Source organism: Salvelinus alpinus, chromosome 2 (genome assembly GCF_045679555.1).
Source record: "Salvelinus alpinus chromosome 2, SLU_Salpinus.1, whole genome shotgun sequence".
Taxonomy (NCBI): Eukaryota; Metazoa; Chordata; class Actinopteri; order Salmoniformes; family Salmonidae; genus Salvelinus; species Salvelinus alpinus.
The window spans coordinates 35,158,911-35,227,210 of record NC_092087.1 but is presented as its reverse complement, the minus strand read 5'-3'; the positions used below and the strand labels follow the sequence as shown (position 1 = coordinate 35,227,210).

At 44.1% G+C, this 68,300-nt stretch overlaps 4 protein-coding genes across 4 annotated transcripts; 3 read left to right on the top strand and 1 right to left on the bottom strand.

Moving 5' to 3' along the window:
* The first annotated feature begins 8,737 nt into the window (after positions 1–8,737).
* espl1 (extra spindle pole bodies like 1, separase) lies at positions 8,738–37,898 on the top strand. Its single transcript, XM_071375866.1, has 32 exons — positions 8,738–8,935; positions 9,040–9,128; positions 9,436–9,738; positions 9,874–10,617; positions 10,721–10,822; positions 11,025–11,136; positions 11,346–11,473; positions 12,391–12,590; positions 26,742–26,984; positions 27,164–27,308; positions 27,526–27,685; positions 27,958–28,097; positions 29,090–29,224; positions 29,370–29,486; positions 29,629–29,800; positions 30,316–30,441; positions 30,826–30,982; positions 31,485–31,594; positions 31,717–32,861; positions 33,023–33,443; positions 33,604–33,762; positions 33,882–34,095; positions 34,310–34,512; positions 34,806–34,933; positions 35,118–35,240; positions 35,518–35,667; positions 35,849–36,016; positions 36,245–36,349; positions 36,444–36,559; positions 36,662–36,745; positions 37,059–37,223; positions 37,450–37,898. The coding sequence occupies exons 2-32, from the start codon at positions 9,042–9,044 to the stop codon at positions 37,649–37,651; spliced, it is 6,564 nt and encodes a 2,187-aa protein (XP_071231967.1). The 5' UTR covers positions 8,738–8,935; positions 9,040–9,041; the 3' UTR covers positions 37,652–37,898.
* An 89-nt stretch (positions 37,899–37,987) lies between these two features.
* On the top strand, positions 37,988–45,964 carry pfdn5 (prefoldin 5). Its single transcript, XM_071375840.1, has 6 exons — positions 37,988–38,112; positions 42,503–42,605; positions 42,813–42,844; positions 44,243–44,317; positions 45,264–45,369; positions 45,477–45,964. Exons 1-6 carry the CDS (start codon positions 38,047–38,049, stop codon positions 45,554–45,556), a joined length of 462 nt encoding a protein of 153 aa, XP_071231941.1. The 5' UTR covers positions 37,988–38,046; the 3' UTR covers positions 45,557–45,964.
* A 1,301-nt stretch (positions 45,965–47,265) lies between these two features.
* On the top strand, positions 47,266–52,445 carry LOC139559648 (methylosome protein WDR77-like). The gene is made up of 10 exons (XM_071375828.1): positions 47,266–47,976; positions 48,578–48,763; positions 48,955–49,093; positions 49,340–49,389; positions 49,650–49,720; positions 49,919–49,976; positions 50,557–50,625; positions 50,743–50,851; positions 50,941–51,009; positions 51,143–52,445. Exons 1-10 carry the CDS (start codon positions 47,868–47,870, stop codon positions 51,297–51,299), a joined length of 1,017 nt encoding a protein of 338 aa, XP_071231929.1. The 5' UTR covers positions 47,266–47,867; the 3' UTR covers positions 51,300–52,445.
* Positions 52,446–54,082: 1,637 nt separating this feature from the next.
* Positions 54,083–61,794, bottom strand: LOC139559641 (uncharacterized protein C6orf132 homolog). Its single transcript, XM_071375815.1, has 5 exons — positions 61,576–61,794; positions 59,916–60,004; positions 57,364–57,454; positions 54,579–56,640; positions 54,083–54,331 (listed from the first exon to the last, which is right to left on the bottom strand). Exons 1-5 carry the CDS (start codon positions 61,649–61,651, stop codon positions 54,232–54,234), a joined length of 2,418 nt encoding a protein of 805 aa, XP_071231916.1. The 5' UTR covers positions 61,652–61,794; the 3' UTR covers positions 54,083–54,231.
* Positions 61,795–68,300: the final 6,506 nt, after the last annotated feature.

Genomic DNA, 68,300 nt, shown 5'->3' with positions numbered 1-68,300 from the left:
CCTTAGTAATGAAATGCCTTGAGAAAATTGTGAAAGTCATATTCTCAGTGTCACCCAGAAGCTTCTCGACCCATTTCAGTTTGCCTATCAGCCTAGCAGAGGAGTTGATGATGCCATTCGTACCCTCCTTAACATGGTCTATAGACATCTAGAGGGTGCCAAATCCCACGTCAGGGTTCAGTTTGTTGACTTTTCTTCTGCCTTCAACACAATCCAGCCTTACATTCTGGCACAGAGACTCATTCGGGACTTCTCCTTAGATGGGGGGCTGGTTGGACTTCCTGAGCCAACGCTCACAGCGAGTCAAAATAGGTCCCCACGTGTCGGATACACGCAATACCAACACAGGCTCTCCTCAGGGATGTGTTTTGTCCCCACTCCTGTACATCTTGTACACTAATAGTTGTACTAGTTCCCATACTGACAGACACCTCGTTAAGTTCGCTGATGACACTGCCTTGATCAGCCTGTTGCATGATGACGAGGAACATCATGGCCCGGTCCTAGATGACTTTGTAGAGTGGTGTGAGGAATCACACTTGGTCCTCAATACCAACAAGACGAAAGAGATGTGCATAGACTTCAGGAAGCGTACAACACCTACCTCTGCAACATCAATCAGAGGTCAGAATATAGAAATTGTAGAGGAATACAAATATCTGGGTGTCAGGTATGCGTAAATGGCTGTAAGGGAGTCAGGTGCAGGAGAGCAGATATTGGGTAGCCAACGGAGCCTTTTATTTAGGCGAACCAAAAGCACACGGCAAAGTGAACACGAAATAACAATACGGGTTAACATAACCCAGCGCAACAGACTAATGTGCGCATAACATGAAACAGAATAAACAATACCACACAAAGACATGGGGGGAAACAGACAATACACAACACATAATGAGGGAAATGAGAACCAGGTGTGTGGGAAAACAAGACAAGACAACTGGAAAATGAAAAATGGATCGGCGATGGCTAGAAGAACGGCGACGTCGACCGCCGAGCACCGCCCGAACAAGGAGAGGCATCGACTTCGGCAGAAGTCGTGACAGTGGGTGTCCTTTTGGACAATAAGCTCCAGTAGAGTAAATGTACAGACCTGATCTACAAAAAGAGCCAACAGAGACTGTACTTTCTCAAAAAGCTGGGATCTTTTAATGTAGACTGTACTATATTGACTCTGTTTTACAAATCTTTTATTGAGAGTGTTTTAACTTTTTGTATTGTTTGTTGGTTTGGCAATGCCACTGTCAGCCAGAGAAATATGTTGAGAAGGATTATTACCACAGCAAGCAAGGTACTTGGAGTCAAACATTTAGCCCTGGATGAGATCTTTAAGGTCAGGGCCCTCCGTAAGGCTCACAAAATCATTTTAGACCCAAGCCACCCCCTGTACCTGGACTTTGAACTACTCCCCTCTGGGCGCAGGTATAGGGCACCCCTCAGCAGGAAAAACAGAACTAGACAATAATTTGTGCCAGGTGTGATATCCCTCCTAAATAGCTCAGGCTAATGTTCCTATCGACTCCGTAAGGCCAGCAGGCTAGTCTTTTTTTTATTAAGTGTTTTATTTCTTTCTTTATTATTATTATTTTTTTAAATGTTTTATTGTTATGTAACTTATATGAAAGTTGTATTGTCAATTTTGTTTTGTATTTAAACGCCACTTTAAATGTGTACATATCATTGCAACAAAATTTCCCCATGGGGACAATAAAGTCAGTAAGTAAGTAAGTAAGTATGAGAATGATCTAAACAATTGATCGCTCTGTTACATAAAGGAGGAAAAAACATGAACCAGACAGATGTCAACATTTTTATTAAACTAAGATTACTCTCTCGTCAGACTCCACAGCACGTATGAGAATGACCTAAACAATTTATCTATCTGTTACATAGACTGTATACAGTATTTAAAATTCTGCTGCTACTACTGGGTATTTTGGACATGAAAATACATTTCTATATGAACTATATATATATGAACTCTATATGAACATTTCTATATGAACTCTGTCGCTACCTTGCTCTCCAACCACTGTGCATGAATTGTGAAGAAGTTCAGCAACTTGTGTGCAGTTGAAGTTGCTAAAGTATTTTCCGGCCCTCATCCACTGAGGTATATGAACGCCCTCGTCAGGATTTATGAAGGAGGCTTTTATAATGAGGGAGTTTGAATGTTAATCTGTGCTGCTCGGTCTTATTGTCAACAACGCAGCATGGTGCATCACTCAGAAACATACAACTCTTTTCCATAAAGTATACTGTATGTTCAAATTTTCAAAATAGGTTTCTTTGGAAAGGCAGATAAAGCGTGTACATGTACAATATAACATTTAGTTTTACATCTGTTTCTTTTTTGGGGGACATTGTGTGTGTGTGTGAGCACACTTAGGGAGAAGGGTGGAGAATTGGGACGTAGCCCACGTGTGCTCTCTCAACCACCTCTACGCCCAGATCTATACTGAAGGCTACAGCAATATTACAATATAACGACTATTCCACGGCATGAATTAAAATGGAATTATATTCATATTGTAGTCCCATCCTCCCCCACTGAGTTCTTGTATGTGACATTTTGTTTGTTGCAAGTCAAGCTTTTGTTTACATACCAGTAAATATTGTGTATTGTCAACAGTGGGGACAGTACCAGAGACTCCGAAAGGGGGCTGATCTATGATATGGACTGGAATAAGTCTGATTCATTTTCATTTTCCTGTCGTGATATTTGAAGTTTACAAACGTTATTTTTTGGAAGAAAATACTTTTCTATATAAGTTAATTTGCTCCAGACCTGACAGTGTGCCTTTCAACTAATCTATTTTGTGTTCCAACCCTCAGGAAATGATGAGAAGGTAGTGGTTCCGCTGACCAACGGCATTGTTGTGTGCGGGCAGCCCCAGCATCTTCTCTAGCAGATGCTGCTCCCTCCTGTCTTTCAGCTGCTGCTGACCAAGCTACCCACCATCAAACAGGTGAGGATTCTCTCCCATGGGTGCAAGGTTCCATTTCAGGACCATTGACCCCTATTGTTTTCACTATATATTCTATCTCTTGGTGATGTCATTCGGACAGACAATGTCAACTTTCACTGCTATGCAGACGACAAAAAGCTGTACATTTTGATGAAACATGGTAAATCCCCAAAAAGCCCGTGTTTCAGACAATAGGAAGTGGATGTCGACAAAAGTTTTACTTTTAAACTAACATAAAACAGAGATGCTAGTTTTAAGTCCCAAGAAACAAAGAGATCTGCTGTTTGATCTGACAATATATCTTGATGGTTGTACAGTCGTCTCAAATAAAACTGTGAAGGATCTCGGCTTTACTCTGGACCCTGATCTCTATTTTGACGAACATATCATGAATATTTCAAGGGCAGCTTTTTTCCATCTTCGTAACATTGCAAAAATCTGAAACGTTTTGTACAAAAATGATGCAGAAAAGTTCATACATGCTTCTAGTCACTTCTAGATTAGACTACCACAATGCTCTACTCTCCGGATACCTGGATAAACTACTAAATAAACTTCAGTTAGTGCTAAATACAGCTGCTAGAATCTTGACTAGAACCCCCAAAAGAAATCATATTACTCCAGTGCTAGCTACTCTACACTCTAGGGTTCATTTCAATGTTTTTCTGCTAACCTACAAAGCATTACATGGACTCGCTCCTACCTATCTCTCTGATTTGTTCCTGCCGTACATACCTACACGTACGCTACGGTCACAAGAGGCAGGCCTCCTTTTTGTTCAGTAGAATTTCTAAGCAACCAGCTGGAGGCAGGGCTTTCTCCTATAGAGAAACATTTTTATGGAATGATCTGCCTATCCATGTGAGAGACGTAGACTCGGTCTCTTCAGTAGGTCCTATGATTGAGTGTAGTCTGGCCCAGGGGTGTGAAGATGAATGGCAAGGCACTGGAGTGACGAACCGCCCTTGCTATCTCTGCCTGGCCAGCTCCCCTCTCTCCACTGGGATTCTCTGCCTCTGACCCTATTATTGGGGCTGAGTCACTGGCTTACTAGTGCTCTTCCATGCCGTTCCTAGGAGGGCTGCATCACGTTGTGCCAGGCTTTTTTTGTTATACTCAACTTGAGTGGGTTGAGTCACTGACATGATCTTCCTATCCGGTCGGGCGGAGGAAATCTTCGTGGGCTATAGTCGGCCTTGTCTCAGGGTAGTAAATTGGTGGTCTGTTGATATCCCTCTAGTGATGTGGGGGCTGTGCTTTGGCAAAGTGGGTGGGGTTATATCCTGCCTGGTTGGCCCTGTCGGGGGTATTGTTGGACAGAGCCACAGAGCCATAGGCAACATGGGCAGCCGCCTAGGGCGGCATCTTGCCGGGGGCAGCACGGGGTGCCCGCACGATTTTTTTTTGGAATGGTGATAATTGCGTGATCGTTTTTTTATCGCTCATTTGCACGTCACGTCAATGATATCATGTCACCGCGTGGGACTGTGAGTCAATTAACCTAGTCGGAGTGGGAGCCCTGATTCTAGTTTGTGAGCTAGGCAGGCTACTGCCTGGGATGGTCTCCCACTCAGAAGTACGAGATGGGGAGGGGGGCGGGGGTAGGATGACCTCAGGTCTCCCCGCTGGAAGCCCGAGATAGGGGGAGCAGGGGAATCTATCAAAAAGCGCACCTCTAACTTTGTACAGTACTAATGCAATTAGTAAAATCAGTCACACTACGAAATGCTACCAATAAAACACAGTTCATTCATAGTACTGTGAATAGATAGTTCCACAGACATATTGTTGCATTTTTTTCTAGTTTGTGCGAAATCGTGAAGAATAATATAAAACCAATCTGCACACCACCAAGGTGAATTGGTTTAGTCTTGACTATTGGTTGACAGTGTTGGGGGACGAGTAATGTATTGATGCTCCAGTGCCAAATCAACACAAATTTGTTTCTATTTGTCTTTGTTAATTCTTTTTAATATTTATGAGTCTTATTTTTGTATATATTATTATATTTATATAGTTTAAAATGTTCTGATTATTTATTTGTGTTGTTCCAAATGTCTGAATAAAAATGAAAGTTAGTGCAGAATGGTGCTAACTCTGGCGGGGGTTCACCCAGGGAGCCATACAAGCTAGAACCGTCACTGGCCGGGGGGCTAGGGTCAGTCTTTCCTATCTGGTGAAATTCACCTGTCTTATCTGGTGTCCTGTGGGAACTTTACTATGCTTCCTCTAATTCTCTGATCTCTCTCTCTCAGTCTCCCCCCCCCCCCCCCTTCTCCTGGAGGACCTGAGCCAGAGGACAATACCTCAGGACTACCTGGCCTGATGACTCCTGGCTGTCCCCATCCCCAGTTTCCTCTGTTTTGCCCTTGGCTATGGAACCCTGATCTGTTCACCAGACGTGCTACCTTGTCATGCTGCGGCTCCAGTTTCAACTGTTCTGCCTGCGGCTATGGAACCCTGACCTGCTCACCGGACGTGATACCTTGTCCCGGCCCTGCTGTTTTCGACCCTCTCCCTCTCTCTTTCTCTATCTATCTCTCTCTCCCTCCCTCTTTCTCTCGCTACCCACCTGCTGTCTCACCCTCTGAATGCTCGGCTATGAAAAGCCAACTGACTTTTACTCCTGAGGTGCTGACCTGTTACACCCCTCTACAACCATTGTGATTATTATTTTACTCTACTGGTCATCTATGAACGTTTGAACATCTTGAAGAACGATCTGGCCTTAATGGCCATGTACTCTTATAATCTCCACCCCGCACAGCCAGAAGAGGACTATTTTACTTCAGTTGATCTTTCACTCTACTTTGGCAAAATCCCCCCCAAAAATCAAGCACTGCATCCTATTTTTCTGTTGTACCGAAATGTTTGGTTGCACAGTTGTCACCCCTCAGAACATGGCTCCTCTCTAGGTTTCTTCCTAGGTTCCTGCCTTTCATGGGAGTTTTTCCTAGCCACCATACATCTACATCTGCATTGCTTGCTGTTTTGGGGTTTTAGGGTGGGTTTCTGTATAAGGACTTTGTGACATCTGCTGAAAAAGCCTTTATAGATGCATTTGATTTGATTTTGATTTGGACTGGCACCAAAATGGCTGGAAAATGAATTGGTGCTGTGATGGAAAATGCTATATTGGTGCTTTTCTATTTTATACATCTGTGTGTTCTATGTTTGTGCTTTTCTAATAACAGTTTTCTGTGTTCATGGAAGTGACTGATTGAATGAATCCTCTCTATCAGTGTCTGTAATTTTGCAGTACGCACAGAACCTTTTTTGTTCACCTTTATTTAACCAGGTAAGCTAGTTGAGAACATGTTCTCATTTACAACTGCGACCTGGCCAAGATAAAGCAAAACAGTGTGACACAAACAACAACACAGAGTTACACATGGAATAAACAAGCGTACAGTCAATAACACATTAGAAAAAAAGAAAGTCTATATACAGTGTGTGCAAATGGTGTGAGGAGGTAAGGCAATAAATAGGCCATAGTAGCAAGTAATTACAATTTATCAGACCTTGTTTAGAGAAAAGGATAACTCAGTTTCAAGGTCTCAGCTTAGAGAGAAGAAGCCCCGTGAGGTATTGGTCTATCACATGCATATGAAGCAAACGTTAATGATGAATTCATTATGAATATGCTAAATCATGCAAATATGACTTGTCTGCAGTATATAAGAGAACTAAACAGGACTGCCCCGTTAGAGCTTCTGATAGACGTTCACTATGGTGCATTAAGTTTGTTTGAACCTCTCTAGCGCGCTGACAATAAACAATGATTCATTTAAGATTGACTTTGAGTGTCCCTGTGTAAGAATTTCCATGACAGTGCCCTAAACTGGGGCGGCAGGTAGCCTAGTGGTTAGAGCGTTGGGCCAGTAACCGAAAGTTGCTGGATCGAATCCCCGAGCTGGCAAGGTAAAAATCTGTCATTCTGCCCCTGAGCACATGTTCCCCAGGTGCCGAAGACATGGATGTCGATTATGGCAGCCCCCCGCACCTCTCTGATTCAGAGGGGTTGGGTTAAATGTGGAAGACACATTTCAGTTGAATGCATTCAGTTGTACAACTAACTAGGTATCCTTCTTTCCTTAAACCCCCTTCTTCCATTGGTCTGTACTCGGTTACTCCCTTTCATTGACTTAAGAGCAATGGTATAATCATGGCTGGAGGCAGTTCCACCATATTCCTTACACCATCAGTCCATTCATTTTAATATTTTTAAGCCCATGAGAGTGATTGTATGAGAGCTTACTTCGACTTAGGGCTCAGACTGACCTCTTCTGGAATAGCTGTGCCAATAGTGTTTAGTCTAGTTCAGGATTTCCCAAACTCAGTCCTGCCTGTCTAGTTCAGTGTTCCTAATTCTTGGTCCTAATGGGAAACAGTGTGTTAATTGTCATCCCAACCTGTGCTATAACTACTTAATAAGTGAATTAATGCTTGGAGCGTACAGTTATTGCAAACAATAAAAAAGTAGGGTATTTGAATTGTGACTAGTGCAATTGACACAAGCTGTACATAATCAGTTTTAGGCTTCCACACACGTTAACCATTGCATAATATGCACTACTTTTTCGCAGGTGGTTCCAGCTGATGACCTGTCTCCATAGCTGAGAGAAACTGAGGAGGAATAACACTTTGTCCCCAATACTGCTACTAATGTTTCTAACTGTACTGATGAAGAAGAAAAGGGCAAACTTATCCCTTGTTGCTAAACTATGTTCAGTCAAATTGACAGTGCCACTTTGTTACCAGAAACTAGTCACATGTTCAATAAGGTATTCTGCAAATAGAATTACAATACAAAAATGTTCTTGCTCCTCAGTGAAGTTCTGCCAATCGTATGTTGGAAACCATTATCAAGGAAACCTAGTGGAATACTTTGTGTGAATTGTAACATGTTTCTTGAACACCAGTGATTCTAAGGACAAGTATAACTGTATGGCAATGTCTCTATCACAGGTCGCTAATAAAAGAATGTGTTAATTGTGCAGACTGATTGCTATGGCATGGGCATGACAAATCAATGAACTAATTAAACACTGTTATTGGCTATTATGCCTCAACCTCCAGTCATCATTGGCAAGGAAGAAGTCAATATGCAGTATAGCAATACCTATGGCTAGCAGCTTTCACATTATTGAGTCAAGCAACAGCTTTACTGTTTCAGAAAATATGATGTCATAGTGCTGGAGGGCCAAGCAGGAAGGTGGGCTTCCTATCTCCTGATACCCTGCCGATGCACACTGGCAGAGATGACAACCAACACTATTTGTAAAGACTCTCTCCAAGGATGAATACTAAGACTGTAAAGGCCAAAGGTGTCCTTCTCCCTCTCTCACACACACACAAAATCACTGTGTGCAAAAAAAATGTATTTTAATGTGTTCAACCAGAATGATTGCAGTAGGTTATGTCCATCTTCTCAAAACAAATGCAATCAACACATACCCAGAGCATTAATATAACTCCCTCATTTAAACTACAGTACCTCCTATGGATTCAGGCAGTTACCACAGCCCCGAAGTCAACATTTGCAATATTGTAAAAATGTATTAAAACAAAAAGTGATTTAAAGAGAATAAATTGAAGAAATGGGCGGGGTTTATGCCTTTGTGGCTGTGGTAACTAGTCAGGTAGGGACCAATCACAATGGGAATGCAAAGCTTAATGTGATTGGTCAATGACAAATCTGTAGACGTTATACTGAATTTACATTCCTTGAACTACATTACCCAGCGAGACTTCCGTAAGTATGCGGATGTGCAATCTGATTGGCTAGATACTTATTTTAAAATACAGTGCGCGACTTTTCGCCTTTAAGTGTTGTGGTTGTCATTTGACTTTTTTTTTTTAACCTTTTAAGATAAATGTTATATGTAATATTTTAGCAACTCGTTAGAACTGTCAAAGCAAAGGAAGTAGTACAAGACAAGAGGATAAATTGTCGGTTTAACGTGGTAAGTAGCTAACCTTAGCTAGCTTGCTAACGTTACCGTTAACTGAGCTGCAAAACTAGCTAACGTTATTCACTAGCGAAAATATGCATTCATTTGTTTTGCAGATATGAAAATGAAGTGCTTAAAGGTTGACGAATACATCAAACGGACAGCTTGTCCAAAAGAGACAAGAGTTCTACATGAAGAATTAGAGGTGAGTGTGTTTTAGCTAACGTTAGGACAAGTGGCTAACTAGTTAACGTTAACTGTTAATTTTAGCTAGTTTACTAACCACTGTAGCTAGTTAATCTTTGCAGATGACCTTGTCCTGTAGTGTGGCTACTAGTTAGCGCCTGCTTGGTCTCAGTGGACTCCGTCATGATTCGTAATCTCTCATCAGTTAAATTTAGTTAGTTTGGTAGGTGTAAAATATCCACCTAGCAATGTTCTGACTATGGATAATAAATGCCTCGTCTGTGGCCAAAAGTTTTATTGCATAATTTGTCCTGTATTTCCTACAGATTTACATGAGAAATGGACCTGGTCCACAAGGTCGAACATTGTATGACCGAGTTATCAGGGCCTGTAACCACCAACTTGGAGTTGGTTCCCCGAACAGTGACCATATTGCTGGACTCATAAAGCTGGTGGAGCTTGCACTCAGAGGGTATGACATCTCAGGGGAGCTCGGTGTGCAAAGCACCCCTTTGTATATGGAGAAAATCACCTTTCACGTACTCAAGAAACTGGCCTCCTTGGGAGTGTACGATCCATGTAGCTACTTGGGAAGCCTACTCTACCAGAGGTTGGCTCCAGCTCCACAGGTAAAGGATGGATGATAGAGTATTAGTACATTACTTCCTATTATAGTAACTGTAGTCAGCTGTTTTTACATCATCTGTGATTGTCTTCTCAATCTCTTGTTGAATGTGTCTTCCTTCCTCTTGTGTGCCCCATAGACAGAAGACTACTGTGTGCTTGTACGCAGCTGCTTTGCTGTACTATGGAATGGACTGTCTGCAGCACAAGACGGCGCCTGCCTAAACCCCAGGGACAAATTCTGCTGCCAGTTGCAAGCCCTGAGCTTCCTGCTGCTGCTGGACAGGGAGAGAACCTCACCCCCCTCCAGCTTCAAAACCCCCATATACTTGGAAGACGCCCTGACTGAGTTTGAGAAGGGCTGTGGGACCCTGACTAAGGAGGATGCCTCCTTGATCTTGGAGGAGACCCATCGTCATCTCCTGTCCCCCTGGGCTGGGGGACGGGGTGGGGATGGGCAGCCTTCGGGGCGGCCCTGCCTCTCTACACTCTGTGAGGTGGTGCTGATCACCTCAAAGCTTCTGTCTAAGGCAAGTTTCTGGAGCCTGGCTGCAGGGCTGGTGGGTGGAGCCCTGGGAAAGGTCAGGAACTCTACAGACGGCCTCAGCCCAGGTCTGATGCTTGGCAGGCTGGCAGTAGACATCCACCGTTCCATGAGCTCCGGAGAGGAGAGTGGACAGGCTTTTACAGAGTGTGCCCGGACCCTCCGGTCTCTCCCTAACACCCTTGGGGACCGGGAGGCCCATGTGATCCTAGAGGGGTGCAGTCTGGTGGTATGGGCAGTGGAGGCAGGGCAGAGCAAGGGGCTAAGTGGAGCTGTGCTCCTGGCCTGGTTCTCATTTCTGGAAGAGCATCAGGAACTTATGCAGAAGAGATTACAGAAGGTTAGTGTCATTCACTCATCATTGACCAGAAAAAACATTAGGGAACATCTTTGCTGTCAATTATGTTTGACAAATGTTACAGTGTGTGTGTCACCCCGGACAGGACTTGGGATCACAGTCTGAGGAGAGCCGACTTCAGCAGTCCCTATGCTTCAGCATGTACCAAGGCTTTGTGTTTTCTTATGAGAGCATGCTGGCCTCACAGGTAAGGAGGGTTTCACCCCAAACTATTTTTTTCCTGAAGTTACAGAGAAGTACCGTTTCAGTAGCTGCTAGTCATTGGGTGTTCACATTTAACTCGGGTCTCGGGTTTAGCCCTGGTCTGTCAGTGTAGCTAGTAAAGATATTTAGATTTGACATGTGCATTATTTGACTGTTAACACAATATATTAAATAATGTATTGTAGCTGGAAAATACTGAGACACTGGACAGAGTACTCCTGTACTGCCAGGCAACAGCTGGCCGGATGATGAATGAGCTACGCAAGCTGCCCAGTGACAACATCCTCATTAAAGCAGGTATACTAACTGATAGCTCTGATTTCTCATTTTTACCAGCTTCTCACCAGAGTGCACTGCAGACGTTGTGTTAACCATTAATTGCTCACCATATCGTTGTATGCTCTTGTGAATTTGTGCCTTTGACATTAAATCTACGTTATCGATTATTATTATAATATTCTCCCTCTTGCTTCCCTATCTCACTCTGTGTCCCTTCATCTCCGCAGTGACCGCGGTCAGTAACCTGGTGTGTGGTCTTTATAACCGTCGGCTATACGACCAAGCCTTCACCCTGGTGGAGATCCTGTGCCAGGAGCTATGCAAGAACTGCCCCCCCTCTCTGTCTGTGGACAGGGTAAGATACCCACCCGCTATCTAATTGGTTCACTGTGTGTGTAAAATGTTGGTCCCATGTTTCGTGAGCTGAAATAAAAGATCCCAGAAATGTTCCATGCAAACAAAAAGCTTATTTCTCTCAAATTTTGTACACAAATTTGTTTACGTCCCTGTTAGTGAGCATTTTTCCTTTGCCGAGATAATACATCCACCTGACAGGTGTGTTATATCAAGAAGCTGATTAAACCGCATGATCATTACAGAGGTGCACCTTGTGCTTGGGACAATAAAAGCCCACTCTAAAATGTGCTGTTGTCACACAACACAATGCCACAGATGTCTCAAGTTTGAGTGAGTGTGCGATTGGCATGCTGACTGCAGGAATGTCCACCAGAGCATTTACCAGAGAATGTAATGTACATTTCTCTACCATAAGCCACCTACATTGTTTTAGAGAATTTTGCAGTACGTCCAACCAGCCTCACAGACCACGTGTAACCACGCCAGCCCAGGACCTCCACATCCGGCTTCTTAACTTGCGGGATCGTTTGAGACCAGCCACCCGGACAGCTGTTAAATCTGAGGAGTTTTTCTGTCTGGAATAAAGCCCTTTTGTCGGGAGAAACTCATTCTGATTGTCTGGCTCCCAAGTGGGTGGGCCTATGCCCACCCAGGGCTACACCCCTGCCCAGTCATGTGAAATCCATAGATTAGGGCCTAATATATTTTATTTCAATTGACAAGATTCTCCTTATATGAACTAACTCAGTAAAATAGTTGAAACTTGTGTTTTTGTTCAGTATAGTTTTTGGTGGGTGGATGGCTTTCATGTAAAGTGCTTGGAGAATTGCAAAAAGTGCTATAAAAAGCACTAATTATTACAAATGTAATTTGTTTCTATTATGTAATCTGAATAGTCATCTATTTCCCCTTTAGTTGAGCCGGGCCTTCATGCTGGCGGTGCAGAGCTCGAGGCGTGGTAGTCATCTGGAGCGGGCGCTGGACTGGGTCATCCTGTGGCTGCAGACCCTGGGGCCGGGGGAGCGGCTCACTCAGCACATGACTGAACCTGTGTCCCTGTGGGTCAGGACCAAGGCTGACGCTGCCCGGGCTGGTCAGGAGGACACACGCCTCAGGTAGGCGACACTCGGAGACGTGACCGAGCCATAAGCTCTCGTCTTCACATCAGAATTTCCTCATCCTTCACGGGGCTGCCTCCTCATCCTTCACGGGGCTGCTGCTAAATAGCATAACCGCGTTTGCATTTTCTATGCATGAGCTTAAGTTGAAGGCTTTTTCTGCCATTGCCACACAACTTAAAAACAAATATTATTTGTCTCACTTAAAAACATGCATTTTCCTCTTTCTGGGTACTCTGACAAGGATATATATATATCTCTCTCTCTCAAACTACCGGTCAAAAGTTTTAGAACCTGCTCATTCAAGGGTTTTTCTTTATTTTTACTATTTTCTACATTGTAGAATAATAGTAAAGATGTCAAAACTATGAAATAAGATATGGAATCATGTAGCAACCATAAGTATTAAATAAATCAAAATATATTTTAGATTCTTCAAAGTAGCCACCCTTTGCCTTGACAGCTTTGCACACTCTTGGCATTCTCTCAACCAGCTTCACCTGGAATGCTTTTCCAACCGTCTTGAAGGAGTTCCCAGATGCTGAGCACTTGTTGGCTGCTTTTCCTTCACTATGCAGTCCAACTCATCCCAAACCTTCTCAATTTGTTTGAGGTCAGGTGATTTTTGGAGGCCAGGTCATCTGATGCAACACTCCATCAGCCTCCTTCTTGGTAGCCCTTACACAGCCTGGAGGTGTGTTGGGTCATTGTCCTGTTGAAAAACAAATGATGGTCCCACTAAGCGCAAACAAGATGGGATGGCATATAGCTGCAGAATGCTGTGGTAGCCATGCTGATTAAGTGTGCCTTGAATTCTAAGTAAATCAGAGAGTGTCATCAGCAAAGCACTGTCACACCTCCATGTTTCACGGTGGGAACCACACATGCGGAGATCATCCTTTCACTTACTGCATCTTACAAGGACACGGTGGTTGGAACCAAAAATCTAAAATTTACCTGTCTATTTATGGAAAAATCACCCTGATTTAACTCTTTAGTCATATCACAGTTTACCTATTTGCTTATGGTTTTGCCTACACCTAGTGACCTGCTTTTTAAATTATATGAACAAAAAATATTCAATTTTATTTGGAACGGCAAGCCAGACATAATTAAGGGCCTATTTATATAACGAATATGAATTCAGGGGGCAGAAATTATTAAAGCGTTAGACCTCTCACTAAAGGCATCAGTCATACAAAAGGTTTACTTAAATCTAAACTGGTTCTCTAGTAAATTGGTAGGAATGTCTCATCCTATGTTCAAGAATGGCCCTTTCCCTTTATTCAGATTACACCTGCTCACTTTCGGTTGTTTTGGAAAGGAAATAATCTCCAAAATATAGATTTTGTTTTTTAAACAAGCCTTAGAAAGTTGGTTGCAATTTCTGTTTAATCCACCTGAAAAAACAGAACAAATAATATAACAAATATTGTGGTTAAACTCAAATATACTAATATATATATTTTTTTTATCGTATTTATTAAAAAAAATAAAAAAAAATAAATAAAAAAAAGGTATAGTCTTAGTGAATGATGTCATAAATCGGAATTGGTGGTGTTATGTCACACATGCAGCTAACGCCGACATATGGAAATGTCTGCTCTACCCAAAATTACAACCAATTAATTGCAGCATTACCACAAAAATGGAAGAGGCAAGTAGAAGGGGGGGAAAGTATGTCGGCCCAGTATTAAAGAACATAAATGGTTAAAGAAAAGTGTGATAAATAAAAACATACCAATTTCATTTAAGGACCAAAAAACTGACAGCTGTGTCATATAAATTGCAAAATAGTTGGGAAGAGATTTTCGATGTACCCATTCCATGGCACATGGTTTATGAATTGATACGCAAAACAACGCCAGATTCAAAACTTAGAATTAAAATTTTCAATTTCCTATACAAAATTCTTGCAACCAATAGAATGTGTTATATATATATATCTGCAGATTTTGCTGTGAGGCAGTCATTGGATCATTTATTTTGGTATTGTCCATATGTAGCTTGTTTTTGGTCACAGGTCTAGGAATGGCTGAAGAATTGCAACATTTGCATAGAACTAACGCTGCAGATAGCAATACTGGGTGATTTGAAAAGCCATAGTCAATAATATAATAAATATTTTAGCAAAACAATGTATTTTTAATTTACAATCTGTAGATTGTAGCTATGAGAATAGAAAGGTTTAGTACTTTTGTGAAGCATCACAGCACAGGTGAAAAATATATATGGCAAATAGAAATCCAAAATGGATGATGAGAGAGAGGTGGAAGATGTTGAATGGAGCTGAAGGGTGGGACTAATAACAAGATAACCAATGTAAAAACATACGGGATCTGTAAAATGTATATAGGTTCAGAAATTTTGTGAAATAGCACAGTTACAAATAGAAATCAAACTGGATGGACATCAGAAATAGAGGAAGGACTAAAAATAAACAAAATATAACTATTTTAAAATAGCTTGTGTCTGTAAAATGTGTATAAGATGTAGAAGCCTAAGTGTTTATTAGTTTTACTCCAATTGGGGGAAGGGTGGTAGGGTTTGCGGGGAATAATAAAGGTATATTGTTAAAGTATGTATATCTATATAGGTATGTGTGTGAATGTATATATGTATGAGTGCGTGTATGGATATATATATTTACCCCAAAAAATATATGGGGGATTGGAAATGATGCAGACAATTACATTGATGGAAGCAACAATCTTTCCGCAATATTAAGCTGATCCACCCCTTAAAATAAAGAGGGGTGGGGAAATCTCAACTTTGAACTCATCACACCAAAGGACAGATTTCCACCAGTCTAATATCCATTGCACGTGTTTCTTGGCCCAAGCAAGTCTCTTCTTCTTGTTGGTGTCCTTTAGTAGTGGTTTCTTTGCAGTAATTCGACCATGAAGTCCTGATTTCACGCAGTCTCCTCAACAGTTCATGTTGATGTGTCTGTTACTTAAACTGTGAAGCATTTATTTAGGCTGCAATCTCTAATGAACTAATCCTCTGCAGCAGAGGTAACTATGGGTCTTCCTTTCCTGTGGTATTCCTCATGAGCCAGTTTAATCAGCGCTTGATGGTTTTTGCAACTACACTTGAAGTAGTTTCTCTTTGCTTATTTGACCTGTTCTTGCCATAACATGGACTTGGTCTTTTACCAAATAGGGCTTCTATATACCACCCCTACCTTGTCACAACACAACTGATTGGCTCAAACGCATTATGAAGGAAAGCAATTACCCCCAAAATGTACTTTTAACAAGGCACACCTGTTCATTGAAATGCGTTCCAGGTGACTACCTCGTGAAAGCTGGTTGAGAGAGAGCTTTCAGGAAACTCTTGGCAATCAAATTTTATTGGTCACATACACATGGTTAGCAGATGTTAATGCGAGTGTAGCGAAATGCTTGTGCTTCTAGTTCCGACAATGCAGTAATAAATAAGTAATCTAACAAATTCACAACCTCCTTATACACACAAATGTAAAGGGATGAATAAGAATATGTACATATAAATATATGGATGAGCGATTGCCGTGCGGCATAGGCGAGATGCATTGGATGGTATAGAATACAGTATATACATATGAGATGAGTAATATATGTCACAGGAAGGCCAAAAAGATGTTTACATCGGGTGCTGTAGGTGTCCTGGAGGGCAGGTAGATTGCCCCCGATGATGTGTTGTGCAGACCGCGCCACGCTACCCTCTGGAGAGCCTTGTTTGAGGGCGGTGCAGTTGCCGTACCAGGCGGTGATACAGCCCGACAGGATCCTCTCGATTGTGCAACTGTAAAAGTTTGTGTTTTTAGGTGACAAGCCGAATTTCTTCATCCTGAGGTTGAAAAGGCACTTTTGCGCTTTCTTCACCTACGGTGTCTGTGTGGGTGGATCATTTCAGTTTGTCTGTAACATGTACGCCGAGGAACTTAACTTTTCACCTTCTCCACTACTGTTCCGTCGATGTGGATGGGAGGGTGCTCCCTCTGCTGTTTCCTGAAGTACACAATCGTCTCCTTTTTTGTTTTGTTGACGTTGAGTGAGAAGTTATTTTCCTGACACCACACCGAGGGCCCTCACCTCCCTGTAGGCCGTCTCGTTGTTGATAATCAAGCCTACCACTGTAGTGTTGTCTGCAAAATTGATGATTGAGTTTGAGGTGTGCATGGCCATGTAGTCATGGATGAACAGGGAGTACAGGAGAGAGCTGAGACCACACCCTTCTGGGGCCCCAGTGTTGAGGATCAGCGGAGTGGAAATGTTTCCTACCTTCACCAACTGGGGGGGCGGCCCGTCAGGAAGTACCAGGGTCTCAAGCTTAATGATGAGTTTGGAGGGTACTATGGTGTTAAATGCTGAGCTGTAGTCAATGAACAGCATTCTTACATAGGTATTCTTCTTGTCCAGATGGGATAGGGCAGCGTCCGGTTTGATGGCGATTGCATCGTCAGTTGACCTATTGGGGCGGTAAGGAAAAGAAGAGAATTCTCTTGGAAGTTAATGCGGTCGGCATCTGATTGTAACGAATTCTAGGTCAGGTGAACAAAAGGACTTGAGTTCCTGTATGTTGTTGTGATTACACCATGAATCGTTAATCATAAGGCATACACCCCCGCCCTTCTTCTTACCAGAAAGATGTTTGATTCTGTCGGTGCGAAGCATGAAGAAAACGGGTGGGTGTACCGACTCTAACAACATTCCGAGTGAGCCATGTTTCTGTGAAACAGAATGTCTACTATCTCTGTCTCTCTGGAAGGCAACTCGTGCCCTAATTTCGTTCACCTTGTTATCTAGAGATTGGACAATGGCGAGTAATATGCTCGGAAGCGGTGGATGGTGTGCTCGCCTTCTGAGTCTGACCAGTAGGCCGCTCCGTCTGCTTCTCCTGTGGCGACCATGTTGTTTTGGATCCGCCTCTGGGTTAAGATCCCATGTCCAGGGTGGAGGTCCGAGAAAAAGATCCTCTTCGGGAAAGACATATTCCTGGTCGTAATGTTGGTAAGTTGACATAGTTTTTATATCCAATAGTTCTTTCCGGCTGTATGTAATAACACTTGATTTTTCTGGGCTAACAATGTAAGAAATAATGCATAACAAAAACAAATAACTGCATAGTTTTCTAAGGACCTGAAGCGAGGCGACCATCTCTGTCAGCGTCATCAAGGCAAAGGGTGGCTACTTTGAAGAATCTCAAATATAAAATGTTTTTTGATTTAACTATTTTTTTGGTTATGACATGATTCCATATGTTGTTTTGTCGTTTTGATGTCTTCAATGGAATGATTAGGTGAGTCAACTTTTGACCGGTACTATACAGTTGAAGTCGGACAATTACATACACTTAGGTTGGAGTCGTTATATCTCACTTTTCAACCACTCCACACATTTCTTGTTAACAAACAATAGTTTTGGCAAGTCGGTTAGGACATCTACTTTCTGCATGACACAAGTAATTTTTTCAACAATTGTTTACAGGCAGATTATTTCACTTATAATTCACTGTATCACAATTCCAGTGGGTTAGAAGTTTACTTGCCTTTAAACAGCTTGTGAAATTCCAGAAAATTATGTCATGGCTTTAGAAGCCTCTAATAGGCAAATTGACATAATTTTAGTCAATTTGAGGTTTACCTGTGGATGTACAGTGGGGCAAAAAAGTATTTAGTCAGCCACCAATTGTGCAAGTTCTCCCACTTAAAAAGATGAGGCCTGTAATTTTCATCATAGGTACACTTCAACTATGACAGACAAAATGAGGGAAAACAATCCAGAAAATCACATTGTAGGATTTTTAATGAATTTATTTGCAAATTATGGTGGAAAATAAGTATTTGGTCAATAACAAAAGTTTCTCAATACTTTGTTATATACCCTTTGTTGGCAATGACAGAGGTCAAACGTTTTCTGTAAGTCTTCACAAGGTTTTCACACTGTTGCTGGTATTTTGGCCCATTCCTCCATGCAGATCTCCTCTAGAGCAGTGATGTTTTGGGGCTGTTGCTGGGCAACACAGACTTTACAGGCCTCATCTTTTTAAGTGGGAGATCTTGCACAATTGGTGACTGACTAAATACTTTTTTGCCCCACTGTATTTCAAGGCCTACCTTCAAACTCGGTGCCTCTTTGCTTGACATCATGGGAAAACTCTAAAGAAATCAGCCAAGACTTCAGAAAAAAATTTGTAGACCTCCACAAATCTGGTTCATCCTTGGGAGCAATTTCCAAACGCCTGACGGCACCACGTTCATCTGTACAAACATTGGTACGCAAGTATAAACACCATGGGACCACGCAGCGTCATACCGCTCAGGAAGGAGACTCATTCGGTCTCCTAGAGATGAACGTGCTTTGGTGCGAAAAGTGCAAATCAATCCCAGAACAACAACAAAGGACCTTGTGAAGATGCTGGAGGAAACGGGTACAAAAGTATCTATATCCACAGTAAAACGAGTCCTATATCGTCACAACCTGAAAGGCCGCTCAGCAAGGAAGAATCCACTGCTCCAAAACCGCCATAAAAAAGCCAGACTACGGTTTGCAACTGCCCATGGGGACAAAGATCGTACTCTGGTCTGATGAAAAAGAATATATAACTTTTTGGCCATAATGACCATCGTTATGTTTGAAGGAAAAAGGGGGAGGCTTGCAAGCCGAAGAACACCATCCCAACCGTGAAGCACGGGGGTGGCAGCATCATGTTGTGGGGGTGCTTTGCTGCAGGAGGGACTGGTGCACTTCACAAAATAGATGGCACCATGAGGAAGTAAAATTATGTGGCTATATTGAAGCAACATCTCAAGACATCAGTCAGGAAGTTAAAGCTTGGTCGCAAATGGGTCTTCCAAATGGCCAATGACCCCAAGCATACTTCCAAAGTTGTGTCAAAATGGCTTGTGGAAGGCTACCCAAAACGTTTGACCCAAGTTAAACAATTTAAAGGCAATGCTACCAAATACTAATTGAGTGTTTGTAAACTTCTGACCCACTGGGAATGTGATGAAAGAAATAAAAGCTGAAATAAATAATTCTCTATTATTCTGACATTTCACATTCTTAGAATAAAGTAGTGATCCTAACTGACCTAAGACAGGGATTTTTACTAGGATTAAATGTCAGGAATTGTGAAACTGAGTTTACATACACCTTAGCCAAATACATTTAAACTTCCTACTTCAACTCTATATAAACTCAGCAAAAAAAGAAACGTCCCTTTTTCAGGACCCTGTCTTTCAAAGAGAATTCGTAAAAATCCAAATAACTTCACAGATCTTCATTGTCAAGGGTTTAACACCTTTTCCTATGCTTGTTTAATGAACCATAAACAATTAATGAACATGCATCTGTGGAACGGTCATTAAGACACTAACAGCTTACATACGGTAGGCAATAAAGGTCACAGTTATGGAGACTTAGGACAATAAAGAGGCCTGACTCTGGAAAAATACCAAAAGAAAGATCCCCAGGGTCCCTGCTCATCTGTGAGCTTGCCTTAGGCATGCTGCAGTGAGGCATGAGGACAGCAGATAATAAAATAGCAATGTCTGTACTAGAGGTCGACCGATTAATCGGAGTGGCCGATTTTATTTATTTTTTTAAATTAGGGGATATTTCAAGTTTTCATAACAATCGGTAATCGGTATTTTTGGACAACGATTTGCCCTTTTTTAAATTTATTTTTTTACACCTTTTATTTAACTAGGCAGGTCAGTTAAGAACACATTCTTATTTTCAATGACGGCCTAGGAACGGTGGGTTAACTGCCTTGTTCAGGGGCAGAACAACAGATTTTTACCTTGTCAGCTCGGGGATTCGTTTTTGCAATCTTCCGGTTACTAGTCCAACGCTCTAACCACCTGCCTTACATTGCACTCCACGAGGAGCCTGCGTGGCAGGCTTGACTACCTGTTACGCGAGGGCAGCAAGAAGCCACGGTAAGTTGCTAGCTAGCATAAACTTATCTTTATATAAAACAATTAATCTTAACATAATCACTAGTTAACTACACATGGTTGACGATATTACTAGTTTATCTAGCGTGTCCTGCGTTGCATATAATCGATGCGCCTACTTAGACAAACGGTGACGATTTAACAAGCGCATTTGCGAAAACAGCACTGTCGTTGCACCAATGTACCTAACCATAAACATCAAGGTCTTTCTTTAAAATCAATACACAAGTATATATTTTTAAACCTCATATTTAGTTAATATTGCCTGCTAACATGAATTACTTTTAACTAGGGAAATTGTGTCACTTCTCTTGCGTTCTGTGCAAACAGAGTCAGGGTATATGCAGCAGTTTGGGCCGCCTGGCTCATTGCGAACTGTGTGAAGTCCATTTATTCCTAACAAAGGCCGTAATTAATTTGCCAGAATTGTACATAATTATGACATAACATTGAAGGTTGTACAATGTAACAGCAATATTTAGACCACCCATTAGATAAAATACAGAACGGTTCCGTATTTTCACTGAAAGAATAAACGTTTTGTTTTCTAAATGATAGTTTCCGGATTCAACCATTTTAATGACCTAAGGCTCGTATTTCTGTGTTATTATGTTATAGTTAAGTCTATGATTTGATAGAGCAGTCTGACTGAGCGGTATCGGCTTTTTTTTGGTCCTCCAATAATCGGTATCGGCTTTTTTTTGGTCCTCCAATAATCGGTATCGGCTTTTTTTTGGTCCTCCAATAATCGGTATCGGCTTTTTTTTGGTCCTCCAATAATCGGTATCGGCTTTTTTTGGGTCCTCCAATAATCGGTATCGGCTTTTTTTGGGTCCTCCAATAATCGGTATCGGCTTTTTTTGGGTCCTCCAATAATCGGTATCGGCTTTTTTTTGGGTCCTCCAATAATCGGTATCGGCTTTTTTTGGGTCCTCCAATAATCGGTATCGGCTTTTTTTGGGTCCTCCAATAATCGGTATCGGCTTTTTTTTGGGTCCTCCAATAATCGGTATCGGCTTTTTTGGGTCCTCCAATAATCGGCATCGGCTTTTTTTTGGTCCTCCAATAATCGGTATCGGCTTTTTTTTGGTCCTCCAATAATCGGTATCGGCTTTTTTTGGGTCCTCCAATAATCGGTATCGGCTTTTTTTGGGTCCTCCAATAATCGGTATCGGCTTTTTTTGGGTCCTCCAATAATCGGCATCGGCTTTTTTTGGGTCCTCCAATAATCGGCATCGGCTTTTTTTGGGTCCTCCAATAATCGGTATCGGCTTTTTTTTGGTCCTCCAATAATCGGCATCGGCTTTTTTTTGGCCCTCCAATAATCGGCATCGGCTTTTTTTGGCCCTCCAATAATCGGTATCGGTGTTGAAAAATCATAATCGGTCGACCTCTAGTCTGTACTGTGAGACATTGTCTGTACTGCTGATGTCCTGTCTCCCATCAGCGCTGTCTGTCCTCGCAGTGGCAGACCTCTTGTAACAACACCTGCACAGGATCGGTACATCCGAACATTACATCTGCGGGACAGGTACAGGATGGCAACAACAACTGCCCGAGTTACACCAGGAATTTACAATCCCTCCATCAGTGCTCAGACTGTCCGCAATAGGCTGAGATAGGCCTACAAGCCCTCAGTCCAGCCTGTTGTAAGGCAGGTCCTCACCAGACATCACCGACAACAATGTCGCCTATGGGCACAAACCCACCGTCGCTGGACCAGACATGACTGGCAAAAAGTGCTCTACACTGATGAGTCGCAGTTTTGTCTCACCAGGGGTGATGGTCGGATTCATGTTTATCGTCGAAGGAATGAGCGTTAAACTGAGGCCTGTACTCTGGAGTGGGGTGAAGGGTCCGTCATGGTCTGGGGCGGTGTGTCACAGCAGCATTGGACTGAGCTTGTTGTCATTGCGGCCAATCTCAACGCTGTGCGTTATGGGGAAGACGTCCTTTTCCCTCATGTGGTAGGTACCCTTACTGCAAGCTCATCCTGACATGACCCTCCAGCATGGCAATTAGGGGTTGACCGATTGATTTTTCAACTCCGATACCGATTAATCGATTGGCTGATTTTTATGTATATATGTGTAATAATGACAATTACGATAATACTGAATGAACACTTTTATTTTAACTTGATTTTATTGATGTATTATATTAAATTAGTCTCAATAAATAATGAAACATGTTCAATTTAGTTTAAATAATGCAAAAACAAAGTGTTGGGGAAGAAAGTAAAAGTGCAATATGTGCCATAAAAAAAAGAAGAAAAAGCTAACCTTTAAGTTCCTTGCTCAGAACATATGAAAGCTGGTGCTTCCTTTAAACACGAGTCTTCAATATTCCCAGTTAAGACGTTTTAGGTTGTAGTTATTATAGGACTATTTCTATCTATACCATTTTGTATTTCATATACCTTTGACTATTGGATGTTCTTATAGGTACTATAGTATTGCCAGCCTAATCTCGGGAGTTGATGGGCTTGAAGTCATAAACAGCGCAACGCTTGAAGCACAGCGATGAGCTGTTGGCAAACGCAGTGAAGGGCTGTTTGAATGAATGCTTAGGAGCCTGCTGCTGCCTACCACCGCTCAGTCAGACTGCTCTATCAAATCTTAGACTTAATTATAATATAATAAACACACAGAAATACGAGCCTTAGGTCATTTAATATGGTCAAATGCGGAAACTATCATTTAGAAAACAAAGCGTTTATTCTTTCAGTGAAATACGGAACCGTAGCGTATTTTATCGAGCGGGGGGCATCCATAAATCTAAATATTGCTGTTACATTGCACAACCTTCAATGTTATGTCATAATTATGTAAAATTCTGGCAAATTAATTACGGCCTTTGTTAGGAAGAAATTATCTTCACACAGTTCGCAACGAGCGAGGCGGCCCAAACTGTTGCATATACCCTGACTCTGCTTGCACAGAACGCAAGAGAAGTGACACAATTTCCCTAGTTAAAAGTAATTAATGTTAGCAGGCAATATTAACTAAATATGCAGGTTTTAAAATATATACTTGTGTATTGATTTTAAGAAAGGCATTGATGTTTATTGTTAGGTACACCATTGTTGCAATGACAGTGCTTTTTTCGCTAATGCGCTTGTTAAATCATCACCCGTTTGGCAAAGTAGACTGTGATTCAATGATAAATTAACAAGCACTGCATCGATTATATGCAACGCAGGACAAGCTAGGTAAACTGGTAATATCAACCATGTGTTGTTAGCTAGTGATTATGTTAAGACTGATTGATTGTTTTTTATAAGAGGAGTTTAATGGTAGCTAGCAACTTACCTTGGCTCCTTGCTGCACTCGCGTAACAGGTAGTCAGCCTGCCATGCAGTCTCCTCGTGGGGTTCAATGTAATCGGCCATAATCGGTGTCCAAAAATGCTGAATACCGACTGTTATGAACTTGAAATCGGCCCCAATTAATCGGCCATTCTGATTAATCGGTCGACCTCTAATGACAATGCCACCAGCCATACTGCTCGTTCTGTGCGTGATTTCCTGCAAGACAGGAATGTCAGTGTTCTGCCATGGCCAGCAAAGAGCCCGGATCTCAATCCCATTGAGCGTGTCTGGGACCTGTTGGATCGGAGGGTAAGGGCTAGGACCATTCCCCCCCAGAAATGTCTGGGATCTTGCAGGTGCCTTTGTGGAAGAGTGGGGTAACCTCTCACAGCAAATCTGGTGCAGTCCATGAGGAGGAGATGCACTGCAGTACTTAATGCAGCTGGTGGCCACACCAGATACTGACTAACTTTTGATTTTGACCCCCCTTTGTTCGGGGACACATTATTCCATTTCTGTTAGTCACATGTCTGTGGAACTTGTTCAGTTTGTCTGTTGTTGAATCTTATGTTCATACAAATCTTTACACACGTTAAGTTTGCTGAAAATAAACGCAGTTGACAGTGAGAGGACGTTTCTTTTTTTGGTGTGTGTGTACAACCGTTCAAATGCTTGGGGTCACTTAGAAAGAAAAGCAAAAATTGTCCATTTAAAATAACAAACTTTGATCAGAAATTCATTGTTAATGTTGTAAATTACTATTGTAGCTGAAAACGGCTTTTAATTTAATTAAATTTTTTGATGTATGGTAATCAAATCCACAAATGCTGATGCTCCAGATTCTCAACTAGTCTAAAGAAGGCCTGTTTTATTGCTTCATTCATCAGAACAGTTTTCAGCTGTGCTAACATAATTGCAAAAGGGTTTTCAAATGATAAACTTGGATTAGCTAACAACGTGCCATTGGAACACAGGAGTGATAGTTGCTGATAATGGGCCGCTGTACACCTATGTAGATATTCCATAAAAAATCTGTAGTTTCCAGCTACAATAGTAATTTACAACATTAACAATGTCTACACTGTATTTCTGATCAATTTGATGTTGTTGTAATGGATTTTTTTTGTTTTTGCTTTTCTTTAAACTAAAATTTCTAATTGACCCCAAACTTTTGAACGGTGGTGTGCATGCATGCATACAGTGCCTTCGGAAAGTATTCAGACCCCTTGACTTTTTCCACACAAAAAAGGAATCCTCAGCAATCTACACACAATATCCCATAATTACGAAGTGAAAACAGGTTTTTATAATAAAAAAACAGACCCTATGCTATGAGACTCAATTGAGCTCCGTTGCATCCTGTTTCCATTGATCATCGTAAATATTTCTACACCTTGATTGATTCTACAAGTTGATTTACCACCTGTGGTATATTCAATTCATTTGACATTATTTGGAAAGGCACACACCTGTCGATATAAGTCCCGCTGTTGACAGTGCATGTCTGAGCAAAAACCAAGCCATGTGGTCGAAGGAATTGTCCGTAGAGCTCTGAGACAGGATTGTGTCGGCACAGATCTGGGGAAGGTTTCTGAAGCATTGAAGGTCCCAAAGAACACACTGGCCTCCATCATTCTTAAATGGATTAAGTTTGGAACCCACCAAGACTCTTCCTAGAGCTGGCTGCCCGGCCAAACTGCGCAATCGAGGGAGAAGGGCCTTGGTCAGGGATTTTTCTCCCACTGATTTGCTTTGAGGTCTGTGTTATTGAAGAGTAACAACTGCTTACAGGGAGGTGACCAAGAACCCGATGGTCACTCTGACAGAGCTCTAGAGTTCCTCTGTGGAGATGGGAGATCCTTCCAGAATGACCACCATCTCTACAGCACTCAACCAATCAGGCCTTTATGGTAGAGTGGCCAGACGGAAGCCACTCCTCAGTAAAATGCACATGACAGCCCACTTGGAGTTTGCCTAAAGACTCTCAGACCATGAGAAACAAGATTATCTGGTCTGATGAAACAAAGATTGAAGTCTGTGGCCTGAATGCAAAGCGTCACATCTGGAGGAAACCTGGCACCATCCCTACGGTGACACATGGTGGTGGCAGCATCATGCTGTGGGGATGTTTTTCAGCGGCAGGTACTGGGAGACTCGGGTTCAGAGAGCTCCTGGATGAAAACCTGCTCTAGTGCACTCAGGACCTCAGCCTGGGGCGAAGGTTCACCTTCCAACAGGACAATGACCCTAAGCACACAGCCAAGACAACGCTTAAGTGGCTTCGGGACAAGTCTCTGAATGTCCTTGATTCGCCCGGACTTGAACACGATCGAACATCTCTGGAAAAACCTGAAAATAGCTGTGCAGCATTGCTCCCCGTCCAACCTGACAGAACTTGAGAGGATCTGCAGAGAAGAATGGGAGAAACTCCCCAAATACTGGTGTGCCAAGCTTGTAGCGTCATACCCAAGAAGACTCGAGGCTGTGCTCGCTGCCAAAGATGCTTCACCAAAGTACTGAGTAAAAGGGTCTGAACACTTGTAAATGTGAAGTTTCAGTTTTTTTTATTTAATACATTTGCCCAAAATTATTACCTGTTTTCGCTTTGACCTTATGTGGTATTGTGTATAGATTGTGAGAGAAACAAAACTATTTAGTCAATTTTAGATTAAGGCTGTAACGTAATGAAATAGTCAAGGGGCCTGAATACTTTCCGAATGTGCTGTATACCGGTACACGCTTTCAGACTCCAAAACAATTTCTACACAATGTTTTCAGCTTAGGGAAGCCTGATGAGGATAATTTACTTGTGAATGTTTGATAAACTCCTCTTTACTCCTTAAGAGACCCCATTAAGAGTATGACTGTCCCTGTGCTGTTGTGTTGTCAGGACCCTGCGTGATGGCTTTGGGCCTGACGTCCCTGACGAGGGGGTGATGCTGTGCCTGTTGGAGGAGGAGCTGCGTGCCTACAGGGAGGTGGCAGGGGACAGCACTCAGGAGCGCTACAACACCCTGTGTGACTTGCTGGACATCTGCCACGAGGACAGCCACCACTCACACCTGCGTGCCGTCTACCTGTGTGAGATGGCCCAAGTGGTGTGCTTCCAGGACTTCAGTGAACAGACAGACTGGTAGGACAATGGACGCTCTACTGTGGAATGGCAATACTACCGTAACTTATTCTGATTCAGATGGACTGATAGGAAACAAATACTACTCAACTGTGGAATGCCAATGCTATTAATATAACTTATACTGACGTGCTTTAGTAGCTCTTCAGCAGTTTATTTTTATTGCGTTGCCGTGGCAGCTCTGCCGTTGATTTTACCCACGAGGCCCTGAGACTGCTGGAGGAGGAGCCAGAGACGGAGGAGAATGCTGATAGGCTGAAGGACGACAAGGCCCACGCCTCTCTGTGGCTGTATGTCTGCACCCTGGAGAAGAACCTGCAGGAGGTGGGTGGTAATGTGTTTGAAGAGATTTCATTTCTCATTATAATTGTAATCTAGATTTCACCCCCTTACATTTTAATCTTAAATTTGACATTGAAATTGCTAGCCTTTGTTTCTTGTATATTCTCAGTTGAACAGATTACGTGTGGTTCTAGATGTTTTGATAGCCTGTGTATTGATTCGCTGCCATTTTTATATGAACCACTCTTCCCTTGACCAGGCCATAGATAAGGAGAAGAGGCTGCAGAATGTGCGGCAGCAGGCAGGGGGCGACACCAACCCTGTGGAGACCAATGACCTAGATTACGAGGACAAGCAGAAGCAGCAGGACAGCAACCTGGTGTACGAGGGCCTGCGTTTCAATCTTGCTGCTGAGAGCAGTAAGGACCTTCTTTCACTTCCCAATCATCCTTGTCCAGTAGAGCTCATTTAGATTGACGTTCACTGTATTCTTTATATTGTAAGTATTTGGCTCATACAACCTGCAGTTAGAATCCACCACATGTGCGTATGCTGGATTCCACTTCCCATAGTTGTCATTGTATGAGTCTATATGGTGGGTTGACCACTGCTGTTTCCCTCCATTCCTTTTTCTCACTCGGTAACGAGTGAATTACTGAGTGTGTTTATGTGTGTGTGTTTCTCTACTCAGAGTTGAGCCAACCTCTTGACAAGGCTCTGGGGGAGTGGGCCTCTCTACTGCAGAGGAACGAGCTGCCCTCTGTAAAGAACCCTAAACAGACCTGCACCTCCATCGCCCTCACTGCTGCCCTCTACAAACTCATGGGCAAGGTAACACTAACACCTGAAGCTTCTACACACTAGTTCTTGACAGGGCTAGTATTTACTTCCTAGTATCTACTTCCTATTCCAGCCCATATGACTGGCCCTACATATATCCATCTTCCAGTGTTTTCCATTAACGCGAGCCGTCGGCTAATCAGCCTGTTACGTACTCATTTTCAGCTGGCTACTTTTTCCACTTCATATTAACTAGGCTACCTCCCTCCCTCAGAACAACCTGGCCATGGACTCTACTAAGCGTTCCACAGTGATGCTGGCCCATGTTGACTCCAATGCTGGCTGGATGTCCTTTTGGTGGTAGACCATTCTTGATACACATTGAAAACTGTTGAGTGTGAAAAACCCAGTGGTGTTGCAGTTCTTGACACACTCAAACCGGTGCGCTTGACACCTACTGCCATACTGTTTAAAGGAACTTAAATATTTTGTCTTGCCCATTCACCCTCTGAATGGCACACATACACAATCCATGTCTCAAGGCTTACAAATCCTTCTTTAACCTGTCTCATTCCCTTCATCTACACTGATTTTGAAGTGGATTTAATGAGTGACATCAATAAGGGATCATAGCTTTCACCTGGTCAGTCTGTCACGGAAAGAGTAGGTGTTCCTAATGTTTTGTGCACTGTGTAATACTTCAGTCTGATATCATTTGAAATGTTTTCAGTTCAACATTGCATTTACTTTTCAAAATAATGTAGGCTATTTGTCATTTTTTCCGGTTTTAATATGTAATTTGAAGAACACATGTGGCAGTTCATATCTTGAAGTAAACTGTAAATAAGACTTTAATCTCACGAGAAAGGTTTGTCATCTCACTATGAAAATCATCCTGATCATATAGGCCTAGACCCAGAAGCCACCAAAATAGAGCTCCTTCGGCCAAATAGGTTTACCTCTGGGGGCGCCTGGCTGGCTACTTTTTCTATTTGACTGGCTACTCTATGTAATTGTGGAAAACACTTATCTTCCTCTCCTAGCCTCTGCAGGCCCTGGAGGCCTACCAGTTGGCTTCTGGCCTTTCCCGTCGCCTTGGTGATGCTCAAGGCCATGCCTCCTCCCTGTGCCACTCTGCCAGGCTGCTGCTGGAGCTGGGTGCCCCTGAAATGGCACAGGTAACCCACCTGCTGATTACATGTTTACGTTTGAAATTGTAAGCAGTCAGGAACGTCATGTAGTGAATGTTACCCTTAGATACTGTGCTCCTTTGTAATGTGTATGTTTGTTGTTTTTAACATTTCAATACTGTGTGTGTTTTAGGCCCAGCTGGAGAAAGCAGAGAATTGTCTGACCCCTGATCCCAACACTGGGGGCACTTCCCTTCTCTCTGTGCTGGCCAAACTGCTGAGGGCTCAGCTCTGCTACAGCAAAGGACAGGTAACACACACAGTATTAGCCACATTGCAGAGGGAGCTCACAAAGCGACAGCACAAGTGTTGTTACCATCTGAGTCTACCCTAACCCTTTTTTGTCATGAGTCATCCGTTAACTCTATCCTCTTCTCTCTATATCTCCACAGGTGGCACAGGGTGTGCCTTACCTATGTGAGGTTCTGAAAGAGGTGGGAGAGCAAAGGCACTCTAAGAGCTGGTACCTGCTGCGTGCCCGGGCACTACAGACCAGTAGTGCCTACCTGAGCCTGGACACAGCCGCACTGCCACCGGCACTGCGCCAACGCATCACCCGTCATGGTCTGCACCCTTTACTACTCTAGACCCTTCAAACTCTGGACCTCAAAGCCAGTTCCACTGCATTTGTTCATTGTTCCCTTCTAATCAGGGCTGATTTAGACCTGGGACACCAGATGTGTGTGTGCAATTATCACGTAAAACAAAAAACAGCAGGCTCTGGACCTCGTAGCGTCTAGACTGATAGATGGCATGTCATGTTTCATTTGTAAATGTCACAGTTCTTTGTGTGTTACTGAAGTATTTCCTTGATAAATGTAAGGCTAAGGGCACTACGTTTAGCCGTTTGTCATGTTAGTGTGTGACCCCGCACATTGACTCGGTACCGGAACCCCTTGTATATAGCCTCGTTATTATGTCATTTTATTGTTGCTTTATATTTTCTTAACTCTATTTCTCAAACTGCATTTTTGGTTAAGGGCTTGTAAGTAAACATTTCACGGTAAGGTCTACCTACACCTGTTGTATTTGGCGCCTGTGCCAAATATAATAGGATTGGATTTGACTGTGTGTTGCAGGGCTGAAGACCCCAGACACTGCCCTGTATGAGAGCCTGAAGCTTCTGTGTAGTCTGCTGGTGACTCTGGTGGGAAACGGCCTGTATGGAGCCTGCAGCAGCACTGACACACGCTTCATAGACCAAGGTACTGTACGGCTGGCCGCTTCCACTTGTTCTGAAGGGTTAAATATATTTTTCAGTGGGCCTCGAGCTTTTGATAGTTGCCTAAATGAATGTTTTTAATGGTGAACGAGCGTTGCGCTTTTTCAAAGATGATCACATTTTTGGGGGGTTGCACCTTGACTTGCGTTGATTGTGTTCCCTCCACTTCTTGCCATCAGTGGCCTTATAGCCATCAGTGGCCTTATAGCCGTTTGGTGTCAAATCAACATGACCCAGGTTAAGCTGTAAGACTGGTCTACTCGTGTCTTTGTACTTTTCCCACACGCCCACCATAACCTACCATGTCAGCCCCCATCTGAGGTAGATGCCATTCTATCATCTTTGACCTTCGACCCTCCCCTCCTAGGTGATAATCTGGTGTTGAAGTGGCAGCTGCTGTCTGAGCTGCTGGGCTGTTCTGTGAGAATGGTGTCGGTGAGGAGCAGCAGTGGAGCCGTCCACGAGGCCAAGCTCCAGTGTCTGGAGGCCCTCAAACTGGCCACCAAGCTGCAAACCCTCAGCCAGTAAGTGTCTGTCTCTGCTTCCTCCACTACAGGAGGAGTTCCCAAAAGTTCTAAGAAATAATTGAGGCCTATCCATGTTGTCATTTTATTTTTAAATCATCACTGTATGTCTAATAAATCAATGTTTGTTTATTTAGTGTCAATAACTCTAAAATGTTTTTTAGTAATTTATTTCCCTGAGCCTCCAGTATTGATCGTGTAGGCGTTAGGAAACAAATCTGAAGATATTTCCATACTCAGCCCTAATTGGTTTATAAGATGGTGTAGAGCCCACCACCTTACCCAGACAAACAGTCATTGGTCTATTATCAGATCATGATGTGGGCCATATGTTCCATCCCACCTGAACAGGCTAAAATTCCAGGAATTTTTTCAAACAGCTCTTACACAAAAAGGCATTATTGTCATTTTCATAATTTCAGTGTTATTTTGACTTCTTGTATGTGCATAATATACAATACATTTTGGGTGTTTCAGAAACTCATATTGTGTGTGTTTGTAGGTGTGCCGAGCTGCTGGTGATAAAGGCTGAGCTGGAGCTGATGAAGGGGGAGAGGGAGGAGTGTGGCTTTGACTTGGACAAAGTCAGGAACCTGCTGGAACTCTGCACCGGTACAACTTTACTTACATATTCCAATGACTGTGGATTATACATAATGTTGGTTGAAGCATTTGAGTCTTGCTGCCATTCTTTGTAACAATACCACTGTCAACCCTCTTCTGAACTCCTCTAGACTTTACTAATGGGGCGCAGAAGGCGGAGGTGAGGATCCAACCGAGGAAAGGTCGTCCGGCTCCGAAGCCAGAGTCTCCCCTTCCCAGTGGTGAGGAGGACTGTAAGGCCTTCCTGAGCACCCGCTGGTTCCCCAAGGAGCCCATCGAGCGGGACCTGGCGAGCTCCCCTCCACTCAAAGCCAGGGCCCAGCGCTGGCTCTCTTCCCTGGGCCATGTGGCCGACTGCCAATGCCCCTGCTGCTCCGAGCCCAGCCTGGGTCGGGTGACTGCTCGTTGGGCCACCACACAGGCCGACCTGGCCCTCCAGCTAAGCCCCACTGAGGTTCGAGCCAGTCGTAACCTCCACCTGGCCGCTCTGGCCCGCTGCAAGAGCATCACTGTCAAGATGGCCATCAAACTGACCAAGCTCTTTCCCCTCAAAACACTCCCACCCAAACCCTGTTTGTTCCAGGACCTGGTGGCACGGGTGTACCTGCGCATTGCCATGTCGGGTCTGGAGCTAAGGATGGGGAAGGCTGCAGGTACCTGGAAAGTCCTAGAGGCTGGTTTGGCGTTCGTGGCCTCCAAGCCCTCTCCGGAGCTGGGGCCCTTGAGGGCCAGGCTGCTGGGGGCCAAAGCCCAGGTCTCCTGTCTGGCCCTGGCCACCCAGAGAGACTGCCCACCTGAGGAGCTTTTTTCTGCAGCCTGGGCCTGGAACCCTCCACCCAAAGGAGCTGTGGAGGTGGACCACAAGCCTAAAACACTACCCCCACCTCCAACCCCGCTTAAGAAGTCCAAAGACCCAGTGGTCACAGCTGCTAAAGCTAAAGACACCAAGAAGACCAAAGACCACATCCCCAAGATTAAAGTGAGTTTCTCCTCCACCAAGGGCCAAATGTCTCTGGTCCCCAAAACACCTGTGGTGGTCAAACAATCCAGGGACAAGTCGTCTGTGGGGGAGCTCAAATCATTTGATTTCAACACAGAGGTGCCCACAGTGGCATGCACTCCCGTCCAGAGGGTCAAGGCTCCCTCTGCGAGGCGAGGAGCAGCCAAGGTCGCCGCTAATCTGCCCTTCCAGGTCTATGAGGAGCTGTCACCGTCTCAGGATAAACCACAGCCTGTACCTGCAGCCCCCAAACGCACCAAGAAGTCTCGCTTTAAGGTACAAATAGGAGACAGGCTGCAAGACCAGATTATTCGTATCTATAGTTATAATGAATGGATTGTATGCACGGATGAAAATTGGTATGGTGATTTACTTATTAGTGTGGATGTTGGCCATAGATGGTGCAGCCAGGTAATAATTTTTGTCTCCTGGTATAGGTGGAGTTCAGTGATGAGAGTGACACTGAATCCAACCCCAAAGTGGAGCTCAAAGAGAAACCTGTGGTCTCCAAAAAGCGCATCACCTCCACCAGGGCACTCCGTGCCCCAAAAGAAGTCTCAGCCCCTGACCCCCTTGCAGAGAAGGCCCCTCCTAAGAGGGGCAGGAAGAAGGGCACTGCCGTCCCCCTCTCCTGCACCTCCTCTGAGGACGAGCTGGTCGCCTCTGTGTCATCCTCCTCCCAGTCTGCCCCGGCCAGGAGAGGCAGACCCAGAAGACAACAGCCTGGGACAGAGGGACACAGTGAGGTGCCAGAGAGGATGAGGACCATTGAAGAGGAGATGGATGGACTTAATATGGACTCCAGTATCGAGGAGCTAAGGGCGTCAGACACTGAGACTGAGGAGACTGGTGCAGCCAGTAAGAGTATTTCATGTTGCTCGTATAGTCCATAGACTAGAACTGCCTGCCTTCGCATGCAGTGGGCATCCAGGTCAAGCTCTAAGGAATGGGGTCTTGTATTATACTGTAATTCAATAACTTTTTAACCAATGGTATTTTGCTTATTCTCTGTCTACAGGCATGGTGTTGGACGGCCCAGACACAGACTTTGAGGTCCTGAGGAGAGACTTGTGTGGTGATAGAGAGCGAGACTGTCTGTCTGAGCTGAGGCGTGAGGGTCACCCAGGGGGGGCCCTGCAAGCCCAGGCCCACCTCCCTCACTCCAACACTGGCCCTGGTGAGGCTGCTGGCAGCACCTTGTACAGTGACAATGAACATGGTTTTAGGGTGAATAGGAGTGCTCAGTTTGAACTTAACCCACTTTCCCTCGTTCTCCTCTCTCTGTTCTCTCCATAGACGGTCTCTCTTTGGAGGCAGTGCAGTCTTTGCTTCGCTCCGCCTGGTTGGCCCTGCAGCATTTCCCCCCGCCCACCCTCTACCCCAGCCTCTGTGGCCTGCTGGCCCTGTCGCTGGGGCAAAAGGATTCTGTCACCACGGCGATGCTCCACGTCCAATCCCTGGGTGTGACCTCCCGCCATCACATGACACGGCACCTGGCCAATCGCCTCAAGTAAGTCATCATACTTTCTCTGGGTCAGGCTGAAAACAACCCCTTGGTTACCCCTACTATATTCACAGATCTGAATGAACTGGATACATGTAGGTCTAAACCTATAGGAGGCTAGGTGGAGAAATCAACATGTTGCTTGCATCATTCTGTCTCCCCCCCTTCAATCCTGTGTGCTTAAAGATGAAATGATTCCTTTGCTGTGTCCCTCCTGTAGAAAGCTGAAGAAGAGTTCGTCTGAGCTGGCAGACAGACTGGGTTCTCTGAGTTTAGAGGAGCCCTCGAGCCAGACTGGAAGCCCTATAGAACAGAGGCTGTCCCAGCTGGAGAAAATCTTCTCCTTCCCCACAGCTGAGCCCTCTGTCTTTCCACAGCAACACTGCCAACAGTTCATCACACAACTGCAAGACCTCCCCACCGGTACCACTGGCAGATTTCAATGTTTTATTGTGTCAAGAAAAATATATAGTTAATTTATTTCAGTTAAATAACATTGGTTATCAGGATTAACTCAGGATTTTGTGATGGAAATTAAATTGTATTTTGAAAAGTGGCAATATAATCCCCATTAGGATTTTTTCATGCTGGAAGAGTAAATGTAATTGACCATAACCCTGAAGTCCACAGCCTGTGGATTAGATGGACTGCAATGGATGTATGGTGTTTTTCTAGTGGCAACAGTGATGTGGTGATACTTTCTGTCCCCTCTTTAGGGTTGACTGTGTGTGTGCTGTCTGTGCTGGGGGTGCACCCAGGGGAAATGGGGGACACCGTCCTGCTGTCCCGGCTGGAGAGGGACTCCGATCCCGTCACCGTCCGCATCCCCACGGCCCAGCGAGAGGTTGGGTACCCGCCCACCCCCCAAGCACACCTATTTCTATTATCCTTGTATTCTCTCGCACTCTATTTCTCTCTCTCTCCTCTCGCTCTCTAAACCTTTTCTAATTTTCTCAACCTGGGTTCCTACACAGTATATTTAAACGCATGCATTGTGAGTGACTTCTGTCTTCCCTGTGTATCATCAGCACCCTATGAGCTGGCTGGTGCAGGAGATGGACAGTGTTCAGAAGGAGCAGAAGGCTGTGAGCTGTGTGTCGGAGAAGGCCAAGTGGTGGGAGGGGAGGAGGGCCCTGGACGCACGCATGGAAGTAAGACTGGTGGGAAGGAAAGTACATCTGGGTTTGGGTGAAAAGAGATCACGTAAAATGAGAGGTTATGTTGCTGCAAGAAGCATATTCATTCCAAAACATATGTTGAAGGAATGCTTATACTGTAGGTAAGATTGAAGGTGGTTATGATAAATAAAGTAAATGCAAAATGGTGTGGTATTGATTACAACATCTCTTTATGGTAATGAGAGTATTTTGGTATGTCCCTAAATATCCCTTTTTGTCGCTCTCCCTCACTTTCTCTCGCTTTCCTCAGAGGCTGCTGGAGGAGATGGAGGGGTTGCTGGGCTGCTGGCGGGGGCTCCTCCTACCCTTGACCTCTGACCCTGAGCTGTCTGTCCAGGCGAAGCACCTCCAGAAAACCCTCACTGCCTGGGGGGCACAGACCTCGGAGGAGATGCTGAAGGTGCTGCTTCAAAATGCCTTCCCATGTATATCATAGATATCACATTTGTCTATAAAGCCCTTTTTATAACAGCAGTTGTCACAGTGCTTTTACCATAACCAGGCCATGACTCCAAAGAGCATACAGAGGCACATTGGCCAGGAAGTACTAAAATAACTTATTTTAACCCTGTGTGTTCCAGGCTGTGCTGTCTGCCTCTCCTCTGCTTTCCCAGTCCCAGCTGCAGTGGTTTGCCCAGGGAGTGTGTGTAGACCAGGGGAAGCAGTGTGTGGACCTTCTGCAGACCGCTGCGGCTGTACTGGCAGAGAGGCCCGAGCCCGAAGGCCACGTGGTGCTCATCTTGGACAAGGTTGGTTTCTCTTGCACTAGTCTTGCACACAAACACTTTCTCCCCACTCTATCCAACACTCAAATCGACTCTAGTGTGCCTAGCAAGATCAACGTACAAAGCAAAACAATGCACACTCTTTGTGTAGAGGAGGATTGGGGAGAGTCTTGCATAACGTGAACACATTGCCTGTGAGTGTGACTATTGTGGTAAAGCCAGGTGTAATGTCGGTCTTGTCCTCTCCTGCAGTACCTCCAGAAGTTGCCATGGGAGAGCATCTCCTGCCTCAGGCCTTGCTCTGTCACCCGCATGCCCTCTCTACACTCACTGCTGGGCCATTGTGCTCTAAAAGAGGTCAGACCACAAACCCATTTGGCCCAAATTTATTCCACAAAGATTAGTTGTTAAAGTTTAATACTGATGTCTGCATGTCTCTCCTGGCCCTCAGTCTGACCCGGGTTGTGTCCTGAATGGAGGTGTGGACCCTAAGCAGGTGTTCTACGTGCTTAACCCTGACGGCAACTTGGGAGACACAGAGGAGCGTTTCAAACAGTCGTTCACCAGGTGAGTGCAGCACCAACAGCACTGTTTGAGGGCTTTAATTGTCTTCCTCATCTGTCCTTTAGAATTTGATGAATCTCTGACTCTCGCTCTGTCTGTCCTAAGTGAACAACATTGGCAGGGTGTGTGCGGTGTGGCTCCTGACCCAGATCAACTGCAGGATGCAGTAACTGCCAAAGACCTCTACATGTGAGTCTAGAAGGAAGTGAAGTGTCCTGTTACGGAGAAGAGATATTAGTTATCGTTCACCTGTATGACAGCCAAGCATACCCTACTAACATGCCTTTAGGCTTAGTTGTCAATTAATTGCCTTATTACACAAACAAATGTAGTTTAACATGAAGCTTGACTGTCTTTAGTGTGTGTTGTCCACTTGTCTTGCATTATGCTAGCTGTGAGATGCTTTGAATTGGTGTCACAATTCACCAGATCTTACTTCACTTGTTTCTGATTACTTGGGTGCTGAGGAGTCTGGCTCACATGCCTCTCACTGTCTTTGTAGTTATGTGGGTCATGGTGCGGGAGCGCGGTTCCTGGATGGGCAGAGGATCCTGAAGAAGGAGATGAGAGCTGCCTCCCTGCTCTTTGGTTGCAGCAGCGCTGCTCTGGCTGTACGAGGGGAGATGGAGGGGACAGGAATCATCCTCAACTACCTCATGGCTGGCTGGTAAGACTGGTGCACACACCTGTAAAGATTGAGACACCATGCTTTCGTCTTTTTCTTTCTTCAGAAATCAATGCAAATGTTAGATGCTGTAAGGGCATTTCATGTGTTCTGTTTTACTGCCATACATTGACTAAAAGTCCTAGATTAACTTGCCTGTCTGTTTGATTTTTGCCTGTGTGATTTTGATATGTATATCATGCCTATCTGTCTCTTCTCTGGCCTGCAGCCCATTGATTCTGGGGAATCTGTGGGATGTGACAGACCGGGACATTGACCGCTTCACCAAGGCTCTGCTGGAGTCCTGGCTGTCTGCAGGTCCTGGGGCTTCACTCCTGGACCACATGGCCCTGTCCCGCCAGGCCACACACCTCAAACACCTCATAGGGGCAGCACCCGTGGTCTACGGCCTCCCCATCCATCTGCGCTAGGATAAGAGGACATCTGGCCAAACACACAAAGCCATTGATCCCCAACACATGAATTGGATATGATTTTAAACTTGTCTGTATTATCTGCTTCACAGGGCTGCTGCCTTAAATGTCAACTAATGTTGGTGATCCTTTGTTTTTTAATATATTTTGGATATGGTGAATCGTTTTAGATATATATTAATTAATGCATTGTGTACATGAATGTATTAAGTCATGCTTGTCAATAAAATTATTTGCCAAACAATCCCTGTGCTTTGGTGTTGAAAGGAATTGCATTTCTGCTCCCGCTCAGTAGGGGGCAGTATGTCACATCTGCGCCTTTGCAATGGAAAGGGCGTTTTCTCAACCTGGAAATACTTGTACTGGAAGGGTCATTTCTCACATTTTCTAACATGGCGGTGAATCTGACAGAGCTTTCTCTTCCTCAGTTGGAGGGACTAAAGACTCAACTTGAGCAGGTAACACGGTGATATTGATTCTTTCTAGTCGTAGTTGAAATGTAACCTCAAACTGGGGACATTTTCTATTAGCCCAAGTGTTTGCTTGTCCCAGCCCAGCTGATTAGCTTCCTAGCTAACCATTCATGCCATCTGAGTTACGTTCGCGGTTCCATATGTAGCTTTTTTTTGTCGTGCTTAATTCTCTTACTGCAGTGCTTAATTTGAGCAGGATCCGGCATCTCTCCGTTTTGGACTGTTTTGTACGTCTCACTTTTTGCAATGCAAGAATTATAATGCGATCAAAGTTAATTCGAGTACGTTATTTGTTAATTATCCTGCACCAACAAAAAAACGTAATGTAAAAAAAAAAGTACAATTTCAGCTCGGGCCTAATCTGAGTTGATTCGGTTTGGGACGTCCCGGGTTTCTGGTTTGCGCAACATTGTAACCTATGTTTGAGACCAAAGCGTGGCTGTGTGAGAAGCGCGCCAGTATATCATAACTAGAGTTAGATTTTTGTTAAATATGTATATATATCTGCACTGATGGACATGAGTTGCACTTCATTTACAGTGAAATCGGAAAGTATTCACATTACATGTTACAGCCTTATTATAAAATGGATCAAATAAAAGCTAACTCAATCTACACACAATACCCCATAATGACAATGCGAAAAAGTTTAGGAAAAAAAAGAAACCTTATTTACATAAAGCATTCAGACCCTTTGCTAACTCGGGTGTATCCTATTTCCATTGATCATCCTTGAACTGTTTCTACAACTTGTTTGGAGTCCACATGTGGTATATTCAATTGATTGGACATGATTCGGAAAGGCACAACTTGTCTATATAGGGTCCCACAGTTGACAGTGCATGTTAGCGCAAAAACCAAGCCATGAGGATGAAGGAATTGTCCGTAGAGCTCCAAGACAGGATTGTGTCAAGGCACAGATCTGGGGAAGGGTACCAAAACATTTCAACATTGAAGGTCCCCAAGAACACACTGGCCTCCATCGTTCTTAAATGGAAGAAGTTTGGAACCACCAAGACTCTTCCTAGAGCTGGCCAAACTGAGCAATCGGGGGAGAAGGGCCTTGGTCCGGGAGGTGACCTAGATCCCAATGTTCACTCATCTGGTCTGATAAAACCAAGATTGAACTCTGGCCTGGATGCCAAGTGTGACATCTGGCAGAAACCTGGAACCATCCCTACGTGAAGCATGGCGGTGGCAGCATAATGCTGTGGGGATGTTTTTCAGCAGTAGTGATTGGGAGACTAGTCAGGATTGAGGGAAAGATGAACAGAGCAAAGTACAGAGATCCTTGATGAAAACCTGCTCCAGAGCGCTCAGGAACTTAGTCTGGAGCGAAGGTTCACGCTGCCAAAGGTGCATCAACAAAGTACTGAGTAAAGGGTCTGAATACGTATGTAAATGTTTTATTTCAGTTTTTTATATTTTTATACATTTGCACACATTTCTAGAAACCTGTTTTTGCTTCGGCGTTATGGGGTATTGTGTGTAGATGAGTGGGGGGGGGGAAACAATTTAACTTCTTAGGGCTGCAATCCCGTTAACGGGATCGATATGACAACAGCCAGTGAAAGTGCAGGGTGCCAAATTCAAACAGAAATCTCATAATTAAAATACCTCAAGCATACAAGTATTTCACACCATTTTAAAGATACTTCTTGTTAATCCCACCACAGTGTCCGATTTCAAAAAGGCTTTACAGCGAAAGCACCACAAACGATTATGTTAGGTCACTGCAAAATCACAGAAAAATACAGCCATTTTTCCAGCCAAAGACAGGAGTCGCAGAAATAGAGATAAAATTAATCACTAACCTTTGATGATTTTCATCAGATGACACTCATAGGACTTCATGTTACACAATACATATATGTTTTGTTCGATAAAGTTCATATTTATATCCAAAAACCTCAGTTTACATTGGCGCCATGTTCAGAAATGCCTCCAAAATATCCGGAGAAATTGCAGAGACCCACATCAAATAACATAAATACTCATCATAAATTTTGATGAAAGATACATGTTTTACATAGAATTAAAGATACACTTGTTCTTAATGCAACCGCTGTGTCAGATTTCAAAAAAGCTTTACGGCAAAAGCACAATTCAATAATCTGAGAACAGCGTTCAGCCACAAAAGGAAGCCATACAGTTACCTGCCAAATTGTGGAGTCAACAAAAGTTATAAATAGCATTATAAATCTTCACTTACCTTTGCTGATCTTTGTCGGAATGCATTCCCAGGACTCCCACTTCCACAAGAAATTTTCGTTTTGTTCGGTAATGTCCATCATTTATGTCCAAATAGCTATTTTTGTTAGCGTGTTTGGTAAACAAATCCAAAGTCAGGAAGCGCGTTCACTAAAAGCAGACGAAATGTCAAGAAGTTCTGTAACAGTCAGTAGAAACATGTCAAACGATGTATTGAATCAATCTAGGATGTTTAACATAAATCTTCAATAAAGTTCCAACCGGAGAATTCCATTGTCTTCAGAAGTGCGATGGAACAGAGCTCCCTCTCATGTGAACGCGCATAATCAGGTCATGGTAGACCTTACTCATTCCCGTCTCCTTCGGCCCCACTTCACAGTAGAAGCATCAGACAAGGTTCTACAGACTGTTGACATCTAGTGGAAGCTGTAAGAAGTGCAAACTGACCCATATCCCACTGTGTATTCGATAGGCGATGAGTTGAAAACCTACAAACCTCAGATTTCCCACTTCCTGGTTGGATTTATTTCTCAGGTTTTTGCCTGCCATATGAGTTCTGTTATACTCACAGACATCATTCAAACAGTTTTAGAAACTTCAGAGTGTTTTCTATCCAATACTAATAATAATATGCATATATTAGCAACCGGGACTGAGGAGCAGGCAGTTTACTCTGGGCACCTTTTCATCCAAGCTACTCAATACTGCCCCTGCAGCCACAAGAAGTTAATCAATTTTCGAATAAGGCTGTAACGTAACAAAATTTGGAAAAAGTCAAGGGGCCTGGATACTTTGCGTATGCACTGTATTTTCTTATAGTATCATACCCGCGCAAAGAGTCCGGGAGGAGCTGCAACACCCTTGATTAATTGAAATACATTTGCCAAGTTATAGGCTACTGCTGTGTTCAGAAATAAATAAAATAATTCAGAATAGCCTACTATATCATGAGAAGGCCTATAATTTAGCCACAAAGGATCAATAGCTTCTTTAAAAAAATAGCCTAGTTGTGAATTGTAGCCCAATAACAAGGTATAGCCTACAGTCAGGAACGCGTGGCAAATCTGTCAGTGAAAAGAAAAACATGCATACAACAGGCCTTTCGCAGTATTTCAAATACAATCAAGGGGGAAAATGTTGGAAAGTAAATGGCTCCTGCAGAAAAGAGAAGACCATCTATGTTGTAGGCTACCAAAATATTTGATCAACTTCCAAATATTGTTTTACAAAAGAGGGAGGCTTTTGGCACCAAGGTATCGGCCATCACCAGCAAGTGAGCTGCGCATCATTGGGCGAGTCAGTGAAACTGGAAAGCATTTTTAGTACTAATTTCCTCCTTACATCGTAGCCTACAATATGTCTCCACACACCTAGACCAAGGCTATTGATGGATTCAAGACACGGAAATTTTTATTGATCTCATTTTGTCAGTGTCAAAGTAGCCTGCCATTTCAATTATTTGTGTGGTATTAAAAAAGATTATACCAGAGTCTACAGTCATGTAAAATGACGTAGAATTGCTTGAAATGTGTATATAAAAAAGCTAGATTTTTCCTGGACCCTAGCCTACTTAAAATGTTCCCAATGTGTGTAAATTCTGTAAGTGCCTCTGCTCTATGCCACTACGCAAATGCGATGATATGGATGCAATGCTTTATTATAAAGGTCTTATTTTTTTCGTGCGTTCCGGTACCTCAGAACTCCCCCAGGTCACCCCCCTCTCTCGCTCACTTTTTGTTCCGGTACGTCCCGATTTACAAATTAAGCACTGCCTACTAGCAAATACTAGCCTGCCTTTCCATTGGTTTTATGTAGTGCCTGCCACATTTTACGAGAAGTGTTCATAATGTAAATAAGTTGTCTCCATTTATTGCCAGCATGCTTGCTACTCTGGTAGCCAGTTTGCAGCACAACGCTTGCTAATAATCATGTTTTGGAACGCTGTCAACTAGTGTCCATTCATTAGGAAACAAACTTAGCATGATCTCAGCTTCCACATTTTGGTTGTTTATTTCAGGCCAGTATTCGTATAAGCATTCAATGCAATATATTTGGGCCAGGCATACTTACTTCATCAATGGTCATTAACGAAATTACTGCAAAGAATATGTCTGGTGTCTGTCTGATAAGTTGGATCATCAACTGGTTCTTCCATGTTTTTCAGGAGACAGAGTTTTTGACCTCTTCTATAGGTCAGCTCAAAGTTGTCCAGACGAAATATGTAGAAGCTAAGGACAGTTTAAGTGTCCTCAACAAAAACAATGCAGGTGAGCTGCTCAAACTACCTTGGTTTGTAATGGACTTTTTTTGTACCTTTATATGCATTGTATGCTTTTGTTTTGTTTGGAAGCTTTTACAGATACAAAAATAAATTGATTGAAATTATCTTTGCAGATCTCACGCCACATTAGTGTTTGAAAGTATGATACACTTAAATTAACTTTTACCTTTATTTTTTCCGTTCCTCCTTTTAGGAAAAGAATTGCTGGTGCCCCTCACAAGCTCTGTATCCTTATGTTACTGATCGGAGATGCCAAAAAACAAGGGTTTCATTAGACTTTTTCATTACTCTACAAACATACCAGGAAACACATTTTCTCACATTCAACATACTTGATGACTAATTTGATTGATTGATTGACAGTGCATTGTTAAATACAGTATTTAATGTAAATGGGACCACAGCACCTTCTCTGCCATTTATATTGTTGCAACCATAACCCAGTGTTTCTTAATCCTAGTCCTGGGGACCCGAATGTGGTGCATATTTTAGTTTTTTCTTTAACACTACACACCTGATTCAAATAAATATCTTATTATCAAGTCATTGGTACTGGGTCTGAGTGGAATCAGGTGTATATTGTATCATTTGCACCCCTTTGGTTCCCCAGGACCGGGATTAAGAAACTGCACTTAACCCACTACCTAGTCCCGCTGTGGCGATGCTTTCCATTAACTGTAAAGCATAGCCCGATACATTTACATAGAAAAAAAACTAGAAGTCCCTTGTCTGTCACAAATGTTGAATAAAATTATATTTGAACTTACTCTGCCGACTGTCCGTGGGGTTGATCCTTCAGTGGGCTGAAATGTTTGTCAAAATATCCACAGGAAAATATTATTAAACAGACTTCAAAACGTGGGTCTCTGTGTGTGGCAATCAAGATTTGTTTGCTCGTGATCGTGACCTAAAGCACGTGCACAAGATGAAAGTACATGCATGCGATGCATGCAAGCTAACCGAAGTCTTGCAGGTGTTTACATGGTTTTGCTCATGTGCCAGGTGATGGATATTTTAACGGCAGTACCAGTACTCTAAAAAGTTGGGTAAATAATACTTTCCTGTGAAAATTGTATACAATTTGGACCCACTGAAAGACCAACCACACAGACAACCGGTAGAGTAAGTTCAAATGTAATTTTATTTAACATTCTGGCTTGTAAAGAACTAACTGTATACCATGAATTGGTATCACCGTCTGACTTTTCTTAGGAAACCCAATACCAAACGACCTCGTCAAGATGTTTGGGACCTCTTGGTGTAACAGTTAAGGTGTTGACTTGACAGTCGCTGGAACCAGGTCCCGTTCGTGGCTACGCTCCGAATTCACTACATTTGTGTCAGAAGTGGGATGGTGCCTGGTATAGAGAAGCGTGTGGACATGCTCTCCCGAAGTTTGGGGGTAGTGTAGCGACCTTAACCCAACACTTAATGACCTCGTCAAGAGGTTTTGATTTCTTGGCATAGCTGTTAAGGTGTTGGCTTGACAGTTTCTGGACCAGTGTTCGAGTCTTTGGGTGGGGGCTACCCCCAGAATTCGCTATAATATCTTCAGTATGCTTTAATTTAATAGTATTGTTGTTGAAGTTTCCTGTTGTGTTCTTTAACATCACTTGCTATTAGATGTACGTCCCTGGAACACTTAATGACGTGGAACATGTCTTAGTGGATGTGGGGACAGGATACTACGTTGAAAAGGTGGGCAGAAAAGTAATTGATAACAAATTGATAATATCCTTCATTGTACAGTCGACTCATGATTTGCACTTTGGGTATGTATTCCGTTTATAGTTTTCCAATCCCAATTCAATTTGATTCCATTTAATTGCTCTGTCTGGGCAAGGTTATCTTCCAACTTACTGTACGCTGACATGTCCCAACCCTTTGCATTTATCAGGGTTGTGTTCATGAAGGCACACTGTAGCAATGGAAAATGAAAACAAGAATTTCTTATTGGGCAAATTCTGAATGATACTACCTAAAGTTTCGCTCAGTTTTGTACTGTTTTTTCTCTCAGTTTTCGCACCTACTGAACACAACCCATTAGTCAGTCGACTATTTGATTAAACACTTCTGTTCCATATACAGTAGATTCAGTGGTGGAAAAAGTACTCAATTGTCATAAAAGTCAAAAGTATTGGGTTTTAAATATATTTAAGTATCAAAAGTAAATATAATGGATAAAATATACTTAAGTATTAAAAGTATAAATAATTTCAAATTCCTTATATTAAGCAAACCAGACGGCACCATTTTCTTATTTTTTTAAATTTACGGATAGTCAGGGGCACACCAACACTTAGACATAATTTTTTTAATGAAGCATTTGTGTTTAGCGAGTCTGCTAGATCAGAGGCAGTAGGGATGACCAGGGATGTTATCTTGATAAGTGTGTGAATTGGATCCTTGTCCCGCTAAGCATTCAAAATATAATGAGTACTTTTGAGTGTCATGGAAAATGTATGGAGTATAAAGTACATTATTTTCTTTAGGAATGTAGTGAAGTAAAAGTTGTCAAATCGTAAAGTACAGATGCCAAAAAACCTACTTAAGTACTTAACACCACTAAGTACATTTTAATTGCATGTTAGTACAAATATTTGGAAATCTCTGAGTTTGAGCCTTATTTGAAATATCTCTGCAGAATGTCAATGATACGAAGGAGTTTTTCAAGCGAAAAATAGACTTCCTCACCAAGCAGATAGAGAAGATTCAGCCAGCTCTGCAGGAGAAATATGGCATGAAACAAGGTAACACACACAAGTTTGTATTATATTAAGTATTTATGTTAAATGCAATAAAACCACTTGTATAGTTTATGTTGGTAATTCCTTCCTGTCTTTGTTCTGTTTTCTAGCTGTGATTGAGGTGATGAACATTAAGATCCAACAGCTTCAGAGTCAACAGGCGTCACAGTCGGGGACCACCAAAGCCTAACCAGTTGAAGATGGGGCTTACACCAGTCTGCTTTGGTTCTTCATGATTGGGGGGGTTGAGTTACTGAAAACAAATTCTGCATGAACTGTTAATGGGTTGAGCCGAGATAAAACTGGGTGAAAGACAAAAATGTACTCTACAACGCAGAACCTAAATTTGTGCCAACACTACAATGGTGAAAGGCAGCCAATGTTAATGTTGTAACAAACTCCTGGAAAATTTGAGTCTTTATTTTGATTCAGTTTATGTTCATTAGCCGGGTTGCTTAATATAACTGAAATGTAGGTATTTATTTGTGTACCTTATGTTCTGTGTAGTGGTTTTTGATGCTTGTGTTGTAGTGGTTTTTGATGCTTGTGTTGCTATAACAATAGTGCATTTGAATAATAAAATAGGCTCCTCTGGTAATTTTCTCAGATTATAATTTCTGATGACATGAAGTCTGCAACAGATGTTTTGAATGGAGAAGAATATTTGTGCCCTCTTATATTACACATGTGTCTTTCAGATTTTGCTCAATGACTGGTTTACTGAAACCGTGCTTAATTTGCAACGCATGAGCTTTTTTTGAACTTTTATTATAAAGCATTGAATGCATATCTTCGCATTTGCGTTGTCATAGAGCAGTAGAGTAGAGGCACTTACAGAAGTTGCGAAAATTGTAGCCTAGGGTCCGGGAAAAATCTTGGCTTTTATAAACTAATTTCATGCAATTCTACATCATTTTACACGAATGAAGATGTGTATTTTTTTTTTAATACCACACAAATAATTAAAATGGCAGGCTACTTTGACACTGAGAATCTGAGATCAATAAAAACGACCGTGTCTTGAATCCGTCAATAGCCTAGGTGTGTGGAGACATATTGTAGGCTACGATGTAAGGAGGAAATTATAGTCCTAAAAATGATTTCCAGTTTCATTGACTCGCACAATGATGCGCAGCTCACCCGCTGGTGATGGCCGATAGGCTTTTGGCACAAAGGTATCTCTTTTGTAAAACAATATTTGGAAGTTGATCAAATATTTTGGTAGCCTATAGCATAGTCATCTCTTCAGCAGGAGCCATTTGCTTTCCAACCTGTGTTTTCTCGATTGTATTTGAAAAATTGTGAAAGGCCTGTTTTGTCTGCATGCAGATTTTCACTGACAGATTTGTATCAATTATAGGCCTTCGCATGGTGTAATATGATATTCTGAATGATTTCATTTATTTCTGAACAGACAGCAGTAATTCTATAACTTTGGGAAATGTATTTCAATTTACCATGGGTGCTGCAGCTCCTCCAGAACCCTTCGAGTGGCTATGCAACGCTGGAGAGATGAGAGTTGCAGGCTCATGTCGATCAGAGCGGGTAGAGACATTTTTTATGATATCTCTCATTCTACTGTGAGAGATACTGGCGCGCTTCTCACACAGCCACCACCAAGCATTGGTCTCAAACAAAGGTTACAATGTTGCGCTAACTATAAACCCGGGCCGGCCCAACCCGAATCAACTTTTAGAATATCAGGACCGGGCTGAAAATCAACTTTTTCACATTACGTTTTTTTGTGGGGGCAGGAGATTTAACGAGGAAGCAACTCGAATTAACTTTGATCGCTTTTATTATAATTTTTACATTGCAAAAAGTTACAATTATTTTTCATGCCTCGAGAGGTACCGGATAGGGGGTGTAATTTAACAATAGGTTCTAGAACAAAACAGTCCAAAAACAGGTGCTGGATCCAGTTCCGGCATGATCCTGCTCAAATTAAGCAGTATACACCTCAGTGGGAGTCCCATGCAGCTGGAGGTTTTGGCACACCATGGGTTTGTTGTATGGTCGTTTTTAAATGCATTTCATTTTAGGATTTGAGCAAATAGTAAAGATACGTTTCATGTTCCAGCAGTGTACTGTAAAATGGAACCTGGTGCGCGTTCTGCAAGACGCACCGTTTTAGAACGTTCAGATGGAAAGAGGCTATGTAGAACAAACATGCCTCTGACGTCGAATAATAACGAATCACATTCGGCTCTGTTCGTGGTTTTATCTGAAACGTTTCGTAACTGAACATTGCCCTGGAAGCGGAAGTGTGCGGTCCACGTGGTGCTGTTTTTGAGTTCATTCATTTCTGGCATGAACAATGGAGCAATGAAAAATAATATAAATCAAGATTAGAAGTTAAAAACCTAGTCTAACCTAAATCAGGTAGCTAGTTTATTAGTCGTGTTTTCTTGACTATACAATTATTGTATAAAATATCAAATAATTTGCATTACAAACACTTAGCTACGCTAGCTTGAGTGAATCGACTCAGAGTTGCCTGGATGAAAAGTACAGTAAATACCAATATGATCAAGGAAAACAGATGGAACATACCCCCAAATGCCCCTGCGTGCATGGAGAAGCATTTGGACTCGGTGCAGTACAGGGCAGGTAAGCAAAGTCACAGTTAGTGAGTGATGCCTGCCTTGTGTGATAACGTAGGTCCAGACACCTGGCATGTAGAAAGAGCTAGCTAGATACCGTAGCACGTGGTGGTGTCGCGGGAATACTGTTGTATAAACCAGATATTAGATAGCTTATCACATACGTCTGAGTATATATGGAGCTTGCGTCATTAACAGCAAAAATTACTGTGCCCCTGGCCTGATAAGATAGCTAGCTGCTAAAACGAACTTGTCACTTCGAAGAGATGTTGCCCGTGTCCTTTAGCTAGCTATCTAGCTAGCCACCTAAAGTGTAATCTAACAATTGGAGCTACCTATGCGTTGATTGTAAAATTACCTGTCAAAAGACACACCATGGCGTTAAGCAAGTTAGAATGGTAGATTCCCTAAAAAGAGAACAGCAAGCTAGTCACCTAGTTAGCTAACTTGGCTACAACTGTCAATTAAGACGTCACTGGCGTCCAGGATACAGGCCGTGTTTCTGCAGGGACTCAAAAATGTTATTTTCTGGGACCCAATCATATGGCACTTTAGCACAAGACCTCAGATGATTCAGCTATTGACATTTCTCTATTTTCTTCCCCTAGATGGCACCCTGTTGCTGGGGGCCTCCAGTCTGACGGGCAGATGCTGGCTTGGCTCCATCTGGGTCTACAGTGACCCCAAGCAGTCTCCCAACGAGGGCTTCTGCAAGGCTGGTGTGCAGACAGAGGCTGGGGTCACAGAGGCAAAGTGGGCTTTAGAGAGGAGCGTCCTAGTTGCATCTGACTCTGGTAAGTAGGAATGACCGTTATCGTTACTCATGCATATCATATTCAGCTGTAAATAAGGCTGTTCAACCACAGAGGGAAATATCTGTTAAAGCACAATGATTACATTTAATTCAGGCCACATTATCACTTAGATTACTTGGTATACAACAGTGTGGGTGCAATGGAGTTTGACTGGTGTCTTGGTGTTGTAGGTGCTATTGAGCTGTGGGAGCTAGCGGAGGATGAGAGTCTGCTGGTGAATCGGTTCACTAAACTCGAACATGATCACATCGTCACCAGCGTGAGCCCTGCTGGGTCAAACCATGCCGTCAGCGGCAGTATGGACTGCCGGTCAGTGGGTGGCATTCTCTGATTGTGTTTGTGTGTGTCACGCACATCTTGTATTTTGGATTTGATGACATAACAGACCCTAGGCCCTCAGTGTGACCAGCCTGGCTGTTAGTCTGTTTTAACAGCTGCAGGTTATGGAGTGTTTTGCAGCCTAGTATACATTTCTTAGTAAAGATTTAATATAATTATGTACGCTGTGAACGGCCTGTGTCTTGCTCAGTTCTTTCTCTTTTCTACATGCTGCAGAATCAAAGTCTGGGACCTTAGTCAGGGGGAAGTGGTCAGCACGTATAACGGTAAGGAAACTCTATATCTCTATCTTGAGCTGCACAGTGACTCCACTCTTAAAGTGTCAGTTGCAGTGTTTCTCATGTTTTATATAGCCTGTCTAGTTAATCGTTAGTGCAAACAATTGCAGAAGGTTTTGTAACTAAAACAAGTTTCTATTGGACAAATTCAGGTAGGTCCCTAGATTCCGTTTGCTTCCGTTTTAAGAAACGTTTTGCTCCAGAATCGGTATAATTCATACATTCCTGATCTGTCTCATGTTCCACAGCTCACTCTAAGCCAGTCACTTGTGTGTCCTGCAATCCATCCGATGACTCCCTCTTCCTCTCATGTGGCCAGGTAAGAGCCAAGACTGATTGGAGGGTTGTCTGTTTTAATCACTTGTTCAGATTGGAATGTGTGGCTTGTATATTGTGTGCTGTGCTATATGACACTAGATACAGTAGTAGGTTGTAACTTACTGTACAAAGGAGAACCTTGTAACAGTATGAAACTGTTAGTACACAGTCTCTCATTTCTCCATTCCCCTTCCCTCAGGATGGCCGTCTGTTGCTTTGGGACAGGAGGAAACCCACCAAACCAGCTTCTAGATTAGGTGAGTAGAACCGGTCTGAACTGCACAGCCAGCGAGGCAGAAGGGTTTTTCTGAGCCAAGATGCATGGACTTTTCAGTTTCCAATTGATTGACACCTGTGATGTTAATCTTGGATTGTAGTTTTTCAGTATTGGCTAAGGAGTGTCGTTTTTAAGGCTGCCTTTGATTCTGTTGTTGAAGTGTACGTCCACGAGTAAAGCAATATTATACAATTAAATTCTGATATCCGCATGTCAGGTCACAGCAGTAGAAACTCACTAACATGTCCTTGATAATCAATGAGGCTTGTTTCTAGATTTCCTAAGAAACTTTTCCAGCAATCCTAGTCATTTTAATAAAGCTGTGTTAAGACAATAATTGTGTACATTTTGTAAACATCCACACCTCAAACGTTTCCTGACTTCTGTAGCACACCAAAGTACCCATTCACTCTGTTCAAAGTACACATGCATGGCATGTGAATAGTCTATTTTTGAAAGCATGTACATAGTCAGGTGTGGACAACCATGTTGTTCAGTCAGTGCATGTTGCTCTGCTAGGTGCTTTCCCAGCTAACTTTGGAGATTTGATCTTGTCTCAGAGGTAGAGCCCAGCTGTTGCCCTACCTCAGTGGCCTGGCATCCCCACCACAGTACCACAATTGCCTACGGTAAGGACTAGCACTACATTTACCGTAATGCATAGTGGTCCAACCACGTCATTGTTCTAAAATATCAATCTTCCAGGCTTCAATGATCGATATTTGTTGATGATTGTGTTGGGTCAGGTGACGAGCTAGGACGCGTGACTCTGAAAGACTTTCAGGGCACAGAGCCTGCCCAGACGCAGAGCACCCACAGCCGTAGGGTCTCCAGCCTAGCCTTCTCCTCACACAGGTAAGCACCTGCTCACCTCACACACATCTATAACAGTAAGTGGTTTGTCAGACTGAGCTAACACAATGATCTCTTACCTTCCACCACAGTGCCCCCTTGCTAGCCTCCATCAGTGATGACTGCTCCGTTGCTGTGATGAACTCGGAGCTTAAGGAAACGTGAGTCTCAATATCTATGGGCTTTTGTTCACAATCTCCCTAGCTGATCCTTTTGGCTTGTCAACTCAGTCCTATTAAGTAAAATAGTCCATCATTCACCACTTAATAAGGTGGCTCTGCTCTTCCTGTCCAGGTTGAGAGACAGGAGGCACCAGGACTTTGTTCGGGGTGTCTGCTGGGCCCCTGGTGGTTCTGACACACTGACCACCGTGGGCTGGGACCACCAGGTCCTCCACCACATCACGGGACAGGATGGACCCGCCACTGGTGACTCCACGTCCCCACCGTAGACCCACCACCCAGCCTGGGTCAGGGGATAGGGGAAAGGTGGTTGTGGCAGTATGGGGTTTTGTAGGGGGGGATTTAATGGGTTGGCATGAGGGTAGAAGTTGTCAATACCCACCACACTGGAACAGAGAACAGGGCAGTGTACTGATGGTTTCCCCCAATCCTAGTCTCAAACTCCCCATGTTCATGCAGGTTTTCTTTCCAACAGATTTATAAATCAATTCTGTGTTAAGGTAGAGTCAGCAATGTACCAAGTCAATCAGGACGTTTTCTGCCACCAACTAAGAGTAAAGCTAAACATTTCAGCTTTTTTCGTCCTGCAGCTATCACGTTGAGGCAGCACATGCTCATTTGTCTTGTGGCAGCAAAGTCTTGCGTTGCAGACTTGTGGTTCATCCTGTTGCTCGTAGTGATGCCATACGCTGAGTCTCAGTTCTAGGTGTATTAGCCACTTGTAGGACATTACCTGTGGTGTACCGTTGTTTGTTCTTGGGGAAATTAACTAAGAGATGGATTGGGGTAGTTATCATGTGGGTTACTTGAAGACTTGGGTTTGGGAATGCTGCCAAAGGAAATGGGAATCTTTAATCTAACGAACTCATCTGATCGTTTATAGTCCAACCCCATGTAACCTTTGTTTACCCACCCAGGGTGCTGTATTACGTGGCATGTAAGCCAGTCTGAGAAGTGTGAGCCACTGGCTCTTTGGATAACAAGATTATGTGGGTGAATTGGATTTACTAGTCAATTATACTGTGGCGCATTCTGATATAACACTGGTCTGGAGTAACCTGGTTCAAGTTGTGACCACACAATCAATGGCATGAGCAATTTGTTTTCCAAATGAATGAAGAATTTATGTACATTTGAAAAGTCCGTAAATCTTCACTGCAGGGCTTGTTGTACCAGTGCTTCCATTCCATATTCTCCCTCGTCCTTGGCAGTTTCTTTTGTTTAATGTTCTCATTTCTCTCACATGTGTACCAGAAACAGAAAGCACTGTCCTTAACGGTTTTCGTCCACACAAAGGCGTTCCTTGGATTGTATGTACAGTACATGTCTGGTGGTGCTTTTTGGAAGTCGGAGGAGTACAACTTAACTGACAAACTTTTTCCATTCTTCAATAAAGTTTGTGTCTGAATACTGTATATTCACGAGTTGATTTTGCTTTTCCAAACACATGAATCTCACTACTTTTAGTCTTCAGTAGGACATTTTTCTCAGACAATTTGGTGGAAACAATTCATGACTTTAAAAATAGATTTTATTACATAACCCCAAAAAATAACCAAAGGAGTGGTCTGCCCTGGTATATTTTGCATAATTTTATGTTACAATGAGAAATCCAACAGACCACCACATAAAAGACAATCCAGGGTAATTATAGTTTCAATCGTTAATGAATGTGGTGGGTTTTTTTTTGCTAAAACATTCTAAAAGAACATGACAACGTTACCCAAATTAGGTGGCCATGTCCACTTACACTCCAGTCAGGAGACATGAACACTATTCTTCCTCTAATGTCATTTACCAACCCTGAAGTTTTCTTCACATCCAGTATTTGACGCATCATGGTTTTAATTAGATTACATTTGGATGGAGATATAATAATGAGCAGCTTTAATAATGACTGACGCAATAGTTAGACTTCAGCACAAATGTAAAAGTACATTTTTAATGTCCTTATGTGGCAAATGCCTGACAACTGTTTTGCTTTTATTTAGTGATCCATTGAAAGGAACAAGTTTAGTACAGTCAACTATATACAGTATGTGTCTTCTAAATGTATTCTAGTAGGCTACATTTCAATTCCGTTTATGCTGTTAACATATACAGTATGTACAGGTACTGTGGCACTCACAACCTATAAGCAAAACAATTTCTACGTCCTTTTATAGTAACGTCAAGACATTTATATAAACATCCTTTTGATGCAGGCATTCTGTATATGTTAAGACTGGCAATTTACAGCTGCTAGTTTTAAAGCAGATGTTTTTAAATCTATTAGGTCAGCCTAAGATAAAAATAAGGCAATGTATACTATCACACACTGATTAAACTGCAGCAGTCAAAGATACTGTTGAACAGGGTACTAAAAATCATTGGAGAAAGCCAGGAACCCCTCAGTGACGTCTATAAATAAATATAAAAACGTGAGGAAGAAGTGGGAACAAATAGCCTTGGACATTACGCACACACTCAATGACCAGTATAGCCACCTACCCTCAGACATAGATCTCTGGCATATAAATCTAAGAGGGCAGCTTCTACTTTTGTGCCAACATCCATAAAACTCCTCAACTCTTGTAGTTCTTGTTTTTATTTGTATCTACAGTACCAGTCAAATGTTTGGACACCTATTCATTCCAGGGTCTTTATTTTTACTATTTTCTACATTGTAGAATAATAGTGAAGACAAAACTATGAAATAACACATGGAATCATGTAGTAACCAAAAAAGTGTTCAACAAATCATAATATACTTAATTGCATTCCAGGTGACTACCTCATGAAGCTGGTTGAGAGAATGCCAAGAGTGTGCAAAGCTGTCATCAAGGAAAAGGCTGGCTACTTTGAAGAATCTAAAATATATTTTGATTTGTTTAACACTTCTTTGGTTACTACATGATTCTATATGTGTTATTTCATAGTTTTGATGCCTTCACTATTATTCTACAATGTAGAAAATAGTCAAATAAATAAACTCTTGAATGAGTAGGTGTCCAAACTTTTGACTGGTACTGTATGTGTATATATGCCTGTGATTGCATAGATTGCTCCTAATCTATTACACTGTACATGTTTTTGTGTTCTATTTTGTTATTTGTCTTGTACAGACCCGTCACCACACATATAGTTCCCTCTCAGGAAATAAAAGTTATTTTAATTGATTTGAATGAAATTGTATGTGTGGTATAATTTGGAGTTGGCTTCTCATGATGAGACCCCTTTGCTGACAACAGTTATTGGTTGTTTGGTTCCGGGTCGTACCATGAAAGTCATGCCATACGCCTGCTTTGACTGTAGCCCATTGCTAGAAAGTAGAGGAAGAAAAAATGATTAGTTAAACACTTATCATGTTGTTCTTGTCACATTCATCAATACTTTTTAATACATCTAGCTAGCATCATTCTTTACTGTGAGTCAAAACATGCAATTAGAGACACTCCTAGATAAAACAAAATTATACCAAACTAGTCACAACACCCTAAGCTTAAACAATAAAGTTGTACAATTTTGTGAAAAACTCAAACAGATAAAGTAGAGAGAGCAAGGCCTACCTGATGGGTACTTTTGATGGAGCTGACAAACCCTGAGAATTCATGGCCATTTTAGTCTCCAGCTCCTTCATGTCCAGGCCTTGTGTTTTGGCTGACAGGGTGGCATTCTTGCTCTTCGCGGTGATAACAGGGGTCTTCGGGGTGACCCTGGGGACAACAGGGACCATGGTCTCCTCCGACAAGGGAGAACCCCAGTCATCAGAGTCTGTCTTCATGGCCAGCATTTTGTTGTCCATTTTCTGGTCCATTTCCAGCATCTTCTTCTGCAGGATGGTCAGGAGCGTGGCCTGGCTGGCTGAGAGGGAGGAGGGCGCCTGGGTGGGAGGTGGCTTGGGTGTGGTCTGAACAGGTAGCTTGGGTTTGACCTCCATGACGGGAGACAGGAGTTTGGGAGGGCTTGGGGGTTTGGGTTTTGGAGGAGGGGGGGGCGCAGGGGAGGGAGTTTTGACAGGAACGATAGGGCCGGCAGTGGGGGGCAGGACTGGAAGGACAGGGGTGGGAATGGGGTCCAGGACCTTCTTCGGGGGAGGGTCAGGTGGAGGCGAGCTGGGGGGAGACTCCACGACATCATCATGGTCATCGAATTCGGGAGGGGGAGGGAGTAATGGCAAGCATAGGTCCTCCCTGTTCTCTTCATTCCTGACAAGGCTAAAGGGGGAAGGAATCCTCTGCTCTCCACTTTGTTTCTCCACAGCCAGGAGCCCCTGAAATACTGGATTTACAATTGGCTTCTTTTCCACCACTGACTCAATGATCTGGGGTTTTGCTGGAGTCTGGATCACCACTGGGGGCTGCACTGGGACCACAGACTGTGGATTATCTTGTGAGGTCACAGAAGTGAATGAGGTGGACCTGGGGACGATGGTGAAAGAATTGGGATTGGATTCGCTGTGCTGGATGCTGGTGGATGGCTCATTACTCTTTGTGCTGTTTTCGTGTGACAAAGTGGACCTGTGCTTCTCTCGCTCTTTAGCCGCCATGAGAAGAGCCAGGGGGGAAGTGGCAGGACCCTCCCTCGTCCCAGTGACCGCACTGAACTTTAGGTTGCGCAGTTTACGATCCAGCATAGGACTGAACTTGCGACTCCGGTTTGGAGACACTTCGTGTTTGACCTGGCTAGCCTCTATGGTTACAGGGGCAGTGATCACCTGAAGTGTTGGTGATGCTTTAGTGGGGGTTTCGGCAGGTTTGTTGATAGCCTGCTGTGCTAATAAAGGCAACGGCTCCACTTTCACTTCCTCCCGAGTCTCAGGTGGGGTGGGTTGGCCTTGAAGGGTGGCTTGAAAATTATCCTTTAACTCCTTCAGGTCTTGCTCCAGCAGCATACCCGAGCTGTTTCTCCGGGCTGGCTTAACTGGCGGTGCCACAGAGGGGGCTGTCCCATTGACCTGGACATGGATGGAGTCAGTAGACCCAGGGTCATGCAGCAGTAGGATCTGCTTGTGCCTATTTTCACCTTCCACCTGCCTATCTAGAATGCCGGTCTTAGGAACACTGTAGAGCTTAGCTGTGTTCTGGGGGTTGAAGCTGGAGGGTCTAGGGTTCTGTACAGGGGGTGCTGGAACCTGGGGGAGTTCACACATAATGGGGATGGAGGACAGCCTCATTGGCTTTGTAGGCGGTGTCTTCAGGGCTTTCAGAGCAGCTTGCCTCATGTCTGTAGGGGGCTGTGGAGGGGCAAACTTTGGGGGCTCTGTGATATCAGGGACAGTGGTTGGTGGTGGTGTAGAACTGGACAAAGAGGAACTAGAAGCACTGGAGGAAGTTGACGGGGGCTTCGGAGGGGCCATAGGTGGAAGTTTCATGGAGGTGAAAACATTCTTGTCCCCTTCAGAGGGGGCAACTGATGGTGGTTTTGATGGTGGTTTTGATGGGGGTTTTGGAGGGGGCATGGAGGGAGGCTGAATGGAGTCGAGGTCACCCAAGAAATCTGGTGGGGGAGGGTTGAATATGGGTGGAGGGGGTGGGGGGGCCATCGAAGGTGGAGGTGGAATAAATATCTCTCCCTCCACCAAATCAGGTACAGATATAGCAGATCCATTGGACAACCGTTCGCCGTTTACTATAAAGAGAGAACAACCATCAGAGACACAAGAAAGTACAACTATACTGAACAAAAATAAAAACGCAACATGCACAAACTTCAAAGATTTTACTGTTACAGTTCATATAAGGCAATCAGTCAATGAAAATAAATGCATTAGGCCCTAATCTATGGATTTCACATGACTGGGCAGGGGTGCAGCCATGGGTGGGCCTGGGAGGGCATATGCCCACCCACTTGGCAGCCAGGCCCAGCCAATCAGAATGAGTTTTTCCCCACAAAAGGGCTTTATTACAGACATAAATACTCCTCAGTATGGAAGATTTCTGGGATTTTTTTATTTCAGCTCATGAAACATGGGAACAACACTTTACATGTTGCGTTCATATTTTTGTTCAGTGTATTTTATTATTGTTATAACTTATTGCTGAAGTAAATTATTTAACTTTTAGTTATGGTGAAACTGATTAAATTACATCTGATCTGTACCCTCCCGCTCTGCAAACATGTTTGTGAATGGCTGCTTGGATGCTTTCTAAAGTGTTATTGTCCAAGACCTTAGACAAACATTTACCTGCTCTATATATTTCAGCCTTTACGAAAACAGAGTTGCTTTGAATTTGTGATGAACTGTGATCAACTAGATCTGTCTAAAACCAGCACGAAGGCTTAAATTCACAGGAGTGTAAATGATTTAGCTACACAGCTTAACTCCTGTATACACAGGACAGAGACCCTCACCTGCCCCGTTGATCTTTGGTCTGTTGAAAGGGGGGAGGACAGGAACTTTGGGCGTTGGTACATTAAACCCTTGTACAACATCAGAGGAGGACTGTGGGAAATAATGACAAAAGACATCAGACTGTTGACGTTTCACTCTGATGTCAGGCTGTAGAGATTGTAAGTGGAACTGAATGGGAAAGAAAGGGAATGGATTGGAGAGCAGAGATATCCCACTGGGCAAAAACTGGTTGAATCAACATTGTTTCCACATAATTTCAACCCAACAATTCTATGTGATGACGTTGAATCAACGTGGAAAACTGATTGGATTTGCAAAAAGTCATCAATGTAAGGGAATTTAGGTTAGAAGTTGGGTGAAAGAAAGTCCAATGACAGGGTGAAATCTTTGGTTGATTTCACATTGATTTGACGTTCGTTGACAACTCAACTAAATGTAAATCTAACACTCAAACAAACTGGTACGTCAGTGTACGCAAGTGGTGTCAACTGCCAAAGACAGAGGAATGCCAGGCACATTCAATCTGAAGGACTTTTCATAAAACAAATGTTTTTACTCTAATCATAGTCTGGGCTTCCCAGCAAATGGTGTCCTTTTCTATAATGGAAAAATCCTCATTGTGCAGATTGAGGCTACAGGATCTCTTACATAGTCTCATAGCCCACTGAGCACCCCCACCTGTAATGATTCAACAATAATGTCCTCCATTGGTATACTGTATCTAACCCCTTTCCAGACACTAGCTGCAGCTTACTGGCCCAGTTTGGGCCTTTTTCAGAACATTGCTGCCACTGTCATGCCTCATCCAAAGACAGGGTGTAGTGTGGGCAAGGCACAGGCAACACTCCCATCTCTTCATTGTCATTGCTCATCCACAGGCAGGGCGTAGTGTGGGCAAGGCACATGCAACACTCCCATCGTTTCACCTAAGCAAACATTAAGTGGGTATGACTACCTCTGAGAAAAAGGGCTGTGCCGTCATGTTGCTGCCTGCTTGTGTGACTGACTGTTCTCATCACAGCCTAAACACCTCTAGACATAAACACAGACTGTTTTGACACAACACAAGCCCTACAGACAGAACAGAGATATGCCCTTCCAAAGCTGATAGACTGGTCAGAATCACCCTACATACAGTAGGGACTGAAAGTCACTCCTTAGGACCTAACCACACCTTGACCAGTGTAATTACCCAATACTGGGCCTGAGGGCCTCCAATCTAGCAAAACAATCCAAAGTAAGGTTCACCCATGTAACTATAAACTGTAATCAACTTACTGCCCTTGGCCTTATGGTCAGGCCACAATCACTTGGTTTGTTTATATAGAACTTTCACATGGTACACGCTATATCCAAAATGCAGAGGACACATCAATAACTTTCATTCAGCTGTGGGGATATTAAGTCATTCGTGGAAAAGGTTCAGGTGTGGTCCATTCTCAAGAACCCTCAGTTACACTGTATCTTTAAAACAGCTAATGTGAACGGAATGCCTGCCTTATTTAATGCCTTAAATATGTCATGAATGCAGACTTCATAGGGGCAGGCAGCTCCTTGCAACGGCACAAACATTTTACAAGAAGCGAAGGGTGTGGCATTCAATGCGGTTTCTGATCCGCCTTAATTTCTTCTTTCTTTCCGTGACTCACTGGTGAAAGTCAAAGCAGTCAATCCGAGCAGTCAGTCAGAGCAGTCCAACCCCTGTGCTGCTGGGTGTGCCACATCTAATACATGCCAGAGGAGCAGTCACATAGGACACTCCCCTTTCTGAGGTAGGCTTTCATACCTACAACAAAATGACAACGTAAAGAATTCAGATACGGCTGGTCTTTTCTGGATCTACTACAGGGACACCATCTTGAATAGAAGGCAAATGAGCTTGGCGCCATATGCCAGGTCCCAGACTGTACAATACCCAAGATTGTGTAAACCAAAGGTGACATTCTTATAGTAACTGTGTCCCCATGAGAATGTCTAAGTAAATAGTGTGTGAATTTCTGAGGACAAACTCTACAGAAATGACTTGAGAGGACTGGGTAAACACCCAAACAAATTGCATGCATCCATGTCACATGGATAGCCTACTTGCAAATACATATGGGTTACTCCTTCTGTTATACATATGAATAGCCTGTGCAAGTGAAACCTGCCGGTTAGAAAAATATGCTTTCAAAGTGACAGGGTGTGAGTGATGGATGGGTCTGACTCTGCAGTGGTCACACAGAGATTAATGATTACAGGAACACCCTTCATGAGGCAATGCAGATTCTCTTTCAGGCACTACAAAGACCTTTTTAAGAAAGAATTCACAATTTAGCAGACAGTTATGCAAATGTAGAGACGTAATATGGGGCCTTCTGCATTCGCAAGAAGACAAGCCCGGAAACAAGTTCCATGTGATAATCATCTTGAAGTGTTAGAGAACAACAACTAGAAGATTGACAAAGCTTGATCAGTCTCAACAAAAGATGCAACACCGTCTTGAGTGTTGGAATGTAGATTTGAAAGCTATTAATATTTCCGCACATCATGCAGAGTTACTGGAACTTACCGTGAAGTGCTTTACTGTGGGTCTGTTCCTTACTTTGGCAGTGCCTGATTCAGGAATGGCTGATGAATCCAACACCAGCTCAACATTGTCTGAGAAAAAAACAAACACACAACCCACCACTTTAGTCTACAGTATAGATAAAAACCAACCAGTCTACCATTCAGCTGATCAGCACAGCTCTGGAAGGAGATGCAGTCTGGTGACTGCAGAGTTTAGTAATTTGGCATGTGCATAATAACAGGTTGAGGCATTTTGTCTGCAGTTCTCAGAATTACTGACAAACTATTATGTAATGCTATGCTGTTTACTCTGTCGGGGGGATTTCTCTTGTTGACAGCAAAATAGCATTTAGGTTACAACTATTCAAGCTTACAACTATTCAAAGCAGTTAAATGATTGATTCTAATCAACAGAAGAGGTTGTCACCTTATTGCTCAAACACTGAAGCCTAAAATCATGTAGTTCCATAGAGTACAGAATACACTGCTTCTCACATCATCCATGAATCCCTATTTACCAAGGAATGTCAGGTAGGACATAGAAGTGTGGTGCAACATTCATAACAATCCCAGGGGTCATGAGTCATGAGTGTTTACAGTTCATCAACACTGACCTCAGGTTATTCAAGATATGGTTATTGGGCAGAGGTGGGATTGAGGCATATAGAATGGGTCTATATAAAAGATTACGTGTGAAACACACTCATTTGGACATTACTCACCACCTGATTGATTTTCAAGTGAAATGTGACTTTGCCAGAGATGGTCTATATTGTTTGTAGATAAAGGAAAAAACATATCTGTATCTACACAAAACACATTAGCGGTAAATGGGTTTGTGTGGAGTAACTCTTGTGATTCTGTATGGCTCAGTCAGCCATTCCAATGTTAGGCATGTCACTGTCAAATAACTAACTGATGAGAGAAATGTCATAAAGCGACTGCAGTCAGTGAGACACTGGTCATGCTCTGCTCTCACTTCAAGCACTGAGACTCAGACTGATATGACTATGAACAAAACATTATACAGCCCTTCAAAACAAGTATGGAAACAACAGCCAGTGTATAAAGTGTTTTGGCATCTAGTTACATTTCCCAATGGGGCATAATAGGCATTTTCCTATTGAACACCTGCATAATGTAAAAATACAAATATCCCATCCAGTGGCATGTTTGCACTTCGCAACCAACCACCTCTCCATTGTTAGAGGTCTCATATGAACAGATCAGCAAACTTTTCAGAACTCTATGGGGTTTATTCATATTTATGTTTTAATTAGTCCCAACTCCCCAAAGCCTGGGAAACCCTTATGTCAGGCAGTCGTGTTCTCCTTTGAGTATAACGACTCTGGCTCAAAATGATACGGTATTTGATCAGGGAGCAGTCTGTTTTAACATCTCAATAGCATACCTACTGGTAATAATATGTATAATGTTGTAATCATTTTTGATACAGACATGTTTTAAAATAATCGCAAGGAAAAAACGTCATTCCTATTCATGTGTGCATTTAGGACACATCTTTTCACCCACTTATCTGTCACAATAACAATTGCAAAGATCGGGACAGTCGTCAAAGAAAGACTGTTGATCACATGATAAATTAATAATGAAATTGTTAGTGTTATATAATTGCTTAATATATGACAGTAAACACTTACCCATCTCCTTGACGTTAATATTGGTGTCGAAAAGAGATTGGTTCTTTCGACCCAAAAAAAACGTTGACTTTTTCATTTTGATGTCCTATTGGTCGGCCTATTATCCAAAAGAATCGTTAACACATTATGTTAAGCAGGAGCTTCCATAGACAGGCGTAAAAAACGTATTAATCTATTAATTCGGCTTAACGACAGGTGTATTACTGAATCCTCAATGATTCTGTGAAAACTTCGAGGGAGAGAAAATGGCCACCGCCCCCTCTCCTATGCCTCCCTATTTTGTAAACCGACAGGTAAGGCAGAGAGAGAACAAACACATCATGCCCCAACCCTGTGCCTCCCAGCCAGCACGCCAACAATGTTTGACAGCAACATTCCAATGTCATACAAATCTTTCCAACTGTCCTCTCACTTCCCCCTGTTATGTCTCATTGTGGGTGTTGATGTGCTTGTTCGATTTAGAAATAGTATGATTATTACTGTTAAAAGAACAGTGTGAGTCAGGTGCCCTCTTCAAGCCAAGGGCTGGTCATGATGAGCAGGTGTAAACCCCCATAGAGATACAGTTGGCTGTGTAACAAGGACCATGGTCTTCATTATAATCAAATTCGATTTATGCTGGCCATTAGCAGCCAAAACCCAACGTGTTTTACAATGGTGAGAGGCGAGTGTGTGAATTGAGGGCCAGAATTAGTGTAATGCAAGGGGTTTTCCTTGACCTGATCCTGTTGGTTTCCTGCTTAACTCCGTAGAACAGGTTCTGTCAGTTACTAATATTTTTTATTTTTTTTGTCCATGATTTGATTTCCCTCCCTTGGCCCATTGCTGAATCAGAGTAGTACGTGATTGGTCATGGTTTGGTCTCTTGGTAACACTGCCACAACACACAGTTGTTTTGCAGCCAGAGGAGGATGATGAACCAATGGAGGATGGCCCCCCCTCTGTCTGGTTCCTCTCAAGGTTTCTTTCTTCCAGGAATACTTTTTTTGGAAAGTTGGCACTGTGCTGCTGCTACACCCCATGGCACAAAAGCGTTGCTACATTTGTCCTCAGATATATGGTATAACATAGTCCAGGGGTTCTCAAACATTTTGGGGCCCAGGACCCCTTTTGTGATAGCAAATTCATCAGGGACCCGCTCATAATCAGAACAAACTCGAGTGTTACGTGGGGCGGAGCAGGTGAACCCAAGTGCAGACAGACGAGGAGACAGGGATAAAGGTATTTATTGAAAAGCAGGGGGAGTTGGGGTGCAGGTCTGAGGCTGAGGCAAGGGGAGTAGGGGCAGGGTAAGCAGGTCTGGAGAAGAATCCAAGGAAGCAGTAGAGCGGGTTCCAGGGCAGGGAAGCAGGACTGACGAGACGAGGGACTGGAGACAGGGACCAGAGTCAGAGCAGACGGAACTGTAGCAGAGAGAAAAGCAGCGTCAGGCTAGGGTAAAAACAGGCACAACGGGATAACAACAGGACTTGACCCAAAGACTGACTGAGCAGAGGCTACGAACTGGCAGTGTGGAAGTGGCAGGGCTGAGTATTTGTAGAGGCCTTGATTGTGGAACAGGTTGCAGCTGGTGGGGATCTGCTCTGCCTCCAGCACACCTGTCTCCACTCACACAATCACATACACACAGAGATAGCAGGAGAGAGCACTGGGGGAGTGGCAGCAGGTTAGGAAGAGTTTTACTATGACTTTGCAGTGCATAGCCAGCCTGCCCTGGAAAGGAACATTTGAAAGGCCTACCTCTTGGCATCAGAAATAACATTTAGCAGTTTACAAGCTAATTTCCTGCAATTTTACACATTTTGTCATGGGACAGAGATATTTTTTGTTGTTGCAGCTTTAAAGCTAATATCTTGCAATTCTACACATTTTGACATGAGGCAGAGAGAAAAGGTTGCAGTTTTAAAGCTCAAGGGTAAACCCATTTGAATTCAATAACTTTTTGACAGCATCCCTTCTGTTTTAAACAAAATTTCCCATACATGTTTGCCCATAGAAGAAGTGGTCAGAAAAGCAACTTTTTGGACCTGAATGTTTTTTCTCTCTGGTATGGTGGGGAATGCAAAATGAGTTAACTTTTAGCACCTTTATCAGGTGATAAAAGTGCTTAAAGTTTACCCATTTTGCAGACCAGAGACATCCATGCATTCGTCACTGTCACAATCGCCTAGAGTGGTGGGTGCAGAGTCAAATGCAGAGAGCAGAGGATACTGGGGGAAACCGACTTTATTAGGATTCCCAAAACGAACGCCCAAAACAACAGGCGAAAAACAAAATAAGAGACAGGTGCAACCAATAAGACCAAACAAACAGAAAAGGAAAAGGGGATCGGTGGCGGCTAGTAGACCGGCGACGACGACCGCCGAGCGCCACCCGAACAGGCAGGGGAGCCACCTTCGGTGGGGGTCGTGACAGTACCCCCCCCTGACGCGCGGCTCCCGCAGCACACCGCCACCGGCCTCGAGGGCGACCCGGGGGGCGAGGCGCAGGGCGATCCGGGTGGAGGCGGTGGAAGTCCCTCAGTAGTGATGGGTCCAAAATGTCCCTCCACCGGTACCCAGCACCTCTCCTCCGGACCGTACCCCTCCCAGTCCACGAGGTACTGTAGGCTCCTCACCCGGCGTCTAGAGTCCAGAATAGAACGTACAGTGTACGCCGGGGACCCCTCGATGTCCAGAGGGGGCGGAGGGACCTCCTTCCTGCAGGGGACCAGCCACCACCGGCCTAAGGAGAGACACATGAAACGAGGGGTTAATACGATAGTAAGGAGGAAGCTGTAACCTATAACACACCTCGTTTATCCTCCTCAGGACTTTAAATGGCACCACACACTGCGGCCCCAGCTTCCGGCAGGGCAGGCGGAGGGGCAGTTTTCGGGTCGAGAGCCAGACCCGGTCCCCCGGTGCGAACACGGGGGCCTGACTGCGGTGCTGGTCAGCGCTCCTCTTCCTCTTCTGCCACTAGCCACTAGTTTCAATGATTTCTGGACGGCTCTCCAGGTGTCCTTCGAGCGCTGCACCCATTCCTCCACCGCAGGAGCTTCGGTCTGGCTCTGATGCCATGGAGCCAGGACCGGCTGGTAGCCCAACACGCACTGGAACTTTGACATGTTAGTGGAGGAGTGGCGGAGGGAATTCTGAGCCACCTCCGCCCATGGGACGTACCTCGCCCATTCACCAGGCCCGTCCCGGCAATACGACCGCAGAAACCTACCCACATCCTGGTTCACTCTCTCCACCTGCCCATTACTCTCAGGGTGAAAACCCGAGGTCAGGCTGATCGAGACCCCCAGCCGTTCCATGAACGCCCTCCAAAATCTGGACGTGAACTGGGGACCCCGATCAGAAACGATGTCCTCAGGCACCCCGTAGTGCTGGAAGACATGGGTAAACAGAGCCTCCGCAGTCTGTAGGGCCGTAGGGAGACCGGGCAACGGGATGAGACGGCAGGACCAGGATCGTGGTGTTTCCCTGAGACGGGGGAAGGTCGGTGAGAAAATCCACCGACAAATGTGACCACGGCCGTTGTGGAACGGGGAGGGGCTGTAACTTCCCTCTAGGCAGGTGTCAAGGAGCCTTGCTCTGAGCGCACACCGAGCAGGAGGAGACATAAAACCTCACGTCCTTGACCAAAGAGGGCCACCAGTACCTCCCCCTAAGACTCTGCACTGTCCTCTCGATACCAGGATGACCCGAAGAGGGTAGTGTATGGGCCCATCGAATCAAACGATCACGGACACCAAACGGCACGTACTGAACACCCGCTGGACACTGGGGGGGTGCAGGTTCCAACCGTAACGCCTGCTCGACCTCCGCGTCCACCTCCCATACCACCGGTGCTACCAGACATGAAGCTGGAAGGATGGGAGTAGGATCGATGGACCGCTCCTCGGTGTCATAGAGACGGGACAGCGCGTCGGCCTTCGTATTAAGGGAGCCTGACCTATAGGAGATCTTGAAACGAAATCGGGTAAACAAAACATGGCCCACCTGGCCTGACGCGGATTCAATCTCCTCGCTGCCCGGATATACTCGAGATTACGATGGTCAGTCCAGATGAGGAAAGGGTGCTTGGCCCCCTCAAGCCAATGTCTCCACACCTTCAGAGCCTTGACCACAGCTAACAACTCCCGGTCCCCCACGTCATAGTTCCGCTCCGCCGGACCGAGCTTCCTCGAGAAGAAAGCGCATGGGCGGAGCTTCGGTGGCGTGCCCGAGCGCTGTGATAGGACGGCTCCCACCCCAGCCTCGGACGCGTCCACCTCCACTATGAACGCCAAAGAGGGGTCCGGATGAGCCAGCACGGGAGCGTCGGTGAACAGCTCCTTCAGGCGACTGAAGGCTCTGCCCGCCTCCGCTGACCAGCACAAGCGCGCCGGCCCCCCCTTCAGCAGTGAGGTAATGGGAGCAGCCACCTGACCAAAACCCCGGATAAACCTCCGGTAGTAATTGGCAAACCCTAAAAACCGCTGCACCTTTACCGTGGTCGGAGTTGGCCAATTACGCACGGCTGTAACGTGGCCACACTCCATCACCACCCCAGAGGTGGAAATGCGATAACCCAGGAAGGAAACGGCTTGTTTGGAGAACACACATTTCTCAGCCTTGACGTACAGGTCATGCTCCAGCAGTCGCTCAAGTACCCTACGCACCAGAGACACGTGCGCGGCTCGTGTGGCAGAGTAGATCAGTATATCATCGATATACACCACCACACCCTGCCCGTGCAGGTCTCTGAGAATCTCGTCTACGAAAGATTGGAAAACGGCTGGAGCATTCTTCAACCCATACGGCATGACGAGGTACTCATAATGGCCAGATGTGGTACTAAACGCGGTCTTCCACTCATCTCCCTCCCGGATAAGCACCAAATTATACGCATTCCTAAGGTCCAGTTTTGTGAAAAAACGCACCCTGTGAAATGATTCCACCACCGTGGCGATGAGAGGTAGCGGGTAATTAAACCCCACTGTGATGGAATTTAGACCTCTATAATCAATGCACGGATGCAGACCTCGAGGAGACGGGTGAGCTCGAGGAGACGGGTGACGTGGAGGGCCGAATGTACCCCTGTCCCAGAGATTCAGTGACATATGTCTCCATAGCCACTGTCTCCTCCTGGGACAACGGGTACACGTGACTCCTGGGAAGTGCAGTGTTTACCAGGAGGTTTATCGCGCAATCCCCTCGTCGATGAGGTGGTAATTGGGTCGCCCTCTTCTTACAGAAGGCGATAGCCAAATCGGCATATTCAGAGGGAATGCGCACAGTGGAAACCTGGTCTGGACTCTCCACCGTCGTCGCACCGATGGAAACTCCTATGCACCTACCTGAACACTCCTCTGACCACCCTCGGAGAGCCCCCTGTTTCCATGAAATCGCAGGATTGTGATTAGCCAGCCAGGGAATCCCCAGCACCACTGGAAATGCAGGTGAATCAATAAGGAAGAGACTAATCCGCTCCTTATGATCCCCCTGCGTTACCATTTCCAGTGGAACCGTGGCCTCCCAGACCAGCCCTGACCCTAATGGTCGGCTATCTAAGGAGTGCACGGGGAAGGGTTGGTTTAGCGACACGAGGGGAATCCCTAGCCTTAACGCGAGCCCACGATCCATAAAGTTCCCAGCTGCGCCTGAATCGACTAGCGCCTTATGCTGTAGAGAGGGAGAAAACTCAGAGAAATAAATTAGTAGGAACATATGACCAACAGGAAGCTCTGGGTGAGTCTGGTGCTGACTCACCTGGGGTGAACGAGGAGTGCTCTGCCTGCCATCCCGACTCCCAGACGAGCTCCTCCAGCACCGATCGGCAGTGTGTCCTCTCCGACCACACCTGGTGCAGGAGGAGCCCCCTCCTCCGGTCCCCCTCGATGCGGCCCCCCCTAGCTCCATGGGGATTGGAGCGGGAGGGCCTGGAGGTGGAACCAACAGGGCCCGTTCTGTCCGGAACTCCAGCGCAAAGTTCTGCGCGCTCCTCATCTCCTGTCGCAGGTGAAACAGCCGTTCACCCGCTGCTCGGCCTTCCGGTGGGTGGTCGAACACGGCCCGGAACCGGCGGGTGAACTCGGGGTAGTGATCCCTCGCAGAGTCTGGGCCATTCCACACTGCGTTGGCCCACTCCAGGGCTCGACCCGTCAGACAGGAGACGAGGATGCTCACGCTCTCCTCCCCCGAGGGAGTCGGACGAATGGTAACCAGGTACAGCTCCAGCTGTAGTAAGAACCCCTGGCACCCAGCCGCCGTTCCATCGTACTCCCTGGGGAGCGCCAGACGCAGAGCACCGGATGCCGTAGGAGGGGTAAGTGGTGCTGGCGGAAGAGGAGCTGGGGGTGAGGTAGGGAGGCCACTCCTCTCCCATCGGTCCACCCTCTCCATCATTTGGTCCATTGCCGACCCTATACGGTGGAGAATGGCCGTATGATGGAGGACTCGCTCCTCCATGGATGGGAGAGGAGGTGCCGCTGCTCCTGCTGACTCCATTTAAGGTGCGGGATTCTGTCACAATCGCCTAGAGTGGTGGGTGCAGAGTCAAATTCAGAGAGCAGAGGATACTGGGGGAAACCAACTTTATTAGGATTCCCAAAACGAACGCCCAAAACAACAGGCGAAAAATCGTCAGAAAATAGTCCAACCCAGCACAGGGCGCAAACGGACAGGAACACAACACGCACAACCTGACTAACAAAAAAACAATCCCGCACAAAAATAGGCGGGCCTAACAGGCTT

Bases quoted from the DNA above. Each gene is read 5' to 3' on its own strand.
- LOC139559648 (XM_071375828.1), top strand. From the start codon at position 47,868: ATGAAAAGTACAGTAAATACCAATATGATCAAGGAAAACAGATGGAAC. The intron at 47,977-48,577 runs GTAAGCAAAGTC...TTCTTCCCCTAG, and splicing joins CTCGGTGCAGTACAGGGCAG to ATGGCACCCTGTTGCTGGGG. The intron at 49,094-49,339 runs GTCAGTGGGTGG...TACATGCTGCAG, and splicing joins AGCGGCAGTATGGACTGCCG to AATCAAAGTCTGGGACCTTA.
- LOC139559641 (XM_071375815.1), bottom strand. From the start codon at position 61,651: ATGAAAAAGTCAACGTTTTTTTTGGGTCGAAAGAACCAATCTCTTTTC. The intron at 56,641-57,363 runs GTGAGGGTCTCT...CTCTCTTTATAG, and splicing joins ACCAAAGATCAACGGGGCAG to TAAACGGCGAACGGTTGTCC. The intron at 54,332-54,578 runs GTAGGCCTTGCT...TCTACTTTCTAG, and splicing joins CCATCAAAAGTACCCATCAG to CAATGGGCTACAGTCAAAGC.
- espl1 (XM_071375866.1), top strand. From the start codon at position 9,042: ATGAAAATGAAGTGCTTAAAGGTTGACGAATACATCAAACGGACAGCT. The intron at 26,985-27,163 runs GTAGGACAATGG...TTGCCGTGGCAG, and splicing joins TTCAGTGAACAGACAGACTG to CTCTGCCGTTGATTTTACCC. The intron at 27,686-27,957 runs GTAAGGACCTTC...TTCTCTACTCAG, and splicing joins CAATCTTGCTGCTGAGAGCA to AGTTGAGCCAACCTCTTGAC.
- pfdn5 (XM_071375840.1), top strand. From the start codon at position 38,047: ATGGCGGTGAATCTGACAGAGCTTTCTCTTCCTCAGTTGGAGGGACTA. The intron at 44,318-45,263 runs GTGGGCAGAAAA...ATATCTCTGCAG, and splicing joins CAGGATACTACGTTGAAAAG to AATGTCAATGATACGAAGGA. The intron at 45,370-45,476 runs GTAACACACACA...TCTGTTTTCTAG, and splicing joins GAAATATGGCATGAAACAAG to CTGTGATTGAGGTGATGAAC.